Source organism: Bos grunniens, chromosome 13 (genome assembly GCF_055505025.1).
Source record: "Bos grunniens cultivar Pamir isolate PY7600 chromosome 13, Bosgru_T2T1.0, whole genome shotgun sequence".
NCBI lineage: Eukaryota > Metazoa > Chordata > Mammalia > Artiodactyla > Bovidae > Bos > Bos grunniens.
In genome coordinates this window covers 22,892,897-22,953,844 of record NC_141177.1, presented here as the reverse complement: position 1 = coordinate 22,953,844, position 60,948 = coordinate 22,892,897, and the positions used below count along the sequence as shown (strand labels likewise).

General features: G+C 47.2%; 3 protein-coding genes and 1 long non-coding RNA gene across 12 annotated transcripts in view; 1 reads left to right on the top strand and 3 right to left on the bottom strand.

Moving 5' to 3' along the window:
• The first annotated feature begins 3,358 nt into the window (after window positions 1-3,358).
• TBC1D20 (TBC1 domain family member 20) lies at window positions 3,359-22,352 on the top strand. Of its 2 annotated transcripts, none has more exons than XM_086332622.1 (8): window positions 3,359-3,532; window positions 11,303-11,488; window positions 13,642-13,722; window positions 17,298-17,484; window positions 17,643-17,744; window positions 18,674-18,815; window positions 19,621-19,808; window positions 20,068-22,352. In XM_086332622.1, exons 1-8 carry the CDS (start codon window positions 3,463-3,465, stop codon window positions 20,321-20,323), a joined length of 1,212 nt encoding a protein of 403 aa, XP_086188748.1. In that variant the 5' UTR covers window positions 3,359-3,462; the 3' UTR covers window positions 20,324-22,352. The 2 variants fall into 2 exon arrangements, with proteins under 2 accessions (XP_086188748.1, XP_086188749.1); XM_086332623.1 differs by lacking the exon at window positions 3,359-3,532 and adding an exon at window positions 3,555-3,986.
• A 2,250-nt stretch (window positions 22,353-24,602) lies between these two features.
• Window positions 24,603-26,410, bottom strand: LOC147360469 (uncharacterized). 2 transcript variants are annotated; one of them, XR_015139187.1, is made up of 2 exons: window positions 25,839-26,410; window positions 24,603-25,340 (listed from the first exon to the last, which is right to left on the bottom strand). It is a non-coding gene; the product is annotated as an uncharacterized LOC147360469 (long non-coding RNA). The 2 variants fall into 2 exon arrangements; XR_015139186.1 differs by having other exon boundaries at window positions 24,603-25,667; window positions 25,839-25,958.
• Window positions 26,411-27,142: 732 nt separating this feature from the next.
• RBCK1 (RANBP2-type and C3HC4-type zinc finger containing 1) lies at window positions 27,143-44,299 on the bottom strand. Of its 6 annotated transcripts, none has more exons than XR_015139185.1 (13): window positions 44,274-44,299; window positions 43,599-43,831; window positions 42,049-42,193; window positions 35,442-35,535; window positions 35,140-35,338; window positions 33,869-33,990; window positions 33,607-33,780; window positions 32,278-32,438; window positions 31,154-31,265; window positions 30,325-30,569; window positions 29,466-29,645; window positions 28,973-29,116; window positions 27,143-27,814 (listed from the first exon to the last, which is right to left on the bottom strand). XR_015139185.1 is itself a non-coding variant. In XM_086332616.1 (13 exons), the coding sequence occupies exons 6-13, from the start codon at window positions 33,889-33,891 to the stop codon at window positions 27,734-27,736; spliced, it is 1,188 nt and encodes a 395-aa protein (XP_086188742.1). In that variant the 5' UTR covers window positions 33,892-33,990; window positions 35,140-35,338; window positions 35,442-35,535; window positions 42,049-42,193; window positions 43,599-43,831; window positions 44,274-44,299; the 3' UTR covers window positions 27,143-27,733. The 6 variants fall into 6 exon arrangements, 4 of the variants coding, with proteins under 4 accessions (XP_086188742.1, XP_086188743.1, XP_086188740.1 ...); XR_015139184.1 differs by having other exon boundaries at window positions 29,466-29,564; XM_086332616.1 differs by having other exon boundaries at window positions 30,325-30,504; window positions 32,278-32,571.
• Window positions 44,300-54,261: 9,962 nt separating this feature from the next.
• The window catches only part of TRIB3 (tribbles pseudokinase 3), a 12,949-nt gene continuing 6,262 nt past the window's right edge, over window positions 54,262-60,948 (bottom strand). For both annotated transcript variants that reach the window (XM_086332613.1, XM_086332612.1), the window contains exons 3-4: window positions 59,167-59,459; window positions 54,262-57,182 (exon numbers count right to left, since the gene is read on the bottom strand). In XM_086332613.1, coding sequence (XP_086188739.1) covers window positions 56,693-57,182; window positions 59,167-59,459 — 783 coding nt within the window. In that variant the 3' untranslated portion in view covers window positions 54,262-56,692. The remainder of the gene's footprint in view (window positions 57,183-59,166; window positions 59,460-60,948) is intronic.

The window sequence follows — 60,948 nt, the reverse complement described above, 5'->3', positions numbered from 1 at the left end:
GGCTTTCAGGGAAAGGTTTTTAAAGACTTGCTGAGGGAAAGGGGTTGTATGGTATGCAATCAGCTCTTGGACATTTTTCTTATTGGTTGGTGGTGAAGTAATCAGGAGTCAACATCACCAACCTTCCGGTTTCAACTGGACTGGGGTCTGCATGCTTGTGGGCAGTATATAGTTAACTTTTTTCTCCTGGTGGGGGTTTCAGGATCTGCAAAACAAGTCAAAGGATATGGTTCCCAGTATATCTACAGCCCTTGAGGAGGAACTAAGGGGCCTTGGCTAAACTATTATTTTTGTCTTGTTTGACTGTTTTCCTTCCTTTCCTTTCCTTCCTTCTGTATTTTTTTCCCCTCACTTCTCTAATTAAATTTATTCTTTGGAACTTGAGGAAGGCCTAGGAAGCTAAAGTTTTTCTACAACAAGACACACACAGAGTACATGGAGGAGGGGTGCAGGGAAGGGCAGCGCAGAGGAGGGGGGCGGGTCTATCCTCCGAGGGCTCCATAGGGTTTTACAGTACCAAAGAAGCGATTGATAAACTTACTAGATTAATGAATGGAATTGTAAAATGTCAGTTGAAATCAAGGAAAAGCAAGGTTTGAGGATTTCTAATTTTAGTAAATTGAATATTAGTTTAAAAAAATCAGATTAACTTCAGTCTTTCAGTTCAGTTCAGTTCACTTCAGTTGCTCAGTCATGTCTGACTCTTTGCAACCCCATGAATCACAGCACGCCAGGCCTCCCTGTCCATCACCAACTCCCGGAGTTCACTCAAACTCGTGCGCATCGAGTCGGTGATGTCATCCAGCCATCTCATCCTCTGTCATCCCCTTCTCCTCCTGTCTCCAATTCCTCCCAGCATCAGGGTCTTTTCCAATGAGTTAACTCTTCACATGAGGTGGCCAAAGTATTGGAGTTTCAGCTTCAGCATCAGTCCTTCCAATGAACACCCAGGACTGGTCTCCTTTAGGATGGACTGGTTGGATCTCCTTGGAGTCCAAGGGACTCTCAAGAGTCTTCTCCAACACCACAGTTCAAAAGCATCAATTCTTTGGCGCTCAGCTTTCTTCACAGTCCAACTCTCACATCCATACATGACCACTGGAAAAACCATAGCCTTGACTAGACGGACCTTTGTTGGCAAAGTAATATCTCTGCTTTTCAATATGCTATCTAGGTTGGTCATAACTTTCCTTCCAAGGAGTAAGCGTCTTTTAATTTCATGGCTGCAGTGATTTTGGAGCCCAGAAAAATAAAGTCTGACACTGTTTCCACTGTTTCCCCATCTATTTCCCATGAAGTGATGGGACCAGATGCCATGATCTTCGTTTCTGAATGTTGAGCTTTAAGCCAACTTTTTCACTCTCCACTTTTGCTTTCATCAAGAGGCTTTTTAGTTCCTCTTCACTTTCTGCCATAAGGGTGGTGTCATCTGCATATCTGAGGTTATTGATATTTCTCCCGGCAATCTTGCTTCCAGCTTGTGCTTCTTCCAGCCCAGCGTTTCTTATGATGTACTCTGCATATAAGTTAAATAAGCAGGGTGACAACATACAGCCTTGACGTACTCCTTTTCCTATTTGGAACCAGTCTGTTGTTCCATGTCCAGTTCTAACTGTTGCTTCCTGACCTGCATATAGGTTTCTCAAGAGGCAGGTCAGGTGGTCTGGTATTCCCATCTATCAGAATTTTCCACAGTTTATTGTGATCCACACAGTCAAAGCCTTTGGCATAGTCAATAAAGCAGAAATAGGTGTTTTTCTGGAACTCTCTTGTTTTTCCATGATCCAGCAAATGTTGGCAATTTGGTCTCTGGTTCCTCTGCCTTTTCTAAAACCAGCTTGAACATCTGGAAGTTCGCAGTTCACGTATTGCTGAAGCCTGGCTTGGAGAATTTTGAGCATTACTTTACTAGTGTGTGAGATGAGTGCAATTGTGCGGTAGTTTGCGCATTCTTTGGCATTGCCTTTCTCTGGGATTGGAATGAAAACTGACCTTTTCCAGTCTTGTGGCCACTGCTGAGTATTTAAAAATTTCTGGCATATTGAGTGCAGCACTTTCACAGCATCTTTCAGGATTTGGAATAGCTCAACTGGAATTCCATCACCTCCACTAGCTTTGTTCATAGTGATACTTTCTAAGGCCCACTTGACTTCACATTCCAGGATGTCTGGCTATAGGTGAGTGATCCCACCATCGTGATTATCTTGGTCGTGAAGCTCTTTTTTGTACAGTTCCTCTGTGTATTCTTGCCACCTCTTCCTAATATCTTCTGCTTCTGTTAGGTCCATACCATTCCTGTCCTTTATCAAGCCCATTTTTGCAGGAAATGTTCCCTTGGTATCAATAATTTTCTTGAAGAGATCTCTAGTCTTTCCCATTCTGTTGTTTTCCTCTATTTCTTTGCATTGATCTCTGAGGGAGGCTTTATCTCTCCTTGCTCTTCTTTGGAACTCTGCATTCAGATGCTTATATCTTTCCTTTTCTCCTTTGCTTTTTGCTTCTCTTCTTTTCACAGCTATTTGTAAGGCCTCCTCAGACAGCCATTTTGCTTTTTTACATTTCTTTTCCATGGGGAAAAACTTCAGTCTTTACTGCTCCTGAAACCTACTCAGAGGACCTTTTTAAAAAGGACTTAAAATATGATTGGTGGACCGTGATGCTGGATTGCACAGGATGGACATGACACCCAGGGATCCAACCCGGCTCCTACGTCTCCTGCATTGGCAGGCAGGTTCTTTTACCACTAGCGCCACCAGTGAAAGAAAGTAAAGTGAAGTCGCTGAAAGAAAGTAAAGTGAAGTCGCTCAGTCGTGTCCGAATCTTTGCGACCCCTTGTACTGTAGCCCACCAGGCTCCTCCGTCCATGGGATTCTCCAGGCAAGAATACTGGAGTGGGTTGCTATTTCCTTCTCCAGGGGATCTTCCCGACCCAGGGATCCAACCCAAGTCTCCTGCATTGCGGGTAGCACTTTAACCTCTGAGCCACCAGGGAAGAGACTAGTGCCACCAGTAGTCTCTATGTTCTTGACGGTGTTTTAAACACTTTCCCAAGAACTATTCTGAGTGCAGTACTTCTATAATCATCCATATCATTTTACAGATAAAGAAAACCGAAAGAAATGATAAAAATCTGCTCCTGAACACATCGCTTCAAGACTGCTACGCTCTATAAGTTCAGTTGGAACAAACTCTCCGGGGCAGAGTCCCCGCACTCTTCTCTCGCCGTTCAGGGCGCCTGCGCACCAGCGCGGGTGACAGCCGCGGCTCCGCCGCCGCCCGCGCGGCGTAGCGGGTGGTCACGTGACGGCGCGGGGCGGGGCGGCGCGGGGAGGCCTGCGCGCCGCGGGCTGACCAAGCCGAGTTCGCTCCACGGAGCAGGCGCTGGAACCTGCGGCCGAAGCCGCGTCTTCTGTCGGCTCCGCCACCATCCGGGGCTCGGGCTCGAGCCCGGGCCCCCGGGACATGGCCCTCCGGAGTGCCCGGGGTGACGGCCCCACCTCCGGCCGCTGGGACGGCGGCGCGGAAAAGGGAGGTACGGAAGCCGGCCAGGGCGCCGAGGAGCGGCCTGCGAGGACGGCCTGAGGGATAGGGGCGGCCCGGGGGGCAGGGGGCAGCTGCCGGAGGCGGGGGCCGCAGGCAGGGGGGCCCGGGACGACCGCGCGGGGTGTGCCCAGGGCCGCCGGCCAGGGTCGGGACAGCGAAAAAGGAAGAGACTGAAGGCCTGGGTCACGTCTGAAGGGGAAGAGAGCCTGCAGTTTGGGCGGAGGGGGCGGTCAGCGGATGCTGAGGGAACCGGAGGAACACTGGCGGCAGACCCGAGCCCCCTAGTGGGAAGGACGGCGGGGGCCCCACGTCCCATCTCTTCCTTGAGACCCGAGGCCAAGCTTCGCTCCCGGCCGAGACTGTCCGGCCACGTCCGCAGGCTCCCGGGGCCGCCTCCCTAGTGGTCAGGCCAGTTTTCCAAACTTCATTCATCGGTCGTCGAGGTCTGGATTGACGCGCTGGACACGTATTTCTTTTAATTACTGTGAAATTAACCCTTTAAAGTGTACAGTTCTGTGATTGTTAGTAATTTTTGCAAGGTGGGGCAACCATCGCACTGTCTCTAATTCCACAGCATTTTTAATGCCAGAAAGAGAGACCATCCCTCTGCAGGCCCCATTCTCCACAGCTCCTGGCAACTGCCAATCTATTCTCTGTCCCCGTCCTATTCCGCCTATTTTAATATTATTGAATTGTGTAAAAAGAAAGTTATTTTTTATACTGCCTTAAACTCATTTCCATGAAACAGTTTCATCGTGCACTATGTTTTCAAATATGTTTTACCTACTGGTAAATACATGACAGTTAAAATTATTAACGTTTACTCTGTACCAGGTGAAATAATCTCTTTGCCCTCTGGGAAAGAGTAAGGTAACTTTCCCAGTTTTCCATCCTGTGATGGATGATTCGCATAGCAGAACCAACCACCAGTGCAACCCAAGTTTTGTTTCTCTGAGTTCATTTTGTTATTGCCTTTTTCTCCTCTTCTAATCCTCTATGGAAATGAAGCTCACGCCTCATATTACTCCTCTGGGCCCTTTGGCCTTGTAACCCTCTCCTGGTGTTTGTATGACATCTGTTCTCATGGCATAATGGTCATTGCCCCAAGTGGTATATGGGTCTTGTGACCTGTTGGAGTGCAACTGTGCCTAGGTTGCGAGACTTTATCCTCTAGTGTCCTGAATTTTGCTTCTCTGGATAAATGGAGGAATTTAGAAATGAGAGGAGTTTTATTTATTTTTTTTTTTGGTGTTTTGATTTTCTTGTTTTGATTTTCATCATATTGGAAAATTGGAGAGGTTACTAATACTGTTAACTCTCCTTTGTAGACGTTATGATGGGATTGGTTTACTCTGTTTTTCTCCATTTGGGGGAGTGGGTAGAGCAGTCATTCTTCATATGTACTTGTCTTTATTTTTCAGGTAGTTGCTGAATCAACGCTAATTTGGGTACTGTTTGTTGAAACTAATTGGGACCTCCAAAAACAGTTTCTTTTTTGTTTATCTTTGATGGGAACCTTATTCAGAATAGGGCTTTCCTGGTGGCTCAAATGGTAAAAAAATACACTTGTAATGCGGGAGACTCAAGTTGGATCCCTAGGTTGGGAAGATCCCCTGGAGAAGGGGATGGCAACCCACTCCAGTATTCTTGCCTGGAGAATTCCATGGACAGAAGACCCTGGAGGGTCTGTGGGGTTACAAAGAGTTGGACATGACTGAGCAACTAACACTTAAACTTTATCAGAATAAGGTTAGGTTTTCCTCTCCCACTGTAATTCTCTCTTTTTGTTAGCATAAAATTTTAAGTTAATTTCTAGCATCAACATTAGGAGTTCAAGGAGTGGAGCTGGGCGTGTCTGTCTATCTGGGAGGCTCTCTATCTGACTAGCTCTTCCATCGTTTTGATTAAGCCCTAAGGGAGCTTCCCTGGTGGCTCAGTGGTATAGAATATATACCTGGAATGCCAGAGACAAGGTTCGATCCCTGGGTGGGGAAGATTCCCTGGAGAAAGAAATGTCAACCGACTCCAGTATTCTTGCCTGGGAAATCCCACGGACCGTGGAGCCTAGGGAGCTACAGTCCACAGGTCGCGGAAGACTCAGACATGACTGAAGCAACTAAACAACAGCAACAATGCATTGCTAATTTTAACTTCTGTTTAAAGTCTGTAAAGCTTTCTTGATATGCAAGCTTAAACCAAATAATCAGTATGGAATTTCATTCTTGCACATAAGATGCATATTAAGTGTGTAGCTCATTTACCTGATCTAAATCACTGATATGTATTTTGCTGGCGTGGAAAAACTTTTGGAGGAAGCGTAGCTAGTGCTCATTTTTTGCCATTGTCCTTAACTGTATATTGTTTCCCAAGCCAGATGCTTTTGAAGATACGTGTTGCTCTGAGGAAACAGAAATCTTTACTTGAGTTCCATAGCCAGAGTAGGGAGAGATTTGAGACAATAACAGACTCAGTCATCCTTATCAGAATTGTTAAGAACTTCTTTTTCAGTGCCCCTTACTTAAATGATCATTTTAATGGAGAGCTGGTCAGGTAGTGCCAATATCATTCCTTTTTCCTCAGTTGAATGAATTACTTTTCAGACAGCAGGGATTTATTTATAGCAGTGTCTTATATATTTTGCAGCCAGTTGTAGGATAGTCATTTCATTCTGTTGTGGTTGTGAAAGCCAAGACCTTTTACTATAAAGGAGTTTGGAAGATACCAGCTTTGGAATATATAGTACATCTCATATAAGCAGAGCAAAACTGGAGATGAAAGGATTCAAGGGGATTTGAATTACATGTATACAATCAGCAGATGAAATGTAGGCTTTTATCCCAAAGCCAAATAAAGCATTCTCAAGTCCAGAAATGTGTCCTACCCCAAAATCCATATGTAAAATTTATCTTAAAATAGATAGTTAGACATTGGGTTTCCCAGGTGGCACAGTTGGTGAAGAATCCACCTGCCAATGTAGGAGACACAGGAGATTCAGATTCAGTCCCTGGATTGGGAAGATCCCCTGGAGGAAGAAAGTTATTTTAACCTTTTTCCATGCTTTTTCTTCTTCTGCAGCAAAGAGGGTATGTGTAGATTAATTGGTTAAGACTCCGCTTAACTTTTTCTCCCTCATTGTGTAGTCTCACAGTTGACCTTACCACTATGTAATTTATACTTCTCCAGATCATTTAAGTTTTTTTCTGTTTTCTCCTACCTTTTTAATGTCACAATCAAAACCTGTACATTAAGTGCAATGAAATATTTGTTTGTGTGTGTGGCACACACAGGAGTGCCTTCTTCATCTTCCACTAACATTTGATCACTTAAATATGGGATTGAGAAAGGTGATGTTGGGGTCTGAACAGACAACAGCTAAAATCTGCAGTTGAGCAGCTTTCTACCCTGGGAATCACCAGTAGATTTAGAAAAAGGCCAAAGTGCCTATAAATCTATTTAGAGTTATATAATGAGTATTGTCTTTTATTTTTTTAATTTTAAATTTTATTTATTTATTTGACAGCCTCACGTCTTAATTGCAGCACAAGTTCTTCATTGTGGCATGCAGGCTTCTCTGGTTGCAGCACACAGGCTTAGTTGCCCCATGACATGTGGGATCATAGTTCCCTGACCAGGGGTCAAACCCGTGTCCCCTCATTGGAAGATGGATTCTTAGCCACTGGACCACCAGGGAAGTCCCTATAATGAGGATATTCTTAATAGTAATATGGGGAAATAATGCCATTTACTAAAGGCCAGTTTTTCCAGAGGAACAGTAGCTAAGTTAAATTATTTATTCTATTCTGCCCATGTGTATTGAATTTCCACAGGGCATCAGGATCAGGATGACAGCAGTAAATTTTGAAATGCAGGATTTAAATAGAACCCAAACAGAGTTTTGAGAGAAATAAGTATTGGAGCAATGATTTGGGTTCAGAAATAGTTAAAATTGACGGTGAAGAACCTGCCTGCAATGCAGGAGATGCAGGTTTGATCCCTAGTCAGGAAGATCAGAGAAGGGACTGGCTACCCACTCCAGTATTCTTGCCTGGAGAATCCCATGGGCAGAGGGACCTGTTGGGCTACAATCCATGGGGTTGCAAAAAGTTGGACACAACTGAACGACTAACACACACTGCAAATCCACTTGATTGCAAACAGTGTTAACTCCCCTAAGACCTAAGCAGTGGTTTTCCTTTCCCCCTGGAGAAGGAAATGGCAATTCACTGCTGTATTCTTGCTTGGGAAATCCTGTGAACAGAGGAGGCTGGCAGGCTACAGCCCGTGGGGTTGTGAAGACTTGAACACAACTGAGAGACTGACACTTTCGGTTTTCCTTTCCTCCAGATTGCTGAATAAATAGCTTAAGTGGAAAGATGGGCAAGGTGGATATATGTCAAAAAAATGTTGAGGGAAAATTTCCAAACTCTTACCAAATAGATTAATAAGGTTTCTAAATATCAGATACCTCAAAAAATATTTAGTATTACCATTTAAGTGTTCTTAATTTGTGATGTGTAGAAAGTACAAAGTACAAGAACACTCTAAGTTTTAAAAAACTTTTTTAATCTTATTTTCTTCTTTGCTAGAAATTCAATTCCTGCTCGTATTTTGTCTCAGCCTGTGTTGTTATATGGACTTCCCAGGTGGCTCAGCAGTAAAGAATCTACCTGCAATGCAGGGAATCCCAGTTCAATTCCTGGGTCGAGGAGATCCCCTAGAGAAGGGATAGGCTATCCACTCCAGTATTCATGATCTTCCCTGGTGGCTCAGACGGTAAAGAAACCGCCTGCAATGCGGGAGACCTGGATTCGATCCCTGGGTTAGGAAGATCCCCTGGAGGAGGGCGTGGCAACCCACTGCAGTATTCCTGCCTGGAGAATCCCCACGGACTGAGGAGCCTGGCAAGCTACAGTCTGTAGGGTCACAAAGAGTCGGACACGACTGAGGGACTAAGCACAACACAGCACAGCCTGGTGCTTTACTATGAGTAGTTGCTCATTAAATGACAGGTTGATAAATGAATGGATACATTAATGCACAGGTAGGTGCATGGATGGATGGTATGACATGTCCAAGCCAAGAGCTTGAAGCACCTTGTAAGTAAATAAACATTTTATTATAGTTGGTGCTGTGCTGATTGATTGGGAATTGGGACTTGGTTTTTCCTGATTTCTAGATAGAGTAACCATTGAATTTAGCATCAACCTGGGACATTTCTGGGAGTGCAGATGGGAGGAGGGGTTTGCTATGAACAATTAGTTATGCCGGAACTATAGATGTAAACTAGAAATCTCTCAGACTGCCTGGAGCAGATTCACCTACTAGGTCACCAGGGAAAACAACAGTCTAGCCAGGAGAACAGGTTTACCTGGGTGAAAAAGCATCCTGTCCTATCTGCATCTCCAATTGCATGGAACTTCAAAACAGTCGGTGCCTGAGTTTATAAAGTTTATGTCACAGCTCATAGATAGGTAACCAGGGTTACTGGATTAATGAAAGGTTACACCTTTCATTTGTGTTAACAATATGCAGCTTTGTCGTGGAAACAGTTTGTATACTGTTGCCTCAGAATAGAACATAACTGAGGAAAGCTGCTTAGTGTCTGTCCTAAAAACCTCACTTACATTCTGATGTTAGTCCTTTCTAAGGCCTGACCTACCTTCCAGTGTTATCTTCTACTTTATATTAACATTAATGCCCTGCCCCTCGTATATGCTACATAAATACTTCCTAATGACTTCATTTACTGTTAAGTGAAAGGGCTTGTGTTTCTGTCTCCAAGCCTTTCTGGTCGTCTCCTCGCCTCTCTGAATCCTCCCCTTTCTTTTTAAATTTCACTTTTCCATAATGCTTTCTCAGATTTGCCTGACCCACAGCTGTCTGAGCTGTTGGTGTCTGCACATACCTTTTTTCGGACGATTACAATGCACTGCTATGTGACATCTCTTCAGTGGGTTGAAGAGTTTTAACTTTTCTTGTGTTTGCTGTTCCTAGAAGTAAACATTCTGCATGAAAATTCTGAGAGCCTGTTACCCCATTATTTTAAACAGAGCCAATTATAATATGATGCACATTAACCACAAACTCTCAGTCTCCTAAAAAAGTAATTTAAACACAGCAAAATGCCTGTGTATAAATAACAAACTACCACATGAGGATGTAAGATGCGTAATACATTCCTTTTTGATTACCAGTGATTAGTGTGGCTCTTGAGAACCAGTAGCATGCCCCTTTTACCACTAGCCACACTGGAGTCCCAAGTATGCCCTTTGACATTCTGCTTTTGAAAATACCTCCATGGGATTCTGATGTTTTCCAATTGTATTAGCATGTAACCAGAGGCTTTTTTCACATGTGGTTTTGTTTAAAAATGTAATACTGAATTTTGGTGACATGCATGTACATTTTTCCTCAGTAAATAACAGAGAAAATGTATTATATTAAGAGAGATGTGGTCATGTATGGATGTGAGAGTTGAACCATAGAGAAGACTGAGTACTGAAGAATTGATGCTTTCTCTAATGGTGCTAGAGAAGACTCTTGAGCTCCCAGGTACAGCAAGGAGATCAAACCAGTCAATCCAAAGGAAAATCAACCCTGCATACTCATTGGAAGTACTGATGCTGAAGCTGAAGCTCCAATACTTTGGCCACCTGATGCAAACAGCTGACTCATTGGAAAAGACTCTGCTGTTGGGAAAGTTTGAAGGCAAAAGAAGAGGGCGGCAGAGGATGAGATGGTTGGATTGCATCATTGATTCAATGGATATGAACTTAGGCAAACTCTAGGAGATAGTGAGGAACAGGGAGGCCTGGCGTGTTGCAGTCCATAGGGTCGCAGAGTTGACTTAACAACAATGCTCTGTGAAGTTTAGCATTAATGAAGCACAGCATTCTTTAGGAAAACATCAGATCAGATCAGTCGATCAGTCGTGTCTGACTCTTTGTGACCCCATGAATCGCAGCATGCCAGGCCTCCCTGTCCATCACCAACTCCCGGAGTTCACTCAGACTCACGTCCATCAAGTCAGTGATGCCATCCAGCCATCTCATCCTCTGTCTTCCCCTTCTCCTCCTGCCCCCAGTCTCTCCCAGCATCAGGGTCTTTTCCAATGAGTTAACTCTTCGCATGAGGTGGCCAAAGTACTGGAGTTTCAGCTTTAGCATCATTCCTTCCAAAGAAATCCCAGGGCTGATCTCCTTCAGAATGGACTGGTTGGATCTCCTTGGAGTCCAGGGGACTCTCAAGAGTCTTCTCCAACACCACAGTAGGAAAACATAAATGGTGGCTATTAGATATGCCTAAATGTACTGAGCATTTACTATAATTCCTTTTTCTTTGTTACTTATATGGTATGTCTCCTTAGTGTTTCACACACTATATATACTAATCAGTGTGTGTGTGTGCATACTAAGTTGCTTCAGTCGTGTCTTTGAGATCCTGTGGACTGTAGCCTTCTAGACTGTGAACTGTAGGCTCTGTCCATGGGATTTTTCAGAAAAGAGTGCTAGAGTGGGTTGCCATTTCCTTCTGCAGGGGATCTTCCCAACCCACAGATCAAACCCATGTCTCCTACGTCTCTTGCTTTGGCAAGCAGGTTCTTTACCACTGGCACCACTTGGGAACCCCGTGCTCATCAGTAAATTGATTTTAAATATACCTACCTTACTTCAGACCAAGTTAAGGAGATTGAGCCCTGAACAGAAAATGTACACACGGTAAATATGTGCCTAATGCCCTTTTCCATTCTGTTTTGCAGACTTTAATGCCAAAAGGAAAAAGAAAGTGGCAGAGATCTACCAGGCTCTGAACAGTGAGCCCACTGATGTGGCTGCCCTTAGACGCATGGCTATCAGTGAAGGAGGGCTCCTGACTGATGAGATCAGGCGGAAAGTGTGGCCCAAGCTCCTCAATGTCAACACCAATGATCCACCTCCTATATCAGGTAGTTAGGGGAAGAAGTGCTGTGATGGGAGTTTGTCTAGGAGGCAGGGAAAAAAGAATTTCAGGGTCTTTAATTTTTATGCTAATTTCAAACCAAGAGTAGACATGTAAACACCTGAAACGTTTTAGGATATGCTTGGGCCTACTGTGAAAATAAGACCAAACTGCGAAATAAAATTTCAATTAAAAATGGAATGAGCTTTTATTAGGTAAGGAGGGAGCGATTATTGGCTAGTTAGGGGAGTTTATTAAAAATACATATTCTGGGAATTCCCTGATGGTAAAGTGGTTAGGACTCCATGCTTTCACTGCCAAGGGCCGAGGTTCCATTCCTGATCCAGGAACTAATATCCCGCAAGCCACACAGTGCAGCCACAACACAAAATGCATGTTCCAGTTTATATTCACCTAGAAGTAAGTTTGCAGGAATCTATTTTAGCAAGAATCCTACATAATTTTGATACAGATGGACATTTGAGAAACATGGGGTTCTACAGAGATATAATGCCTCTTATAGTCCTTAAAAACAACAACAAAAAAGACTTTTTATAGGGAAATACTAAGACTATTTTGAATTCTAAAATTCTGTAATTCTGTGAAAAGCTGTTACAGTCAGCCCTCCAAGTTCAAGGATTCAACCAGCCATGTATCAGAAGTACTCTGGAAGGACTTTGCAGAGGTCCTGTGGTTAAGACTCCACACACCCAGTGCCAGCAGCATGGGTTCAGTCCCTGGTCAGGAAACTAGGATCCTACATTCCACCTGGCACATATATTCTGGCAGGCGGGAACCTCCAGAAATTTCCAAAAAGCAAAACTTGAATTTGTTGTGCTCTGGCAGCTATTTACATAGCATTTACATTCTATCAGGTTTGAAAGTAATCTAGAGGTGATTGAAGTATACTAGAGGATGTGCAAATGTTAAACTGTTTAATATTTGGGACTTGAGCATCAGTGGATTTTGCTATCCTTGGGGGTCCTGGAACCAATCCCCCTCAAATACCAAGGGACAACTAACTGTACTTAACTTTATCTACAAGGCCTATGTAGTGAAAAAAAGAATTTTTTAGACTGCAGTGCAGAATACAAAAGAAAGTACAGAAAACAGTGAATCCACTTTGTCATTCGTTGAGTCTACATTTATTGCTTTCCTACTATGTTTGGCAAAAGTCCAGGTGTTGGGGATTCTTTCTTTCATTTGGCGATGTAAGGAGCAGGACACGACTTAGTGACTGAGCATGCACACACAGTTGTGCTCCTAATGTGCGCTAGGTACCAGAGATGATTAAAACAGCCACTGCCAATAAAAAGTTTACAGTGTCATGGTGTGGCCAAGTAGATGTTTTAAGTTGCCACTTGTTATTGTCTTTGGAACTGGGCGGCCTCAGAGCAGTGATCTTTTGTTGGAAGGAATAGGCATTGCCATATTCACACTCTAAATCCTGAGATGGTGTTCTGTCAAATTCCAAATTTCTCATATCTTTTTAAGATGAAGTCTGTATTCTACAGGCTCCTCTGGTAAGTTTTGATTTCCATTATGAAGGAGATGTATACTTGTTATATATATAACAGCTGGAGTCTGCCTCCTTGCTTTCAGTTGGGCTTAGCAACTGAACACAAGTACTATCTCCTGTTACCAGTGTCTTAGTTTTAGAATTTCAGGGCTAAGAGAGCTTAGGTTCTTCTCCATGTACATTTATCTTAATACTCCTTTCTGAACCGCTCAATCTTCCTACACTTTATAGATGTTAGAGTTTTTCCAGCGGTCTGTGGTTTCCACATTCATGATCTTACTTGATGCTTAACAGTAATCTGAGAGGTACACATGGAAGGGAATAATCCCCATTTTACAGATGTGAACTTTGAAATTCAGAGTGATTCCCAGTAACGCATAATGGGTGCTGGCCTCCTAACTTTTCCGCTGCTCTTGGATAGTGTATCTTCCCTCCTCTCACGGTCATCATGACTTGCATAAAACAGCATGTTTGGAACTAAACCAGGGATTCCTCTCCAAATGTTGTATCTTGAGTCATGTCCACTTCAGGAAAAAGCCTTGAGTATGTCTTCCAGGCCTTTTGTGTCATGCCAGGATGTCTTGCTCCTGCTGTTGGTTCCCAGACATTCCTACAATAACATGTTTCTTCTCCTCCAATAGGGAAAAACCTACGACAGATAAGCAAGGACTACCAACAAGTGCTCCTGGACGTCCGGCGGTCTTTACGGCGGTTCCCGCCTGGTGAGACACACTGGTGGTCTTTGGGGCGGGAGGGGGAGGTTTGGTAGGTTTGGCTTCAGTCCGTTTGCAGATACATTACTCTGTTGGGCTTGCTTGTCCCGAGACCTTTACATCCTAGCACAGAACATGGCCACATCCAGGACCCTTCCTCCTTAGGGATCCGTCGTGCTCCCAGTCTGCTGAGTCATTCTCTCATTGACTCAGTCCATTCAGAACCCCCACTGTGAAGGCCTGCTGCTGCTGCTGCTAAGTCACTTCAGTCGTGTCTGACTGTCTGCGACCCCATAGGCGGCAGCCCACCAGGCTCTGCCGTCGCTGGGATTCTCCAGGCAAGAACACTGAGCCCAAAATAATTTCTCTTGGCTTAGAGGTGGTAAATGAGAGAAGAGGGTTTTCCCCCTGCCCGTTAGAGCTACAGAAGAGACTTTATAGGGATTTCTAGAGCTATCAGTCTGACTTTAAAGAGCAGATTGGTTTGGAAGTGGTCACTAACAGGAACTGTTAATACCTTCATTTATAAGTAGCGGTATGTTGCCTGTGGGCTTCCCTGGTGGCTCAGTGGTAAAGAATCCACCTGCCATTGCAAGAGACTCAGGTTCAGTAGATCTAGAAGATCCCTTAGAGGAGGAAATGGTAGCCCACTCCAGTATTCTTGCCTGGGAAATCCCATGGAGAGAGGAGCCTGGAGGGCTACAGGCCATGGAGTCACAAAAGAGTTGGGCATGACTTAGAGACTAAACAACAACAGACAATCTTGCATATACATATACCGGGGCCTTGGACTAGAATGAAGGCCAATCACCACATTTTTAAAGAGTCTGTTACTAAAATTGTCTGTCCATTCCCAGAAATACTAAGAATGACAATTGTCTCCACTTTCACAATGAAGGGAACTGGGTAGCAGACCTCATCTGTTTCCCTTCCTTTCGCAACTCCACCTCTAAGTCCTTGAATTGAAGAGAGGAGAGTTGCTAGAGGGAACAAGAGTCTCAAAACCCATTGCCTCACTCTTCTGAGCCCATGCTCTGGCATTGGATTTTGTCTGTTAGAGGGCATCCCTCCTGTTTACAATCATGGTTCCCAGAAAGGCTCTTGTAATTCTTGTGTAGCCAGTAGCTTGCCATCTGGGTTTTGATAAACACACATACCTGTGATCCAGTCCCCTTTTCCTGTTCCTCTGGTCTTGAGGAGACTACATAGGACAGACGCATCTCACATTTTTCTCTGGGTGTAACCTGTTTTCCTTCTGAGCCCTTTATCCCTCTTCCGTTTATGTGATACCAGTCCAGGATATTCTTCTTCCAGACAGAACTGTCCATGTGGTTTCATATTCTTTTTACATTCATGTTCTTCTGAACTTAGCTGACCACTTTTATACTGAAAATTTAAAGAAGGCTTACTTTTTTCTCTCACTGCTTCGTTACTTTACCTGACCACAGTACTTGGTTTACTCCCATTTTCTTCTTTATCTTCTACCGTATGTTTTTAGAGAAGGGATGGGTAAAAGTGCATGAGAGATGAGCGTCACTGTCGCCTAAAAACCTGTATTTAAGTTCAGTCTGGGCCCTTGCATTAGCTGTTTTCTCTCACAAGATCTGCTTTTGACTGGAAAACCTAATGGTGTAGGAAAGCTGTGTTGTGTGCCATCCTCCTAAAACAGGTCGTGAGGCCAAGGGTTGACTTTTTTTTTTTTTTTTAATTGGAGGCTAATTACTTTACAATATTGTATTGGTTTTGCCATACATCAACATGAATCCACCATGGGTGCGCACGTGTGTCAAGGGTTGACATTTTTATAGTAAGAGCCAGAAGAGCTGAGGGACCACGCTGACCGCTGCCAGACTAGGTGCCTGCACTGAAAGAGCTCCCGAGACCAGCTCCTCTGTTTCCACCTGCATCTTTGGGTCAAGATTAGTACTTCCTATGATATTTAGTTTGATTCTGAGGGGAGCACACATCTCATACATTTTTTGTTTTGGCACCACCCTTATGGCAGAAAGTGAAGAGGAACTAAAAAGCCTCTTGATGAAAGTGAAAGTGGAGAGTAAAAAAGTTGGCTTAAAGCTCAACATTCAGAAAACGAAGATCATGGCATCCGGTCCCATCACTTCATGGGAAATAGATGCAGAAATAGTGGAAACAGCGTCAGACTTTATTTTTTCGGGCTCCAAAATCACTGCAGATGGTGACTGCAGCCATGAAATTAAAAGACACTTACTCCTAGGAAGGAAAGTTATGACCAACCTAGATAGCATATTCAAAAGCAGAGACATTACCTTGCCAACAAAGGTTCGTCTAGTCAAGGCTATGGTTTTTCCAGTGGTCATGTATGGATGTGAGAGTTGGACTGTGAAGAAGGCTGAGCACCGAAGAATTGATGCTTTTGAACTGTGGTGTTGGAGAAGACTCTTGAGAGTCCCTTGGACTGCAAGGAGATCCATCCAGTCCATTCTGAAGGAGATCAGCCCTGGGATTTCTTTGGAAGGAATGATGCTGAAGCTGAAACTCCAGTACTTTGGCCACCTCATGCGAAGAGTTGACTCATTGGAAAAGACCCTGATGCTGGGAGGGATTGGGGGCAGGAGGAGAAGGGGACGACAGAGGATGAGATGGCTGGATGGCATCACTGACTCGATGGACGTGAGTCTGGGTGAACTCCAGGAGTTGGTGATGGACAGGGAGGCCTGGCATGCTGCGATTCATGGGGTCGCAAAGAGTTGGACATGACTGAGCGACTGAACTGAACTGAACTGAACACCTACAAAAAGGCTGCAAAAATAGGACACAGAATTCCCCAGGTAGCTTTTTCCCAGATTTCTTTATACAACAACCTTTGACTAGATTTGCTTTAGTTTTGTTTTCTCTCTCTCCTTCATCATACATACACACATTTTTTTCCTCTGAGCTATTAAGAATAAATTACATATATGGTACCCCCTTATCCCTAAATATTTCACTGTGTGTTTTTTAAAAACACAATTCTTTTTTACATAGTCACACTTAAAATCAGTAACAAAAAATACTACTGTCTAATCTACAGATTTTATTCAGATATTGCCATTTATTCCAATAATGTTCCTTATAGAGAAAAGTGCATTTTCCATTCATTCTTCATATCTCTTCAGCTTCCTTTAGTCTGGACTTGTTCTTTTGTATTTTATGACAGGCCTGTTACTTTATAAAGTCCCCCTCAGTTTTTATTTTCTCCTTGCAAGATTCAGGTGATGCACTCTTGATAGGAATTCCACTGAAGCAATATTGAGTTCTTTTCCCCCCAGCACATCAAGAGGCACATGCTGTCCAGTGGTTCCCCTGCTGGCATCACTCCCTGTGCTGACTTGGTTAAGATGGTGTTGTTGGCTGGGTTCCCCAACTGTAAGGTTTCCAAGTCTGTGGTTCTTTCCTACATGGCCAGGCGGCTATCAACAGTATATGGATCATGAATGTGTTGCCAAGTTGTTTTACTTTATTAAACAGTTTGTCTGCATATCCACAGCTTACCGTCTTCCTTACCTCCATGTTACTAGACTGCTTGCCTTGTTCAAGTGCGTCTCCCCCCCACTACCCTCTCCCAGGCATGCCAGAAGAACAGAGAGAAGGGCTGCAGGAAGAGCTGATCGACATCATCCTCCTCATCCTGGAGCGCAACCCGCAGCTGCACTACTACCAGGGCTACCACGACATCGTGGTCACGTTTCTGCTGGTGCTCGGCGAGAGGCTGGCAACATCCCTAGTAGAGAAGCTGTCTACCCACCATCTCAGGTACCTGCGCAAAAGGGCAGAAGACAGCTCCCCCCCAGCGATAACTCCTCAGCCCGCTTTCTAGTTGGTGTTTTCAGTGGGTTGAACCCCAATCCCAACTGCCCCCCAACCCTGATCCAAATGTTTGGTCTGACCAAGCTCATTGAAATGTCTTCTAGGGATTTCATGGACCCAACAATGGACAACACCAAGCATATATTAAACTATCTGATGCCCATCATTGACCAGGTGAATCCAGAACTCCATGACTTCATGCAGAGGTATATATGTGTCTACATTTACGTGTACACGTGCACGCGCACACACAGACACCCCTCTTCAGCTTGCTCCTTTGTTTATTCCTCACAAGTCTAGCTCAGTTGCATCATCATCTTATGTTGATTAGTGTTAGGTTCTTCTGAGTTGTCCTTTCCAGTCACCAGCAATCTAGATAATTCAGTTCTGTGCACAGTCTTAGAACACTTTTGTGTGCTGTGCTCTTCCAGGAATGCAGGAGATGTCACAGCCCATGCCCTTAAAGAGTTTACATTTAGTGGAGAGAGGTGGGCGAGCTAAGCATACCAACTTTGAGGTTATTGCTACAACGGAAGTACAGAGTCCTATAGGACCCTACCCCATCTGTAGCTTGTTTTATTTACCATACACCAAGGAAAAGAAATATTTCTTTGCAATTCTTGTATGATTTTTCTCTTCTGTTTAGTTGGAAGTGTGTCCTTGGCCAATACCTGCCTCTCTTAAAAAAAAAAAAAAAAAAACACCTGTGTCTTAAGGTATTTCAGTCATCTCATGTTAACTATACAATTAATACAGTTATGTTTTCAAGCCTAAGAATAGTTGCCTGTGCCCCCCAAAAGGGTGTGACTTTCCCAGAAGGAAAATGGTGTAGTTCTCTGAAAACAGCTGATTCTTGTTCCTGGAGTTGACATTTCTTGGCCATGATGAGAGCACCCAAGGAGATAAGGCCAACCAGGACCCTACTGTGGTATTAGTGCCATGATGTGGAGTATGTTGCAAGGACTTTCTGTAATATTTTGTGAGGAGAAGATACTGAATTTATCAGCAGCTGAATTTTCCAGAAAGCATGTTCCCCAGTTACTTTCTTCATACAGCACTGAGGACAAAGAAGGCCCAGGGAGAGGGACAGGATGACTCAGCAGGGAACCTAATATCTGGACTCCCTTGCTCCTAGTGCCGAGGTGGGGACCATCTTTGCGCTCAGCTGGCTTATCACCTGGTTCGGGCACGTCCTGTCTGACTTCAGGCACGTCGTGCGGTTATACGACTTCTTCCTGGCCTGCCACCCGCTGATGCCCATTTACTTTGCAGCTGTGGTAGGTACAGACCATGAGCCAGCAGTTTGGCGTGTGTCTCCCAGTCCAGCTTGATCATCTTCCCTAAAAGGAAACCTGGTGATTATGGAAAGATACAAAAGACCGCACTTCCTGGGCTGGTGTCCTGGACACTGTTCTTGGAATGTTACTGGGAGAGTCATGGGAGTCAAAAATATTATGTATAAAAATAAGTTTGGGAAATGCTGGTTAAACAAAGTTGTTAGTTTTTTTTTACTGTTCGATTCTTCTGAACCTTTAAAATGCTCATGTGCATTGTGAATTATCAGGGTTTGTGTTGACAGCTCCTGGAGCTAGTGCAAATGGCCAAGTGGGTTTAAGAAGAGGCATGATATTATGATGGAAAGTTGAAATGGCTTTTAGTCAGGGATGAGGGCTTCCAGTTATTAGAGGGGCCTGAACTATCAGACGTGAGGGTGGAGGGGGTGTTCTTCATTGTGTTTTAAAGGGAGCAAGACCATTCTTTCTACTGTTTTGAACCATTTCTTCTGTGCTAGAGCTGTAGGTATCTCCAGTAATCTCTCCTTTCCTTCCTCCTAAAAAACCTCCTTCCTTTGTCAGCCTTTCCTGTCATGGTGTGGAAGTTTGCCTCTAGCAGGAAGTGCTAGCCCATTGGGAAAAGCACTCAGATAAGTATAGCATCACTTCCCAGATAGTACAGGAATTTGCTGAACATTTTGGGTGAGCCCTGTTTGGTACCAATTTATATTACCTCTAAGGAGAATGAAATGAAGTGGCCAAGCTGCTGTATGTTCTGGTCTCTGACGCAAGGCCTTGCTCCCCACAGATCGTGTTGTATCGAGAGCAGGAAGTCCTGGATTGTGACTGCGACATGGCCTCGGTCCACCACCTGTTGTCCCAGATCCCTCAGGACCTGCCCTATGAGACACTGATCAGTAGAGCAGGAGACCTCTTTGTTCAGTTTCCCCCGTCCGAACTTGCTCGAGAGGCAGCTGCCCAGCCGCAAGCCGAGAAGTGAGTGGTGCTGAGGCACTGGTTGTGCAGGGGTGTTTGTTAGCAAAAGTGATGGAAGATTGTGTCTGGTAGGGACAGGGCTGGGAGTGGTTTTTCCAGAGATCCGCTTATGCCAACAGAATCCCCACTTGGGACTTCATGGGTCTTGATCAAGAAGAGTTTTCTGAGCAGTGGGTGGCTCTGCCCTCAGACTATTTAGTCCATTTTTTTCCCCCTTCTTCTTTCATCCCATTCCCTTCTGTCTCCTTCCCCTCTGCAGAACGGCTGCCTCTACGTTCAAAGACTTTGAGCTGGCGTCAGCACAGCAGAGGCCTGACATGGTACTGCGGCAGCGGTTTCGGGGACTTCTGCGGCCTGATGAGCGAACAAAAGATGTCCTGACCAAACCAAGGACCAACCGCTTTGTGAAGCTGGCGGTGATGGGGCTGACAGTGGCGCTTGGAGCGGCCGCCCTAGCCGTGGTGAAAAGTGCCTTGGAGTGGGCCCCAAAGTTTCAGCTGCAGCTGTTTCCCTAAATGCCAGAGAAGATACTTCCTCTTACATGACGTCACAGTCTCACCCTTCCATGGACAGATGGGAGGGGGTGGAATTTCCTTTATTAAAAGGGTTTCAGTCAAGGGTTTTCTATTCCTGCACCCTTTCCCTCCTGTCCATGGATGCCTTTGCTTCAGAGGCCAATAGCAGAGCCTGCGTGACGCTGGGCACTCGGGGGCCTGAGCACAGAACTCTTCTCCCTTGTGGCCTGAGTGAGCTCCCCGCTGTCTCCTCTTTTGCTGAAGGAAATGGGTCTCTGCAGCTCCTGGGTGCCGTTGGAACCCTCTGGGCCTGGTCACTGGGGAGTGTCTTGGCTGCTCATAGTAAGTAAACTGGACCACTGAATGCCCTCCTGGCGGCTCCTCCAGTCTGTCTGCTTCAGCTTAACAAAGAAGGATGTAGCTGCTGCTTTAGTCAGACCTTGAAATGAAGGGGAAGGGGCAGAGGAGGCTGGCCTGGGAGCAAGATTGGCCCCTTTTAAGAATAGCTCCAAGCTGGTCAGAAATCTTAGAGAAACATGTGAACTAGGTTAGTAGGTAAATCCTACCTATTTTCAGCCTAGAAATCACTTGGGCATTGCCAGTCAGACAGGAAGGAATGTTAAGTATTAGGACCCCTCACATAGGCCAGTTTTTGCCTGCCCCCCCCCTTTTTTTTCTTGTTACTCTTCCACAAGGCACATAGTGGTTATAAAAATGTACATTTACTACTATTTTTAGAATTACACACATCCAATATGTAAAGTACCATCACTTTTAAAATAATAGTTCCTTCATGGAAAAAAAAATAGTTCTCATCCGAACGATGAGCTTCTAAAACCCTGAGGTTTCCTTTCTACTTAAGCGTTTAACATTTCACTTCCGCCAGAGTTGCTGTTTGTAAACAGCCCCACACTTTCACAGTGCCCACTTCCTGTCTAGCTTCCCTAGCTTCCCTTCCTTCCTTCATGTTTTCCTTCAGTCCCCCTTCTACCCCCAGATCAGCATCCAGTCATCACCTTGGCTTTGTTTTTTGCATTTGACCTATCTCTTCAGCTGCTGGTCTCTCCTTTCTGGTTGGAAATGTCACTGGGAACTTGTCAGCACCCAGAAAGGGACGAACTGCAGCCTGAAGCATGTGGTGGGAGCCTAGGACAGCCAGCCCCGCTGCTCCAGGCTTCCTAGGGACTCTCCAGGCCTTAGGGAACACGATGCATATTCAGTTCTTCTGATACAGCTTTTCGTGTAAGCAAACCTAGGTTTGTTTTAGATTAACTGTGGCTTGGAAAAAAGTGCCTTTTGCTGCTTTGAAGAACTGGGGTGTATGGTAAGAAGCAGCCATGTACTTTTCTTTTCCTGGTCTGTCTGGGGCACTGTTCTCTCTTGGCAAGTATTTTCTTAAACGTGCCAGAAGCACTTCCTCCCACCACACCAGACCTCCACATCCTCCCCATGTTCTCACGGTGTGCAGAGTGGTTAGGAGAGGCATCTACTTACATGAGTTACACTAAGCACTTTACAACCAAAAACAACAGATCGTTCTCCATAGCAGGAGTCCCATCTGGGGTTAGCATGATATGGATGGGTTAATCTAGAAAGAGGTAGATTTATCAAGACAGCGGGAATTTTTCCAAGATCTAGATGATGTGACAGGTGTTCCCAGTCTTCTATAGCAGGTTTGTCTTATCACCTTTGCAAGTGGACAGCATCGGCCCCTCCTGCCACAAACTCTCGGGTCTGTCTGTAAATACTGAAGGGAAGTGATGGGGAAGAGGTAGCGGGGAGGTGCATGTGATCAGAGTCCCAAGGCCACGGTTTTTTGGATTCCAGGAAAGCAGGTGGCATTTGCTTCTGTTGTGGCCTAGAAAGGAGAAAGTTCTTAGGATTTATAGCTTTGCTGACATGAGGATTAGCCCCTGCCAATGAGAAGAAAGTGTTTTTACCTTCAGGTGGTTTACTATTCTGTAAAGAATATGTGTAAATATTTTGTACAGAGCCCTGTATGAAATAAACAGCCGTATGTGGTTACTGACCCCTCTTGTCATTCTTCGTTGTTGGAGCGGCTCTGGGTTTGGACATCTGGATGCTCCGTCCTTCCACCCCTGACCTGGAGCTGTGCCTTAGGCCGTGGACTCTTGGTTGGCTTTGACTTACCTGGAGAACTTGAAACAGTTTCTCTTTCACCTGAGGCAAGAACTCACTTGTCTGGGTTTACTGTTTCCTTAGCCCCAGAGGGAGACGAGGGGCTGAAGGCTGAGCAGGCATCACTTGGCTCTCTGACTGTGTCCTGCCACCATAGGCCAGCTACCCATGCTGTCCTTTGATTTGACTCATGGAGGATACAGGGCTGGCCAGGACACCGCCCTGCCTCTGGGAGCTCCCCAGAGAGCTGCATTGAAGGAGCAATGCATTTTCAGTGGCAGTTTCATAGTTGATTAAATGTAAAGAGAAATTTGATAAATGGAAAACTGAAGGAAAGGTATGTGTGGTGAAATAAATATTTGGGTTTTGTCACCAGTTCCCCTAAAAGCCTTAGAATTTTCTGAGTGATAGGGGTGTCTTTTGTTGTTCATAATGATTTCCTTTTGATTCCAACTGGGTTGATATTGAGGTGAGTTAAGGTTGGACCCCTCAATAGCCTCAGGATGGGACAGAACACCAGAAAGATTATATGGTGGGGAATTATTTTAACTTTATTTTGTATTGGAGTATAGCTGATTAGCAAACAACGTGGTAGTTTCAGGTGAAGAATGAAGGGACTCATCCATACATATACATGTACCCATTCTCCCCTAAACACTCCTCCCATCCAGCCTGCCACAAAACATTGAGCAGAATTCTATGTGCTATACAGTAGGGCCTTGGTTATCCATTTTAAATACAGCAGTGTGTACCTGTTCACCCCAAACTCAGTATCTATCCCTTCCGCCCTCCCCACCCCTCCACCCTGGCAACCATAAACTGGTTCATGAAGTCTGTATGTTTCTGTTTTCTAAGTAAGTTTATTCATATCATTTTTTTAAGATTCTACATATGAGGAATGTCATATTTCTCCTCCTTTGTGTGAATTGCTTCACTCAGTGTGACTAGGTCCATCCATGTTTTTGCAAATGGCATTATTTCATTTATTTTAATGAGAAATATTCCACTGTGTACATGTACCACGTCTTCTTTATCCATTCCTGTCGATGGGCATTCAGGTAGCATCCATGTCTAGGCTGTTGTAAACAGTGCTGCAATGAATGCTGGGGTGTGTATTTCCTTTCAGATCCTGTTTTTCCCCTGGTCATATACACAGGTGGGATTGCAGGATCATTTTAGTTTTTTAGTAACCTCCATACTGTTCTCCATAGTGGCTGTACCAATTTACATAGTGGGAATTTTGAGCCTCACCAGTGACCTCCTGGGAGGGGAGGGGAGGCTGGACATTGAGTGCTGCAGAAACTCTTGGTTCAGAGATTCAGAGAGCTGCTGGGTTGCTGAATACATCAAAGTGCTGGGAGGATCACATGGCCCGAGACGGCTTGGGAATACTGCAGCCCTCCCGCCATTCCTTGCCCTATGCATCTCTTTTACTTGGCTGTTACTGAGTTGTGTCCTTTACAGGAAATCAGTACATGTAAGTGAAGTGTTTTCTTGAGTTCTGTGAACGCTTCCAGCGAATTACTGAACCTGAGAGGGTTTTGTGGAAACTAGTGAACTTGTAGTTGACCAGGCAGAAGTGTAGGTGGTCTGGGCACCACATTTGCTACTGGATCTGAAATGGGACAGCCTTGTGGGACTGAGCCCTTTAACTTGTGGCATCTGATGCTAACTTCCCAGGTAGTTAGTGTCAGAACTGGATTGAATTACTGGACACCTAGTTGACATTGGAGAATTGGGGAAGCGTGATATCAGAAAGTACTGCACAACACACAAGGCTGAAGGGAAAACTAAAAATAACAGCTGAATAAAAGGTGTGGGTGTTTTGTACAGAGATGGGAGTGTGCATTGTCAGTGGAAGTGTACTTGGGGCTCAGGCGGAGGAGAGTTTTGAGATCTGTGGAAAGCAACTGGGACTCCCTCTGTAGGCAATTTGTAGGGTGAGGATGGGCCATGACCAAAACTCAGTTTGGAGAGAGCGACTGGTGACACGATGGCAAATGTGTCTCTCGTTGGCAATGTGAGCTTCTCCGAGGCACTACATCTCTCAAACTCATTGTCAGTGACAGTAAAAGAGAGATAGTCTCATCCCACCATGGCTGGTTTAATGAACTGACGTTTGTGAAAACGTCTTACAAACTGAAGTTGTACAAGTATTTTTATTTCATTTCCGTGAACATATATGGGTCAATAAACACCTTAATTCAGCCTTGCGCTTGGGCCCCGGGAGCTCATCCCTGGATTAAGTGGTGATTGGAAGGAAGAACAGGCCAGAAGCTTCTGCCAAATACAACTACCAGATGGTGGCACCTGAGGCCCAGCCTGGCTTGCGTTCTTCCTTTTGCCCTACCGTCCCCTCCGTGTTTGCTGCTGGTGTATCCTGCTGCTTTTTTTCCAGTTCTCAAAGGCCCTTTTCTCCAGACTTAACATACGGTTGGAATTTGTCAAGCAGCCTTTGTGAGCTGGCAAGGCTGTGGGCTTGCCTCCAGCTTCCTGCTTTTTAAGTGAGTGGCCTTCATGGCAGGCCCAGACACTAGAAGAAGACATGTGTTACTCTGACACAGGCTGTGGGGCCCATTCACCACTTCCTGCCCACATCAGCAGCTGGTCTTTATCTGAGCAGTGTGCTTCCACTGGCCCTGAAGAGAAAAACTGCGTCACACAAGTACATCTGGGACCTCCTGCTGCTTCCTCAGGTAGATGGCTTGAGTCCAAAGCCTGTGGGTTTGGTTTCAAGTCTGCCCCAGAGAGTTCATGCCAGGGCCCTATTTGCGGTGACTCCTTGGGAGAGGGTGGTGCCTCCATTTGACAGCAGTGGGGAGCACTTGTGAGCCTGCCCATCTTAGGTTCTTCACCCTCTGGCATGTGATGTATGGTGCTGGAAGGTAGAACCCGAGGACAGCCCTGCACCATCTCATTTGCCCTCCTGACCGCCCCCCCCCCCAATTTGGCTGCAGCAGACATAAACCCGCTGCCCGCCTTGGTGCAGATGGAGTGGGCCAAGTGAAAGATGCGGCCCATGCAGTTCCCACTTCCCTCTTGTCCTCACTTTTTTGATACAGCCACGGGGAAAGAAACGTTTCATTAACATTTCTTAGTACTCAATGCCAAAAGAATGGTGCGAGGGCACTGGGAGTGTGGTGCGACAAGCGCTAGGGGTGAAGGACTGCGGAGAGCTGGATCGGGAACATCATGTGATCTGGACCTGCCACGTGGAAATGAGGACCCAGATTACCAAGCTTCAGTGTTTTTCAAGAGAAGTTGGACATCTAGATTTTAATGTAGCATCTTCAATTTAAAAATACTGGCGACCAATTCAAGTTTATAAAACAAGACTAGGTAGACTGGTTATAGCCTGGGGCTTAGTAGTTCGTACCTGTGCACCAAGAGAGTGGTCTGCTTTGCTCCACAACAGGCCTCTACGGTTCACCAAGGTCAAGACAGGCCCTGGCAAGAGAGGGAGGTTGGAGGAGCTGGTGAGAGCAAGCACTTGGTCCTGGTCTGGGTGGGCCCCGCGCTCTCCTGGGGTCCAGCTCAGCTCAGCTTGCTGTTTCCTCTGGTCAGTGGCTCTGCCTGACTCCTTCTTACTCCCAGGGAGGGAAAGCCTTCATGATTCATGAGCTGATGCAGAGCAGGAAAGCACTCACATTATCTCACCTCTCTGCTCACAGAGGCTGGGGTCAACTCTTGAGCCTTGGCACCCAGGAACAGAATGGCTGTTCCTTTCTAGGGTCTAGAATAAGCCCTTCCCCTCTGTCTCCCTCCAAATGACATCCCCCAACTCTTGGTGGCTGAGACAGTAAAGAATATTCCTATAATATGGGAGACCCGGGTTTGATCCCTAGGTTGGGAAGATTCCTGGAGGAGGAAATGACAACCCACTCCAGTATTCTTGCCTGGAGAATCCCATGGACAGAGGACAGAAAGGGCTACAGTCTATGGGGTCCCAAAGAGTTGGACATGACTGAGTGACTAACACTTTCAAAAATCCTGGAGCCTGGAGTCTAGACTGTGAGCTGCAAAGATGCCCTCCACCTGTTGTAATGATGTCCACATCCTGGCTCAGACAGTGTGCTGGCCTTCACTGGGGGCAGGGGGGAGTAGGAGGGGTCTGAGTAGGAGGTAAAAACTTCTAGAATGAACACCCAGAACCGTATTTTATTCATCTGACCAGCACAGAATAGGTCTAGTAAACAGCACTGGACCAATAATAATATGCCATCTTATCTCAGATGTTAAAAGTGCTCACAGCATTACCCTGCAGCAGCGGCACGTTCACCTCTTCCTGAAATATCTCTGTTCCCTGACAGTGGATGCCCACTGAGAGGCTAGAAATTCAGAGCAAGAATTCCTGCCAGCCTGTAGCTGCTGCCCCAGCCCCTCCCTCCCCGCCTGAAGCCCACACACACCTGCAAACACCAGCTGGCAGACTCTCAACACAGTGCAAGCTGCCTGTCCAGGTCAAGGTTGACCCAGAGCATGCTGCCCTCAAGTGGGTGCAGGGGTGCCAAGTCCGGAGCAAGGATCCCTGTGCTCTGTTCACACCCTCGTTCTACACTGACAGGGGCGACACATCAACTTTTGACTGCAATTCCCAGAGAGCTTGGGCCCCTGCCTGTCTCTGTGCAGAGTCCCAGCCCATGACCCCTCCGCTCTCTCTCATGACATCACACTCAGGCCTTCCTGGAAAACCATTTTAATCAGTGTACACAGGCAGCGAAGAGGGAGCGCAGAAGCACAACTGGCTGGGCTTCAGGATGCCAGGTCTCCCTCCTGGCTCTAAGTGGAATTAGCAGCAATTCTAAGAGGCCCTCAGGCCTCCAACAGCAAAGCCAGAGAAAAGTCACCCCCAGAAAGCCAATGGGAGAGGCTGCAGGCTGAGTGCTCAGCAGACGAGCGTGGTGGATGAGGGATGTATGGACTCATCCAGGGCTCTCAGAGGCTCCATCCAGCAAGGCCTCTGGCTGGGGCTCTATTTAAGGCTGGGTCAGACAGATGGGAGCCGCAGAGAGATGAAAGGTCTGGTTGGTGAGCCCCAGGGGAAGGACAAAGGCACCGGGGCAGATGCAGCCATGGACAACGGCCAGCTCAGGCAGGGCCCTTGCAATGCCCACAGTAAACAAGGCCATCCACGCAGCTCAGAGGCCTTGGCCACTTCAGGGCCCCTGTCTCGGCCGAGCGCAAAGAAATCAGAGCCAAAGCACCAGGCCTGTCCCACAGAAGCTTGTAGATGTGGGGCTGGGTCAGCAGGGGGACCAGACCATCCTCAGCTTAGTGGCAATTCTGACAGCTGGGGTGGCATGGAATCCCATTCACCCGGCAGCGGCAGCCCCCGCTGGTGTCTCCCGGGCCCTAGGAGATGAGAGGGGAGAGGAGAGAAGGTCAGGACAGAGAAGAGAGCAATGCCCTACCCCGGCCCCAGGCACCCCATCACACCCACGAAGTGCACTCGCCCACCATGGGTCTTGGCCTGGGCACATTCTGCTGCTAAGAATGATCCTCACAGCCTCAGCTACCAGATGGAGGCAGCTCTCAAGGCCTTTCTGGTCTCTCGTAGCACCCTCAATTATGTGGTCTCTATCTACCCAACCTGAGACCCAGAGCCGCAAAGGACCTGATGAATTTTTGCATATTTGGAGGGGGTCAGCAGGCTGGTGGCAGGAGGGAGCGCTCTACCTGTCTCACTGTCTGCCTGGACATGAACAACACCAGCCCCAACTCCAGGAACACTCCTCACGATGACAGATACCACTGCTCTCGCCTGTTTTCCATTTGATTCTGACAAGAAGCCTGAGATGGGCTCTGCTATCATCTCCATTTTACAGAAGAAGAAACAGGCTCAGAGAAGGGAGTAACGGAATAACCACACAGTCAGTGTGTGCCAGAGCCAGGGACCCACTCCTCCACTTCAGACTCCCACATGCACCCTCTAGGGCAGGGATGGGCAAATATTTCTGTAAAAGGTCAGACAGTTATCTGAGGCTTTGCCAGCCAGACGGGCTCTATCCTTGCAACGCAAAAGCAGCCACAGACAGAATGCCAACGAATGTGCGGGGCTCCCACAAAACTTTACTTACGGACACTAAAATTCAGGTTTCATATAATTTTTACATGTCACAAAATATGTTCCTTTTAATACGTTCAACCATTTTTCAAATTGTATTTCTCTTTTATTATTCTCATTTAATCAAGAATAGACAGTTTGGGGAAAAGTTAGAACCCAGGCTTTCTAGCTTCAAGCCCCCCTCTTTTTCTTTTTTTAATTAATTTATTTTTAATTGAAGGATAACTGCTTTACAGTATTGTGTTGGTTTCTGCCAAACATCAACATGAATCAGCCACAGGTATTGATATGTTCAACCAATTTAAAAAACGCAAAAAGCTTTCTTAGTTCATGAACTTCACAAATGTAGGCGCTGGGGTGACTTGGCCCATGGGCTGACTTGTATGAACTCTACTCTCGGGCACCTCCCGCAGTACTCCTGAGCCCTCTGCTGTCAGGGCACTCACCCCGGGGCCCCAGCGGGGGCCCTTGGTGACCCAGCAGATCTCAGTGTGGCAGACAGTGCACCGGATCCAGTCGCAACCATCCTTCTTCTGCACCACGATCTGGCACTGTGGGCAGTGCATGGCCTCACCCTGCTGCAGCATGGTCTGGAGCAGAGAAGGTGCTGACCTCAGAGCCAGCCCGCTCCCTGGCCCACGCCCCACTGCAGAGAGAAATCGGCCACCTCCAGAGTCTCAGATTCATTCTCCCATGCTGCTCTACCCAGGCCCAGCTGCAATGCAGCCTCCTCTCCTGTGTCTGCAGTTGCCTCCCTTCACCCTGACACTCCCTGCTGCCCGCCACCTGACCACGTGTCCTGAGTCCCGTCTCTGGACGGCAGAAATGCCAGCAGGAGCTCAGAGCCTCCAGGGCTGCATGAACCACAGCTCTGGCTAAGAAGCCCCCACTGCTCCCCAAAACTCAGATCCTCGGCCTTCAGCCCTGACCCAGCCTTACTCTCAGCATCTCTGTTGTCTGCCGGGCAGCCATATCATTCTGAGCTCGCAGGGCCAGGTCATCTTGATACTCCTTGCAGTTCATCTGCTCATGGACGGCCTGGAGCGGATGAGGCGCTCGAGATGAGAAAGCTCCCAGAGAGTTAGGGCCAGAGCAGGCATCCGCACAAGCACTTAATGCCTAGATGGTGTCAGTGACAGAGCCTTCCTTTGTAAACTACAACCCATTTTATAGAAGAGGACACTGAGGCCAGGGTGGTGAAGCCAGGGTCATCACATACGATAATAATCATATATACCTATTTAAGTCCTGATAGGCACAGAAATCCCTAAAGTACCTCTCACCCAGGGCACAGCCCCTTGTCCCCAGCTGAGTTCTGCCCTGGTTGCCGGTGTAATGCTCTAAGAGTGAGCTTACTGGACTGTGACCAGGCTCGGCCCTGTCTACCAGCTCAAGACCAGTCTCTATAGTGGTCACCTGTTAAGAGAATGATGACGGGATGGCCTGAAGTGAGGGTCAGGTAGGGCTCAGTCTGGGTTTGAGGTCAGGGCTCATTCAGGACAGAGGTTGACAGCCTGAGGCCAGGGCTGGGGTTGGTCTGTGACTAGGCTCAGGGTTAGTCAGAGGGCAGAACTGGGGCTCAGTCTTAGGCCAGGGTCAGTCCAGGCTCAGGGCTCACTCTAAGAGTTAGGCTCAGGTCAGGACTCAAGCCACACCCGGCCACTGACACGCAGCTCTAAGCCATGGGAACTGGGTCAGTATACTGGCTCCCTTCTCTTATTCCTATGAATAAGCTTGGACTTGCAATGAGCTCCTAGCAGGATCAGAGTGACTGGGCAGGGTGGGTCCCTGTCCCCACCTTGCAAAGCAGGCAGTTGACATGGAAGCACACGGGGCAGGGGAACTCATTGACATCATCCTCAAAGAAGCACCATCCCTTGCAGTCCGGGGTCTTGCAGTGGTAGCTGAAGGCACTGCGGTTTTCCGCAATGGAGATGCCCAGGTCCAGAAACCGCTGGTATTCCTCAGGGCTCAGGAGCTGCCAGCAGACCACAACCTTGGTGCCCGAGACTCAGAAACCTTGGTGCATGCCCTCCTGGTCACCTTCAGGAAGCCCCCAACACATGAAGTCCAACACAGCAGTGTTTACAAACTCTATCCAAAGAACGGGTTAGTGCCTTCCCTGGCGGTCCAGTGATTAAGAATGTGCTGCCAATGGAGGGGGTAAGGGTTTGATCCCTGGTTGGGAACTGTGAGGTGTGGCCAAAAGGAATGCCATGGACAGAGGAGCCTGGCGGACTACAGCCCATGGGGTCGCAAAGAGTCGGACACGACTGAGCCACGAACACTTCTGCTATCACTTCAAGATGAGCAAACCAAAGCACTGAGGGGCTGTGTATCTGCCCTTGAGGTCACCTGGGCCATCTGGCCCCAGAAGTCCTGTCCCCACTGTTGTTAACTTCTCTGCTGTCTTTTCCTCACAAGGGTGATTTCTTTACTAGCTATTTCCCCCAATTTCTATCCTGCCCACTACTTGGGCCGCCAGCATCCCACACAGAGAAGGCTCTTGACAAATGTCCGGAACCCAAGACTGGGACTCTCAAACCCATTCCCACCAGCCAGCTCCCAGCCCAGTTCCCTGGGATGGAGGGTGGGGGGCAGGGGGGTGCCCCTCCCCCAGGCCTTACCGCTCGGATCTCCCTCTCCAGCAGCTTGCCCGAGCATGAGTAGGTGTTGTCGATGAAGGGGCAGGACACCTCGGCCTCCTGGCTGTTGCGGATGGTGCCCTGCAGACACTCCCTGGGGGAGGGGTGAGGAGTGGGGGGGGGGTAGGGGTCATCTGAACCCCACCCCCAAGGACTCTGGCCCTCACATGGTGAGGCCTGACCTTGGGCTGGCTCCTCCCCAGTTTCTTCCTTTCTTCTGGTTCCTCCCATCAACCCACCTTGTCTGTCCACCTCACTGCTAACCATATTGCTCCAGCCAAGGTTGCCTCACCCCTCACCTGAGAACTGTAGAAGCCTCTTCACTGGACTTCCTGGATCAGCCATGTCCTTCCTCATAACCTCCCATCCGACCCCACCCAGAGCAAACCTGAGAGCCCTGGTGACTCACCCTCTCTAATACCTCTCTGTCCCTATGCCTTACCTGCTCCATCCCTCTGCTCCAGACACACTGACCCCTTACTGCTGCAGGCAGGCCAGGCACGTACCCACGATGGATCCCCTGGTCTGCTCAAACATAGCTTGCCTAGGGGTTTCCCTGACCTGTTCTAGGGCAGGGCCTCCGTTGCTTATAAAAAGCCACTGACACTTATGACACAATTTACAATTATATCAGTGATTATCTGATTAACATCAGCCTGACCATGGGAAGGTAAGCTTCAGGACGCAGAAACTGAGCTTTTGTGGGCATTTGGGGATTCCCAGGCCTAGTCCACAGTCCCTGGCACCCAAAGCAGCTCATCAAATGTGTGCTGTGAAGGAGGACATGCTCTCCACATTCAGGGCCAGGAGGAGAGCCTCAGAGGGCAGACTGTCCACCAGCAAGCGGCAGGGCCGGGTTGGCCCAGGCTGTAGGCAAGGGACTCACTGCCCTTGCATGGGCCCAGCGGTGGTGCGGAAAGGTGCGGGCTCTGGCGCCAGAATGTCTGAGCTGTGCAGCCTCTCTGTACCTCACATCCCTCCTCTGCAAGATGAGGAAATGGTGCCTACCTCCCAAGTTTGTGAGGATGCCCAAACAGCTGAGTCCTGGGCCCCAGCCCCTTCCAGCCCAGGGTACTACATAGCCAGGGCCGGGAGTCGGGCCGCACCTGCAGAAGGTGTGCAGACACTCGCGCAGCACCACGGCCTCGCCAGGAGCCAGGACCGAGTAGCACACGGGGCACTCGGCGGGCTCTGTGTTCAGAACCAGGCTCCGCTGATCCAGCTGCACGTGCTTCCGGTAGTTGCCTTCCTGCTGCTGCTGCTTCCGCTGGGCACACGGGGGTGGGGCCGCGGGGCGGGTCAGGGTCTCAGGGGCGGGCAGACCAGGAAGGGGGCAGGACCGGGTCAGGGTTGGCGGGGGAGGGCAGGACCGGGTGAGGGGGTAGGATGGGTCAGACCACCTAACGAGAGGCAAAGGGGGCTCATGGAAGGATCCTGGGGTTAGGGTGGGGCTGCGTATGGGGCAGGCAGTGGGCAAGCGGCGTAAATGATAAGGGTAGGACCAGGAGCGAGGCGACCAAACACGGGGGTGGGGCAGGAGGTGGGCCAGGCAGGGGCTGTTTAAGGCTACAATGTAGGGTCAAGTCAGGGGGAGATGGGGCCCGGATCTGAGCAGGGAGTCAGGGGTAGCAGGACTCCCATCTCTGCCAAGAAGCACGGCAGGGGTAGCTCCAGGGGGAAAGGCAGGGGGTTGGGGGGTGGTGATAAAGCGAGGGAGCAGAGCAAGTCGGGAGAGAGGGCCGGGGTCTGGGCCAGGGTTGTAGATGGGACCAGCAATGAGGTCATGGCCAGCACTGGGTCCAAGGGCGGGACGGGGACATTGGATCAGAATGGGAAACCGCTCAGGGTTATGTATCTACATAATCTGTGAGTGTGTAACAGTGGGATGGGGGACAGTGGGATGGGGCAGAACAGGGGGCGGGTCAGCCTCCAAGTGGGCAGCAAGGAGCTGGGTCCAGGCTCTCAGGAAGTCTAGGAGGGCTACAGCCAGGAAGGAAGGGGTGGGGGGTGGGGGTCAGGAATAGTAGGATTCAGGATGAGGTCAGGGCTAATGGAGCAAGACCTAGGTCACAGCTGGATGAAGCAGGGGTGTGGTCTGGGTCTTGTCTAGGATGCTGGGGTCAGAGCCAGGTACCCTTGAGTGCATGATGGGAAAGTAAGTCAAAGCCAGGGGTGGCGCCACAGCTCATGGGGAAGGGGGAAGGGGGAGCACAAATAAGCCTGGACGTGCGTCACAGCTGGGGAGTAGGGTCTCAGAGGTAGTATGAATGACCTCAGGAAGAGGCCGGTCACAGTCAAGTGTAGGGTCACCACCACCGGTGTGACCACAAGGGGGCAGCAACAGGGGGCAGGAGCAATGTGGATGTGTCTCCCTTTCTGGCCTATGCCTCCCCTGTCCAGGCTGCAGGTGTCTTTCCGGGGACTTTGGCGCCCACCTGCTGGTACTGGCGCAGCGCCTCCTCCTCACCGGCCAGGCGCGCTCGCTCCTCCTCGTCTGGCTGGTAAGAGGCGGGTACCTGGTAGGCCTCGGGCCGCGCCCGGCAGCACATCTCGCAGCCAGGCCTAGTGGGCTTGTTGATGAAGGTGCAGCCAGGGCACGTCCAGCCCACCTGGGGGTAGAGGGGCAGTGATGGCAGGGAGACTAAATGGCGGGGGGCGCAGGGGGCAGGGCACAGGGGCGCACTTGGGGCAGCTTACCGGCGGGGGCTCTGGCGCTGCATCAGGCTGCCCCCGACCCGGCTCCTGAGCGGCCCCAGGCTTTGGGGGAACTGGGTCCAGGGGGCCCCGTGGCTGCAGCGTGAGGTCCTTGAAGCCCAGATCTGGGGAAAAGGGTTCAAAGGGTGGTGGATCCATGTAGCCAATATCATCCACACCCTGAGCCAGCCAGGAAACCCCCCTTCTATCCTCTCCCTCTGCTCCAAGGAGTTTCCAGCTCCATCTTGCCAGGTGGGCCCAGCCATGGCTGAGTGTCCTGGCTCTCACAGGGTCACAGTCTCTCCTTCTACCCACCACTGCTCCTAGGTCCACCCGGCTTAAGAACCCTGCTTGAAAACAGATCTCCTGTGTGCCTAAGTGTCCACACAAGTGCACCAAGAGGGACAAACAACACTTCTGAAGTGGCCCTGCCAAAATACTGAAACTGAATCCATTCCCGAGGGTACATAGGACGGAAAAGCTAAAAACAAAACTGGCCTGGACAGTCAAGGGAAGACCAGAGATCAAAGACTGAAAAAGACTGAGAAACACCAAGGCCAAGAGCCAGGTCTTTCACTATAAAGGACATGAGTGAGACAACTGGTAAAATTTGAGCAAGATCTGCACATTAGGTAGCGGTACTGTATCAAAGTTAATTTCCTAAATTTGCTAACTGTACAATAAATGTAAGAAAATGACCTTTTTTGTTAAGGAAATACAAACTGAACTATTTAGGGAAAAGGGACATCATGTCTGCAACCTACTCTCAAAACATCTCCAAAAATTATTTATGCATAAATAAATAATTTTACATGGAGACAATGATAAACCAAATACAGTCAAAATATTAGTATTTGGGAATCCACATGAAAGGTACATGGGAATTCCTTACACAATTCTTTGTACAATTTTGCAACTTTTCTGTAGGTCTGAAATATTTCAGAATAAGAAGTAAAAAATTTAAAAACTAGCTATAACATCCAATTTACAGATTTAGAAAACTGAGGAGGAGAGATAGGAAGGAACTTGCCTGAGGTCAAGGAGTTGATAAATGCCAGGGTGGGGACTGAACTCAGCCCTTCTCCCCTAGACTGGCTGTTCTCCAAAGGGTTCCCCAGATGGCTCCCTCCTGGGGTGTCCTTTGTCCTCTCTTCCCCACTAGGGATAAGGTCCTTCAGGCAAGTCCCTGATGGAAAGCCCCTGGGCTCTGCGCCTCACTCCCTCCTGCCCTACGACCACAGGTGAGCCCACATCACCAGGAAGCAGAGCCTTACCTTCCAGCATCCGCAACTGCCTCTCCCGCTGCAGCTCCTGAGGGTTGAGCGAGGTGTTGCAGGCGGACAGCAGATAGAGGTAGGCGCTGTCCCCGTCCCGCCTCACGCCGTGGGAGTGCAGAGTCTCCTGGTCCCGGGCCAGCCGCTGCCCGATCACCCACTGCTGCAGGGTTGGCGGGAAGCCATAGTCTAGGAACACCTGTCAGGGAGGATGGACAGGAGGCGTGGGGAGGGAGGAGCAGAGCAGAGACAGGCGGGGGCAAAAGGGGAAGCTCCGCCCTCCCTCTCACCCCCTCACTCACCATGTCCTTGAGGGAGGCCACCGTCATGTCAGGCCGCACCGTGAGCCAGATAGTGACCGTGTGCATCTGTGCATCCTCCACGCTCACCCACAGCCTGCGGGGAGGGCAAGGGCTCTGGGTGAAGGTCCAACCTCAACCACCAGCTAGCTCCTGGATTCCCACTCCCCTGTGCTTCCTCCTGGATCAGAACTCACTGCTTAGGCCCTGCAGTGGCTCCACAAGGCTCTCAGAATAAAATCCAAACTCACCGTGGCATCAGGGCCTTAATGCGCTGCCTCCTTCAGTCTCTTGTATTACTGGCTATTATTGGCTCCTTAACCAAACCACAGCAGCTATTATTAACTGTATGCTAAGACTCTTTAAAGCACTTAACATGTATTAACTCAGTTCTCTCAATGAACCCATGAGACACGTACTGTCATCTCCCCTATATTACAGATAAAAACAGGAGGCACAGAGAGGTTATAGTGACTCTGCTGAGTAAACAATAACTGTTAGAGGCAGGATTTAAATCCAAACAGGAGTATTTCGGAGAAAGTGGTTTTAAACACCAATCTTCTAAAAGATGTGAAAACTTTTTGGGAAGACCAATGGCACGAAAATGGATGGCTGAGACGAAAAAACAGAACTGATTTCAGGACACAGAAAAAAGCCCACTTAGAACCTCCAGAGCAACTTGGGAAAACGCTGCATCCTTAAAGCAAGAACAGCAAGAAACAATCAGAAAATGAAGAAGAGTTGCTGGGAATCTAACAGTAACTCCTGACTCATCTAACCTTCAGATCCATCTACAGGTTCACAAGGAAAATGAGAGACACCAAATGACATTCCAAGGAGGCAATTCGTAAACTCAGAATGTGGGAGAATTCTGGAGATCAAAAACCAGATTTCTAAAAAATTAATGGCACTAAAAATAGAGAAAGTGGTTAAAGAGACTCAGACAACATTAAGAAATGCTATGTGTCGATTCTCGTTTGGCTCCTGATTAGAACAAACCAACTATAAAAAATACTAATGAGATAATCAAGGAAAGTTTAATACAAATAGAGTATTAGAGGATTTTAAGGAGTTGTTAATGTTTCAGGTGTAATAATGGTACTGAGGTTATTTTTCAAGTCATTAGTTTTATAGACATATCAAGTTACTTATGAATGAGCTAAAATCTGAGACTTGCTTTAAAATACTCCAGAAAATACCCTCAAAATTTCTCAGGATAAAGATTTTCAACATCTAGCCGACTATCAATGAAATGAGCAAGTTTTAGACACATAAAGACAACAAACATTTACCATCCACTTCTCCACGTGAAAAGTCTTTGAATACAAGAAACAAGAATAGCTGAGTCTGATGCAGAATAGAAAACTAAAAGGGAATTTAAAGAAGGAAAGGAAATTTAAAGATCTTAACCTTCAAGACACTCTTCTTCAAGCAGCAGGGGTCTTGAAACATGAAAGATACAGTGTCAACTGCACTACTTATTTTACACTGAGTAATATTTCCATAATCAAAATACTATAAATGCTATTTTACTGGGTTTACATTTTTAGTATCAACCTAGAGGCAAAGCATAGAAGCCTTAATTTTACTTAGAAAAGAAAATCTAAAAGCTATAACCAAGACTTCCCTGGTGGTCCAGTGGCTAAGGCTCTGAGCTCCCAGTGCAGAGGGCCCAGGTTCGATCCCTGGTCAGGGAACTAGACCCCACATGCCACAACTAAGAGTTCACATGCCACAACTAAAAAAAAAATTCTGCACGCCACAATGAAGATCAAAGATCCTACAACTAAGACTCAAAAAATAAATAAAATTTAAAAAATAAAAGCTATAGCCTTAACACCAATAACAGAGAAGCACAGTTGGAGCCCTCATTTCTGCCGTCACCAGGTCAGCAGTGATCAGTCAGAAAATTCATTACAGCAGAGAAATGCAGACACAGTTGCAGACTCTAACACTTAATTTTACCTTACAGGATACACATGTGCATTCAACGGCGGATCTCTAGGTAAAAAGGCCACTGGTTTTGTTTTCCATTTAGTACAAATCTGCTGGAGTTTCCCATGATTTTTTTTTTCTTTTTGTACGAACTATTCCCTGGTGGCTCAGACGGTAAAGGGTCTGTCTACAATGCGGGAGACCTGGGTTCCATCCCTGGGTCGGGAAGATCCCCTGGAGAAGGAAATGGCAATCCACTCCAGTACTATTGCCTGGAAAATCCCATGGACAGAGGAGCCTGGTAGGCTACAGTCCATGGGGTTGCAAAGAGTCGGACACGACTGAGAGACTTCACTTTCCGACTTCACTTTCCATACCCATTATACATGGTTTCTGATCTCTAGTATCAGCTTCTTTAAAGTGGAGCAAGAACTTAAGACTCTCGAAGCATCTGAGTACAGAGAGCCCTTTTGGATTTTTACCATATTTTTTTTTTTTTTTACAATTCACTCACCCTAAAATGAACGGCTTTTTTGTGTGTGCGCCTCATCTCTATTTTGTCTTTCTAAAGCAATCAATTTAAGTTTTCATAGACAAAATTCTCTTTTAGCATTCGTGTTTTATTGCTTGATACAACAGCTATTAAATTATGCTACGGAAATAACAAGTACAACTGATATAAACAAGCTGTGTGCGGTGGTATGTTTCACAGCAGCAACTACGGTGTCATTTAATTGGGGGAATAAAGTGGAGTTCAACTGGGAGCACTTCTACTTCAGTACTAACAAAACCCAGGAAGTTAGGAAAAGGGATCAGTGAGACGAGTATGTTAAATTCCTCATTTTTCATAACAAGGAGTGTACACAGATACCATCTTAAGTGGATGTATCAAGAAATGGATATACAAGTATTTTATTTGAAATCAAATGGCCAATTGATCAACAGATGTAAATGCAATCCCTGTCAAAATTCCAGCTCACATTTTTTTTGCAGAAACTGGCACACTAACCCTAAGATTCATATGGAGATTCAAGGGACCCAGAATAGCCAAAAAAAATCTTGAAAGAGAAGAACAAAGTTGGAGTACTTATGCTTCTGTTTTAAAAACTTACTACAAAGCTATAGTAATCAAAACTGTCTTACTGGTATAAGGACAGACATATAGAGCAACAGACTAGAAATTAGGTTTCAGAAATAAACTTCAGACTTATGGTCAAATAATTTTCAACAAAGGTGCCAAGATATTAAACAGGGACAAAACAGTCTTTTTATTTTTAACAAACAGTGCTGTGACAACTAGATATTCACAAGCAAAAGAATGAAGTCGGATCTCTGCCTCTCACCTAACTCAAAAGGGATCAAAGATGTAAATATAAGAGCTAAAACTATAAAACTCTTTAAAAATAAAGGTATACCTTTATGACCATGGATGAGGCAGTGGTTTCTTAGATGACATCAAAAGCACAAATAAGAGAAAACAGATAAACAGTATTTCATCAAAATTGAAAACACGTGCTTCAGAGGACACTATCAATACGGTGAAAAGACAACCCATAGAATGGGAAATGAAAATAGGTGTCCATTGTACACATACACGCCACAGTTTCTTTATTCATTCGTGGTTACTTAGGTTGTTTCCATATACATACACAATGAAATATTATTCAGCCATAAAAAGAAGGAAATCCTGGCATCTGCAACAACATGGACATTGTGCTAAGTGAAATAAATCAGACAGAGAAAGACAAATTCTGCATTATACCACTTATATATGGAATTAAAAAAAAAATCAATGTCAGAGAAACAGAACAGACTGATTGGGCGGTTGTGGGGGTGAAGGTGATCAAAAGCTACAAACTTCCTGTTTTAAGATAAGTAAGTTCTGGAGAAGAGATGTACAACATGGTTAACAATATCGTATATTTGAGAACTGCTCAGAGAGTAAGTCTTAAAAGTTGTCACAAGAAAAAATAATTTGTTACTACGTCAGGCAATGGATGTTAACTAAACTTACTGTGGTAATCATTGTGCAATATATACATATATTAAAGCATATGTCATACATCTAAAATGGTTCTGAGGCTCAATTTCCAACACATGGAAGAGGAAAGAGAGGGAAGGCTTCCCACACAACACCAAGCAATTTTCAGACACCAGCAGGGCATCCTACAATTCAACTTGATTCTGGCCCTCTCTACCCAGAGACAGCGTCAGCTTCCACAGGTTGTGGGCTCAGTCCTACCAGGCTGCTCCCACCACTTCACATACCAATCGAAACCCCAAGTTGTCACCTGTTCTCTGACTGACTGGATATAGATTAGGGATTCCAACGACCTCCTCCATGGGTTGACTATTTTGCTAGAACAGCTCACAGAACTCAGAGAAATATTTACTTACTATATTATGAAAGGATATAATAGCCAAATGGAAGAGATGTATGGAGCAAGGTATGTGAGAAGGGGCATCATTCTCTCCAAAATCCAAACCCTGTCTTTTTGAGTGTTTATGGAGGCCTCATTACATAGGCATGACTGATTAATCCATGGGCAACTGATGATTCAACCTTCAGCCCTCTTCCCCTCCCCGGAGATGAGGGTGATGAGACTGAAAGTTCAATGTCTCTAACCACAGGGCTGGCTCCTTTTATGACCAGCCTCCAACCTTAGGCAATTTAGGGGCAGTCCAAGAGTCACCTCACTAACATAACAAAATGCACCTTTATCATTCTCATCACTTAAGAAATTCCAAGGGTTTTAGGAGCTCAGTGCCAAGAACAGGAAGAATATACATTTCTTATTGTAAGTCACAATACCGTCAACTAACTCTGTTTTGTATGTCAATGATATCTCAATAAAACTGGGGGAAAAATTATGTCCATATAAAAACTTGGACTCAAATGTTCATAGCAGCATTGTGTATGTTAGTCAAAAAAGTGGGAACAACCCAAATGTCCATCGACTGATTAATAAAGAAAATACGGTATAACAATACAATAGATTATTATTCTATTAGTCTATTATTATTCTATTAGTCATAAAAAGGAATGAAGTTTTGATACATGCTACAACATGGATGAATCTAGAAAACATGCTGCTAAGTGACAGAAGCCCAGACACAAAAGGCCACATAGTATATAATTCCATTTGATTTATATGAAATTCCCAGAGTAGGCAAATTTCAAGAGATAGAAAGTAAATTAGTTGTTGCCTAAGGTTGAGGGGTTGAGGCAAGAAAACTCGGGAGATAGGGAGTGTCTATTAATGGGTATGGGGTTTCTTAATGGGATGATGAAAAGTTTCTGTAATTGGTTATGGTGATGGTTACACAACTGTGAATATACTAAAAGCCTCGAACTATGCACTTTAAATTGCTGAATAGAGTCTGTCAATTATATCTCAATAAAAAATCAAATGGGATCCAATATTGAAAATTAGAAACTGCAAAAGTGTCTTACTGCACAGCAGGAAAAAAACATTTGAGTGTTTAATATGTGGGCACTGTGCTGAGCATTTCAGCATCAAGTTTAAGTCTCCTGGGGCAGACAGCCTCCCTTCAAGCTGCGTGTGGCTGTGCGAGACAGTTCTGGCCATGCGAGTTAAGTGGAAGAAGAGTGTGCAATTTTGTGAGCTGTGTTCTTAAGAGTGGGAGGGTGTGCCCTTCTTCCTTCCTATTGACAAGAATGGTGATGCAATGGCTGGAACGGGAAGAGCCATTTTGGATCATAAGGTGAACCTGAGAAAGGAGGTCATGAGTGGCATAATAATAAGACAAAAGAAGCAGGAGCTCTGAGAACTACAGAGAGCAGAGCTTCCACACCTGGAGTGCCTACCATCAAAGTTGTTTACGCCACTGTTAATATGTGTTCTCTGTTCTACGAGACCTATCATTCTAATACACCTCCTGAGAAGGCGATGGCACCCCACTCCAGTACTCTTGCCTGGAAAATCCCATGGAGGGAGGAGCCTGGTGGGCTGCAGTCCATGGGGTCGCTAGCAGTCGGACACGACTGAGCGACTTCACTTTCACTTTTCACTTTCATGCATTGGAGAAGGAAATGGCAAGCCACTCCAGTGTTCATGCCTGGAGAATCCCAGGGACGGGGGAGCCTGGTGGGCTGCCGTCTATGGGGTCGCACAGAGACGAACATGACTGAAGCGACTTAGCAGCAAGCAGTAGCAGCAACGACCCTATTAACAGCTCTACTACTATGTTCCATTTTTAAAATTAAAAACAAAACAAAACTCTGAGAGGTGAAATGACCTCCCTTAGATCGCAGAGCTGATTTGTGACAGAGCTGGGGTTTGAAGCTTGGGCTCTTGACCCCAGAATCTGCCATTAAGAATAACTTAACTGTTCTATGTACTCAGTTGTTCAGTCATGTCTGACTCTTTGTGACTCCATGGACTGCAGCCCACCAGGTTCCTCTGTCCACGGGGATTCTCCAGTCAAGAATACTGGAGTGGGTTGCCATGCCCTCCTCCAGGGGATCTTTCCAACCCGCGGATCTTTCCAACCCAGGTATCAAACGCAGGTCTCCCAGATTGCAGGCAGATTCTTTACCGACTGAGCCACCAGGGAAGCTCTAACTATTCTACAGGCCAACACTATATTGCAGCCCACTGGGGTTCAGGAAGCTCTGAACCCTGGGCTTCCTGGTCAGCCACGCACTTCTCACCTTATGTCCTGTGTTGGAGAGACCTCAGGCTTCAGTTGCACATTCAGGGGCACCCGTTGCTCTGCCAGCCAGATGGCACACTGCATAGCCACCTGTTCATCCCCACCAGCCACTGCTCGGGTGAGTCTCTGGGCCACCTCCTCAGCTGAAATCCACAGTGGAAGCAGGTTAGCACAGGGTTTATTTTTCTTTATGGGTAAGAAGGGTGAGGAAGGAGGTGATTCTTTATACATGCTGCTTCCTCTCTGTCTTCTTGGTAAACTCCTACACATCCTTCAGCACCCAGCTTAAAAGTCCCTTTTCTCTGAGAGGCCTTCTCTGACACTCCCCACCCCTGCTCATTTGGTTCTGTTTTCCCTTCATATTCCCACGTCCCCCATACTTGCACTTGTTTATCCAACAAACATTTATTGAGCTCTTGCTGTTCAGTCACTAAGTTGTATCCAGCTCTTTGTGACCCCCCATGGACTGCAGCACACGAGGCTCCCCTGTCCTTGCCTATCTCCCGGAGTTTGCTCAAACTCATATCCGTTGATACCATCCAACCATCTCATCCTCTGTTGCCCCCTTCTCCTTCTGCCCTCAATCTTTCCTAGGATCAGGGTCTTTTCCAATGAATTGGTTCTTTGCATCAGGTGACCAAAGTATTGGAGCTTCAGCTTCAGACCTTCCAATGAATATTCAGGGTCGATTTCCTTTAGGATTGACCTCTTACTGTGTGCCAATCACTGTCACAAAAACTGGGCTTCAGCAGTGAATAAGATAAACGGGGGCCCTCTTCTCATGGACTTCCCAGCCCAGTAAGAAGACAACTAACAAGTTTAACAAAAGAAAAAGATTCAGACTGTGATCCATGCTGGCAAGGAAATGAACAGGATAAGGAGATCAGGAAAGAGAAGAGGAGGTGACATTGAAGCTAAGACCTGAAGCAGGAGGTGTTGAATAATGTCAAGACGTGGTTGGGGAAAAGTGCTTCAAGTGGAGGGAAAATGAAAGGCCTTGGTCAAGAGATGGTTGGGTTAGAACAGAGAAGCTAATGAAGCTCCAGCAGAATGAGCAAGGGGGCAGATGGGGGAAGGCAGAGATGAGCAAAAGCAGAAGTGAGCAAAGTCAGCAGGCATGTAGGCTACCCAACTGCTCTAGGCTTCTGTTCTAAGAACAAACACAGGGGTATGTGAGCAGGTTGGTGACATGCCCTAACTTAATTCTCCAACCTGAGTGGAAGGCGCGAGGTGGAAGGCAAAGACCCTGGTATTCAGGTCAATTGAAGTCTGGTCCCCCACTAGCATGGGTGGTCTCTTGCCCTCTGGGAGCTCCCCACCCTCTTCTCAGCAGAGCTGGCCCATGGGAGGCCTTAGGGACATCAAATAAAAGAATGACAAGATGCCCTTGGGAGCAACCTGCCTGCAAGGGAGGAATCTGAGGGGCAAGTAGGCAGAAGGAGGACAGGTTAACAGACCTCTCCCAGGCCCTTCTGGGAGGAGAGGCCGCGTTCTGGCAAGGCCCACCTCCCACCCGAAGCTTCTCAGCCGCCCCCAGGCTGTGCCCACCTTTCTTGATCTTCTCGTCCATCTGGCGTGGTTGTGCCCATTCCCCCGCGGACGGGGGGCGGGCTGCAGCTCCGGGGAAATGCTATCTCCCAGTCACCTGCTAGAGGACGGGCAGACCACGAGAAACTCAGCCCCAGCCGGTGGCCAGTGGCGCGGCCCGAGCCTTCTTGGTGCCTCAGGGTTCCGGGTGGCAATCGGGTAGCATCATATTACCCGAGGACCGGGGATGGGGCCTGGGAGGAGGAACGGGTGGGAGGTGAGGGAGCGCCAAGCCGAGCCGGCTCTGTACCACAGAGAAAACTGGACAGGCCTGGCTGCGGGGAAGGGAGGAGGGGCGCCGCACAGCCCGGGCGCTGGGCCGGAGCCCTTCTCCCTCTGGGAGCTGGAGCGCCCTCCGGGGTGCGGGATTTCAGCCCAACTCCCTCGCGCCCGCGGCGGCCCCTGTCAGTCATGAGAAGGAGGGCAGCAGTTTCAGCGGAAAAGAAAGTGAAAGTGGCGGCTCCGGAAGTGGGGCGGAAGATTGTCGCCGGATCCGGGTCTCCCCGCCACACCCGCCCGACCACCCGGCGGGGGCCCCCGCCCCGGGTCACGGGAATCCAGGGCGTTCTTGTCCCGCCGTCCAGGGCGTTCCCTCGCCACCCCCGGCCAGACCCGGACTCTGTGACCCTCACTCACCCGCTGGGTCCAGCCTGCAGCGCCGTGGGAGGGGCGGGGCCATGAGGGGCGGGGACTGGGCCGGGAGGGCGGGGCGCGGCGCGGAGACCGCCCTTGCTCAGTTCAGCAGCCCCAGTACTGGTGGGCATGCCGGTCCTTACTCCTTTGGTGGAAGAAACCGAGGCTCTGTTTCTGATCTACCCTAGGCCAAGCAGCCGGATTTAAATGCAGGTCGGGCGGCCTCAGGAGCCCACCCTTAGCCAGCCCGACGCTGCCTCTCGGCGGTTAACTCTCCACCTTTTAACTGGGCCACTAATGAAGTTTTCTTCATTATTCTTGCCACTTCAGTATTCTTGCCTTGAGAACCCCATGAACAGTATGAAAAGGCAAAATGATAGGATACTGAAAGAGGAACTCCCCAGGTCGGTAGGTGCCCAATATGCTACAGGAGATCAGTGGAGAAATAACTCCAGAAATAATGAAGGGATGGAGCGAAAACAAAAACAATACCCAGTTGTGGATGTGACTGGTGATAGAAGCAATGTCCAGTGCTGTAAAGAGCAATATTTATTGCATAGAACCTGGAATGTTAGGTCAATGAATCAAGGCAAATTGGAAGTGGTCAAACAGGAGATGACAAGAGTTGAACATTCTAGGAATCAGCAAACTAAAATGAACTGGAACGGGTGAATTTAACTCAGATGACCATTTTATCTACTACTGCGGGCAGGAATCCCTTAGAAGAAATGAAGTGGCCATCATGGTCAACAGGAGTCTGAAATGCAGTACTTGGATGCAATCTCAAAAATGACAGAATGATCTCTGTTGGTTTCCAAGGCAAACCATTCAATATCATGGTAATCCAAGCCTATGCCCCAACCAGTAACACTGAAGACGCTGAAGTTGAACAGTTCTGTGAAGACCTACAAGACCTTTTAGAACTAACATCCAAAAGAGATGTCCTTTTCATTATAGGGGACTGGAATGCAAAAGTAGGAAGTCAAGAAACACCTGGAGTAACAGGCAAATTTGGCCTTGGAATATGGAATGAAGCAGGGCAAAGGCTAATAGAGTTTTGCCAAGAGAACGCACTGGTCATAGCAAACACCCTCTTCCAACAACACGAGAGAGGACTCTACACATGGACATCACCAAATGGTCAACACCGAAATCAGACTGATTATATTTTTTGCAGCCAAAGATGGAGAAGCTCTACACAGTCAGCAAAAACAAGACCCAGAGCTGACTGTGGCTCAGATCATGAACTCCGTATTGCCAAATTCAGACTTACATTGAAGAAAGTAGGGAAAACCACTAGACCATTCAGGTATGACCTAACTCAAATTCCTTATGACTATACAGTGGAAGTGAGAAATAGATTTAGGGGACTAGATCTGATAGACAGAGTACCTGATGAACTATGGACGGAGGTTTGTGACATTGTTCAGGAGACAGGGAATTCAAGACCATCCCATGGAAAAGAAATGGAAAAAAGCAAAATGGCTGTCTGAGGAGGCCTTACAAATAGCTGTGAAAAGAAGAGAAGTGAAAAGCAAAGGAGAAAAGGAAAGATATTCCCATTTGAATGCAGAGTTCCAGAGAATAGCAAGGAGAGATAAGAAAGCCTTCCTCAGCAATCAATGAAAAGAAATGGAAAACAACAGAAAGGGAAAGACTAGAGATCTCTTCAAGAAAATGAGAGATACCAAGGGAACATTTCATGCAAAGATGGGCTTGATAAAGGACAGAAATGGTATGGACCTAACAGAAGCAGAAGATATTAAGAAGAGGTGGCAAGAATATACAGAACTGTACAAAAAAGATCTTCACGACCCAGATAATCACAATGGTGTGATCACTCACCTAGAGCCAGACATCCTGGAATGTGAAGTCAAGTGGGCCTTAGAAAGCATCACTATGAACAAAGCTAGTGGAGGTGATGGAATTCCAGTTGAGCTATTTCAAATCCTAAAGGATGATGCTGTGAAAGTGCTGCACTCAATATGCCAGAAATTTTGGAAAACTCAGCAGTGGCCACAGGACTGGAAAAGGTCAGTTTTCATTCCAATCCCAAAGAAAGGCAATGCCAAAGAATGCTCAAACTGTTAGGGGAAGCACGCTGATGGAAACTGCCCACCCTGGCCAGGCCCTTTAGTAACCATTCGCACAAGTTGTTTTATGACAGGAGATCCTGGTAAGGAATACGGAACTAATAAGCCACCACCAACCGGAAGAGTTTGGAAAAGATCAGAAGGAGACACTGCATGTCCGTCCACTTCCCAGAATCCCTTTCACTAGCATCCACCTTGGCTGGGCGATGCGTGTGCCACCAGGAAACACTCTGAATTAGAATGACTGGCCAAAGACAACCCGGAAACTAGTCCCATCATCATAAAGCCAGAGACTGCAAGCCACGTGGCAGAGCAGTTCTCCTGGGTTCCCTTACCCTACTGCTCTCCACCCAGGTGCCCTTTCCCAGTAAAGTCTCTTGCTGCGTCACACATGTGTCTCCTCAGACAATTCATTTCCTAGTGTTAGACAAGAGCCCAGTTTCAGGCCCTGGAAGGGGTCTCCCTTCCTGCAACAAAACTACCGCACAATTGCACTCATCTCACACGCTAGTAAAGTAACGCTCAAAATTCTCCAAGCCAGGCTTCAGCGATATGTGAACCGCAAACTTCCAGATGTTCAAGCTGGTTTTAGAAAAGGCAGAGGAACCAGAGACCAAATTGCCAGCATTAGCTGGATCATCGAAAAAGCAAGAGAGTTCCAGAAAAACATCTACTTCTGCTTTATTGACTGTGCCAAAGCCTTTGACTGTGTGGATCACAACAGACTGTGGAAAATTCTGAAAGAGATAGGACTGCCAGACCACCTGATCTGCCTTTTGAGAAATCTGTATGTGTGTCAGGAAGCAACAGTTAGAACTGGACATGGAACAACAGACTGGTTCCAAATAGGAAAAGGAGTACGTCAAGGCTGTATATTGTCACCCTGCTTATTTAACTTATATGCAGAGTACATCATGAGAAACGCTGGGCTGGAAGAAGCACAAGCTGGAATCAAGATTGCCAGGAGAAATATCAGTAACCTCAGATATGCAGATGACACCACCCTTATGGCAGAAAGTGAAGAGGAACTAAAAAGCCTCTTGATGAAAGTGAAAGTGGAGAGTGAAAAAGTTGGCTTAATGCTCAACATTCAGAAAACGAAGATCATGGTATCTGGTCCCATCACTTCATGGGAAATAGATGGGGAAACAGTGGAAACAGTGTCAGACTATTTTTGGGGGGTCCAAAATCACTGCTGATGGTGATTGCAGCCATGAAATTAAAAGACACTTACTCCTTGGAAGGAAAGTTGTGACCAACCTAGATAGCGCATTAAAAAGCAGAAATTTTACTTTGCCAACAAAGGTCCGTCTAGTCAAGGCTATGGTTTTTCCAGTGGTCATGATGGATGTGAGAGTTGGACTGTGAAGAAAGCTGAGCGCCGAAGAATTGATGCTTTTGAACTGTGGTGTTGGAGAAGACTCTTGAGAGTCCCTTGGACTACAAGGGGATCCAACCAGTCCATCCTAAAGGAGACCAGTCCTGGGTGTTCATTGGAAGGACTGATGCTGAGGCTGAAACTCCAGTACTTTGGCCACCTCATGCAAAGAGTTGACTCATTGGAAAAGATCCTGATGCTGGGAGGAATTGGGGGCAGAAGGAGAAGGGGATGACAGAGGATGAGATGGCTAGATGGCATCACCGACTCGATGGACATGAGTTTGGGTAAACTCCGGGAGTTGGTGATGGACAGGGAGGCCTGGCGTGCTGCAATTCATGGGGTCGCCAAGAGTCGGACACGACTGAACGACTGAAATGAACTGAACTGAACTGAATGAAGTTTGCTTTCGCCGGACACAGGCTGGAAGCTCTTCACATTCTCCTGTCTTCCCACCCTTGAACTTTTCTCCCGCCCCTCATCCTGTAGATTGGCAGATCCTATGGGATGCACTTGCAGAATAGATCCAGAATCTGTCACCTCTCACCTCCTCCACCCACCATCCCAATCCACCTCCATCCTTTTTCCTCCAGCACCATGCTCCAGCCTCCTGACTAGGCTCTTTGCTTCCCCTTTTGGTTACTAAGGTCCACTTTCACCCAGATGCCGGAAAGCCCTGTTACTCCTCAGAATACTCCCCATAGGTTTCATCTCGCTCATAGTAAAAGCAAAGGTCCTCCCAAGACCTGCAGAGTGCTGTGGCTCCTTCTCTGACTTCTCTCCCCTTGGCTCAGTCCTCCCTCTGGCCTCCAGATCCTGGAACAAGGCAGACACCCTTCCATCTCAGGGCCTTTGCACTTCCCATAGCCCAAATATCTTCCTGGCTTGTTCCTGCTCTTTAAGTCTTTAGCCAAAAGTCTTTATATCATTTACCAAAAGTCTTTTCCTGTCCACTCTATCTTAAATTTCACACACATGCATATACATCCAGCATTTTATGTTTTCCTTCCTGGCTTCATTTTTTCCTAATTAGGTACTAATGTATCTAATAGCATATTTTACTTCTTTATCTTGTTTTTGTTCTTGTCTGTTTCCCTCTTTCAGAGGGTGAGGACCTTTGTCTATTTGCTCATTGCTGTGTTCCTGGTGTCTAGTCACAGTTCCCCAACACCTAATAGGTGTCCACAGATTTTATTAAATGAATGAAGGAATCTCAGACTTTCTTCTGGGATCACTTTCTTTTTGCCTGAAATAGATCCCAAAAAACAGAGGTTCTCAGCCTGAGCTATACCTTTGAATCACTTGGGGAACTTTGAAAAATCTTATGCCCAGATTAATATCTCGGATCAATTGATTCAGAATATCTGGGATGGGCCCAGACATCAGGAGCTTTTAATGTTCTCTGATGAGCCTAATGAAAAGCCAAGTTTGAGAACTGCTGTTTTAGAATTCCCTGTGGGGTTGGTCTTCTGGTGACAAACTTTTTTGGGTTTTGTTTGAAAAATCTTTATGTAGACCTCACTCTTTTTAAAAAAATAATTTTATTTATTTATTGTTTGGCTGTGCTGGGTTTTCATTGCCATGCGGGCTTTTCTCTTTTTGCAGTGAGTGGGGGTAACTCTTTAGTTGAGGTGTGCGGGCTTCTCACTGCAGTGGCTTGTCTTGTTATGGAGCACCGACTCTAGGGGGTGTGGGCTTAAGTAGTTGCAGCACAAAGACTCAGTAGTTGTGGTTCCCATGCTCTAGAGCACAGACTCAATATTGTGACCCATAGGCTTAGTTGCTCCTCGGCATGTGAGATCTTCCCATATCAGGGATTGAAACAATGTCACCTGCATTGGCAGGTTGATTCTTTACCACTGAGCCACCATGGAAGCCCTTGGGCTTCCTCACTCTTGGTAGACATTTTTGCTGGATATAGAATTCTAGCTGGGCACCTTGAAGATAGCATTCTGTTGTCTTCCAGCTTCCATGGTTGGTGTTGAGACATCATCACCTGTCAGTCTAACTGCTGTTCTTTCTTTAAATAGCTTTACCAAGAAATAAATTATATACTATAATATCCACCCATTTAAAGTGTACAATTTAATGGTTTTTAGTACAGAGTTGTGCAACTATCTCCATCTCAATTTAGAACATTTTTACCGCCCCCAAAGAAACCCTGTATCCATTAGCAGACACTCTCTATCTCCTACTCTCTTACCCCCCAGCGCTAGTTTACTTTTGGTTTCTAGAAATTTTCCTATTTTGGATACTTTATGTAAATTTAATCTTACAATGTATGGTTCTTTGTGATTGATTTCTTCCATTTAGCATAATGTTCTTGAGGTTCATCCACGTTGTACTGCTGTTCTTCTGAAAGTAATCCCTGTTTTTTTCTTTTCCCTCTGACTGCTTTTAAGATCTCTGTCTTTGGTGGTGTGCATTTTCACTATGATGTGTCTGTGTGTGAAAACATATGGAGTCTCTTAAATCTGTGATTGATGTCTGCTTTCTATCTCACTAGTTCCCTCGTAGCCACATCTAATCTGTGGTTTAACCCATCTGTTGAATGTTTTATTTTGGTTTTTGTATTTTTCATTTTAGAAGTTCAAATCCTTTTAGGTTTTCAAATTCATTACATTACTTGATATAACTTCTTATAGTTTCAAGCTTGTTATAGATTTAAGTGCATTAAATATTTCTCTTTTATAATATGTATCTGATAGTATTGCTATCTGAACTCTGAGTGTCTGTTTCTGCTGGTTTTCACTCCTGTTGGCTTTTCTCTTCTTCCGAGCCTGCTGGTTTCCTAGGTTCACGTTCCTCTCAGCCAGAACACATTTGTACTGGAGGCAGAAACATTTTTTTTCAGCGTTCTGGTCTTAACCTGTTCCTTCAAGGGAAGAGTTGGCACTCATTTGGGACACCCTTCAGCTCAGTGGGTAGACTCTGTAATCACGCAAGCCTGCGTTCAGTCCTATGTGTGAGTTAGTCGCTCAGTCGTGTCCACCTCTTTGTGACCCCATGGACTGTAGCCCACCAGGTTCCTCTGTCCATGAATTCTCCAGGCAAGAAAACTGGAGTGGGTTGCCATGCCCTTCTCCAGGGGAATCTTACTGAATCAAGGATCGAACTCTGGTCTCCTGCCTTAGCAGGCAGATTCTTTACCATCTGGGCCACTGGGGAAGCCAGTAATAAACATGAAGATCTCACAGAGTTCCTATGCATTAGGATTTCAGGAACAGCTTCTTAGGTAGTTTTAGCGCAAGGTCTCTCAGGAGTTATAGTTAAGATGTTGGCTGGGGCTTCAGTTATCTGAAAGCCTGACTGAGGTTGGAGGATTAAAGCCCACTCACAGACTTGGTTGGTGCTGGTTATTGCAGAATGTATAAGTTCCTTGTCACATGCATCTCTCCATAGGCTACTTGAGTGTCCTAGCAACGTGGCATTTGGCTTTTCCTAGATGATCGGAGAAGGCAATGGCACCCCACTCGAGTACTCTTGCCTGGAAAATCCCAGGGACGGGGGAGCCTGGTGGGCTGCTGTCTATGGGGTCGCACAGAGTCGGACACGACTGAAGTGACTTAGCAGCAGCAGCAGAATAGATGATCCAGAAGAGCGAGGTAGAAGCCATAATATATGGTCTATCCTTAAAGTCATGCTCTTTATTTTTAGTTTCCTATTAGTTACTGTTAGCCCAGCTTGGGGTAGGAGGGAATTATATAATCCCATGGATACCAGGTGCTATGGATCACTGAGGGCCATCTGGCTATCACATATCAAATGAGATAAGGCACATAAAGCACTTAGAACCATGCTTGGCATGTCATATGTGCCCAGTAAACATTAACCATGCCTAATAAGTGTCTGGCTCTGCTCTGGGCATGTAGGATCTGCACAGCAACCATATTTACTCACAAACATTTATTGGGTGGCTCTGTGTGCCAGGCGCTGTTATTGGAGTCAGGGAGACAATTATAAACAAAGCAGATACTTAGACTTATGAAACCCACACAGACAAACAGATGAGAATGTCCTGCAAGGTGGTGCTAAGTGCTGTGAAGAACCACAAAACAGGCTGAGGGGAGAGGGAGCGAGGATGGAATAGGGCTACGCTTCTTTCCACGGGAAGCTGGCACAACTGAGGTGGTGATTCAGATTTTGACCCAGTAAAGCTCCCCACATCTGTGAACCCATGCTAGCATCACAGGCAGGTAGAATTTATGCCCAGGTTACACCAATTTTACAAACAGACACAGAGAGGAGCTAACATGAGTTCTCTGAGTCCCCGAGGAGGCAGGCTTTCTCCAAACACAGAGGTTCTCCAACTTATCCAAGTTGGAGATGCTCAACAGCATCACCTAGGGAGGTTGTTTTTATTATTATTTATGTATTTATTTATCTTTGGCTGTGCTGGGTCTTTATTGCTACACATGGGCTTTCTCTAACTGTGGCGAGCGGGGGCTATTTTTTGCAGAGAGGAAGCTACTCTTTGTGGTGCAGGGGCTTCTCATTACAGCAGCTTCTCACATTGCAGAGCATGGGCTCTAGGCACACAGGCTTCAGTAGTTGCAGCTTGAGGGCTCTAGAGAGCGGGCTTAGTAGTTGTGGCACAGGAGCTTACTTGCCCCTGGGCATGTGGGACCTTCCCAGACCAGGGATTGAACCCATGTCCCCTGCATTGGCAGGCAGATGCTTAACCACTGGACCACCAGTGAAGTCCCCTTGTTGCTTTTTGAAACCCCAAGACCACCACATGAAGGAGCCGGCACTGGGATCACATGGAGCAGAAATGGTCCTCCCCAGCCAAGGCTCTCCCTGGAGACGAGTGAGTGAGGCTAAGCTGCCCCGTGGAGCGGTCCGCTGTCTGCAATTGCAGGAACGACCAGCATCACATTGATTGTCTGTTGACCCAGACAATCACAAACCATGACGTTTGGGGAGTTGTAAAGCAGCAGATTGATACAGCCTAGTTACTGGGGAAGAGAACTCTCCTTCCTTCTCTTGTAGCAAGTTTTTCTTATTCTTGGTAATTGACACTAACTGCCCAACAGACAAACTCCAAATTGTAGACTTAACACAGGAAGCTTTGTTTCTTGCTCAGTAAAATCCAGTGTGAATCTGGTAGTCCTCCTCTCCGTTCAGTTCAGTTCAGTTCAGTCGCTCAGTCGTCTCCGACTTTCTGCGACCACATGGACTGCAGCACGCCAGGCCTCTCTGTCCATCGCCAACTCCCGGAGTTTGCTCAAACTCATGTCCATTGAGTCGGTGATGCCATCCAACCATCTCATCTGCTGTTGTCCCCTTCTCCTCCCACCTTCAATCTTTCCCAGCATCAGGGTCTTTTCAGATGAGTCAGTTCTTTGCATCAGGTGGCCAAAGGATTGGAGTTTCAGCTTCAGCATCAGTCCTTCCAATGAATATTCAGGACTGATTTCCTTTAGGATGGACTGGTTGGATCTCCTCTATTTTATAGCTAAGGGAACACAAGGCCTCAAGGTGGAAGGGAAAGACTGGTATGGAGGCCTACCAGCTCTCAATCGATTCAGCCCAGAAGTGACCACCCTTACGTCACTTCTACACACACATTATTAGTCAGAACTTGTCCCGCTGCCTGAAAGGGAAGACAGGGCATGTAGCGGAGCACGGGACACAGTGGTGATGCCTGTCTTTGCCACAAAGAACATACCACAGATAGAATTAATTTCTTCATTTGTGTGGTTACCTGTTTAATATCTGTCTCCTCTGTTGGACTGAAGTCCATGAGGGCATGATCATGTTGCATCCATCTCTCATGGGGCCTACCCTACAAGTGGCATTAGGAATAGTTGTTGAATTGCTAGTTTAATGAATAATTGGGCAGGTCATGGTGTGATCTTTTGTATTTAGCTCCCAGTTGCAGAGAAAATCCCCAATTAAATGTCTAACAGTTCCTCCCTCCCAGTAACACATATGCATTACCTTTGATATTGTAAATCTCTTACACAGTGATCAACCAAAGAATACAAACAGAACATGAAAGTCCCTACTAGTTGCGGCCAGAGGTATGGCTATGTGCATTGCTTGGTGAGAGAAGATTTACATTTTTATGTGATAGTTCTCATTCAGCTGCCTCAGAGTAGACTTGGCAAAAGCTCCTGCTTCAAGGCAAAAACCAGGTGAGTTTTTCCCTGTTGTGTGGTTTTGGATGAATCTTGTGCTCTCTCTGAACCTCATTTTTCTTGTCAGTGAAATGACAAAAGCACTTGCTTCATAGGGCTGTTGTGAGATGGTGATGAGTCTCTGTGTAATAAAGACCTGCCACTTGGCAGCCCCCGTTTTATATGAACTGTCCCCTCTTGCTCTTGCTACTTGCGCACAGCTTGTGATGGGGCAGGGTCTTTTCGAGGCTGGATGGAAGGGTAAAGGTTGGAGGCAGCTCCATGAGACCCTAGATACAGCTGGGCCCTCTTCTGGGTCATGCTGGGTGCACAGAGAGGAGGCTGACTTGTCCCTGTCTATATCAGCATTTGCTGTGTAACAAAACACTAAAACTCAATGGCTTAAAACAATCATTTTATTTAGCCCCTGATCCTGTGGGTCAGTTGGGGAAATTTTCTGGTCTGGGTCAACCTAACTGAACTCTGCATTTTCAGTCAGCTGGAGGGTCAACTGATGGCTGGGCAATCTAGGATAGCCACCCTCACCTGTCTGCAGTTAGCAAGCTATTGAGGGAGCTTCTGCAGTTCTCTTCCTCTGCACTTTTTCCCACTACTCCTCCCTCTCAGAATTTGATTTTGTGCAGGTATCTTTCCCCCACCATCCCAACTCCCAATATGTAGCATGAGCCTCAGGGAAACTGCTGGAGACTTGACATGATAATTAACATAACTGCATTTCCTTTGCTGGTGATTGGTCAGGAGAAGGCACACCCAGGTCTGGCCAGTGAGGAATGTGGGCAAGTCTGTTCAGAATGCTCCTAGGAAAGCTTTCCTCATCCCATGGAAAAGCTATGGAGAGAAATACCTAACTTTGAGGGCTTGTTATGCCTGCTGCTGCTGCTAAGTCACTTCAGTTGTGTCTAACTCTGTGCGATCCCAGAGATGGCAGCCCACCAGGCTCCCCCATCCCTGGGATTCTCCAGGCAAGAACACTAGAGTGGGTTGCCATTTCCTTCTCCAATGCATGAAAGTGAAAAGTGAAAGTGAAGCTGCTCAGTCGTGTCAACTCTTAGCGACCCTATGGACTGCAGCCTACCAGGCACCTCCGTCCATGGGATTTTCCCGGCAAGAGTACTGGAGTGGGTTGCCATTGCCTTCTCCACTTGCCACTGCCAGGCACTGTTAATTCTAAGTGCTTTAAATAAAATAACCCATTCAACTTTCTTGGGTTAGGTACTATTATCTCTCATTTTACAGATGAAGTCTCTGCAGTATGGAGTGGTTAAGAAACTTGTCAAGGGTCAAACAGCTAGTGAGTGTTGGAGCCAGGATTTAATTCCAGGCAGCCTGACTCCAGAGAAAGAGTTCTCAGGTACCACCCTCCTCCTTCCTCTCTGGTCATGGGTCTGTCTTAGGTGACACCACAGATGGTTGTAGCCGTTGTGCCAGCAGTTACCTAGGACAGCAGAGCCAAGACAGAATGAACGTAGGGAGCCAGGGTCCTTTCTAACAGCTCTGTGGTGGTTTAGTCATCAAGTCGTATCCGACTCTTGTGACCCCATGGACTATAGCCCATCAGGCTCCTCTTTCCATGGGATTTTCCAGGATTTTACTGGAGTAGGTTGCCATTTCCTTCTCCAGGGAATCTTCCTGACCCAAGGATCAAACCCAGTTCTCCTATATTGCAGGCAGATTCTTTACCCACTGAGCCAGATAAATAAATGAGCCCTGAAGCCCATCCCCTCTCTGCCTGTTGACTTCCTGGTTCGTCTCCTTCTTTCTTTCCACTTTGACTCAAGATTTCAGTGACTTGCAGTCAAACAGTACCCTGAGACATCAGAACATCCAGAAAGAACAGAGTGAATGAGAGAAGACCCACTGGGTCTTCTATTCTCATGAACCAGTCGGCTGAGATTGAGACACAAGGCCTCCGACCTTTCACCCTGAGGCTGGTTGCAGAGGCACGGAAAACTCATAAGAGATGGGGAGGAGAAGATGGATGAAATATGTAAGAGAGATGACAGCATTTCATAATTCCTTTATGAGGCACAAGATAAAAAATACACACTCATGGCATATAAACCCATAGTGTTAATGTAGGGTCCTGAACCTGAGACTTTCCAGGAGGCCAGGGGACAGAACTTGCCTGATCTTGGTGCTTGGTCCACAGAGGTGGACAGGCCTGGGCCCTCACTCCAAATTACTCTTTCAGTAAGATGAGGACCAGCCTCATGTTTTGCACTCCTGATCTTCCAGCCTAAATCCTTGGCTCAAGCCTGGATGGAGAAGCCCTTGGCCAAGAGGACAGAGCTGCTGGGAGGAAAATTCCCAGCCTGGTCTGGGCTCTAGGGTCCTGAATCACAGGGGAGAGGCCTGGAGCCTTTGGCACAGGGATGCTTCCATTCCTCTGAAAAGGCATGAGATACAAAGGCAGCTGGGTTGTTTGTGACAGGGACTGTTCCATGTCAGAGGTGCCTGGGTATCAGCACGAGTGGATGCCAACCCCTGCACTGTGGGTGCTCAGTGTAGACACTGACTCATGGGCATGGAAAGTATTGTCAGCTCTGAGCAGGACTTTGTCTCTGTTATTCACTGCTGTGTTCCCAGCATCCGGAACAGGGCTTGGCACAGGGAGCTCCTGAGAAGGACTCGGTGGGGCACGAGCTCATCTGCACAGGTGTTTGTGTCCAGCATGCTCTGCACACACCTCCTCCTCTCTCTCTCCCAGAAGGCACTTAAGGCTTGGCTCAGCTCAAAGAGGCAGAAGAGAGCTTAGAGATACCCCAGACTCAATCTGCTGTCTGCAGCTGAGAGTCCAGTAAGGTGACATCAGCCATAGAGACCCATATCTCTTTCTCCTTCCTCCTCTGCTTCCTCCAGCCCCGGCCCTTCGGGGACCACCTGGTCAGCCTCACAGTGGCGGGACCGAGGTAGGGCTGCAGGGATGGCATTTTCCCGCAGCCAAGGGTGCAGCAGGATACCTGAGGCTGTGAGCCGCTCAGTTGGCTCCCTTCGGAGGAGACAGCGGACCAGGCAGCGGGCGGGGGCCGAGAGGCCCTCAGGCAAGGCAAAGGCGCCACGGCGGATCTTGCCAAAGAGCAGGGCAGGCTCTGAGTCCTGGAAGGGGTAGTGGCCGGCCAGCATGGTAAAGAGTGCCACACCCAGGCTCCAGACATCTGCCGCCTTGCCTGAGTAGGATGCCCGGGAACTGAGGATCTCGGGGCCCACGTAGGCTGGGCACGCATGCTTGTCCCACAGGGAGTCGTCAGGCCCAGTCAGCACACAGGCATCTTCCAGGTTCTCCAGCACCAGTTTCGTCCTACATGGGCAGAGAGACAGGGAGTCAGCCAGTGGGACCCCCGCTTCTACTACCCCACATTGTCACCCTGAGTGGCACCCATTTCCCCAGTACCAGCTGGCATTTGCCAGACATGAGTCAGTCCTGTGAGGCTGGTTGGCTGATCCCATTTTACAGATGAGGAAGTCTAGGCTCAGAGACGTTTATTCATTTCTCAAGGTCACACAGCAATTAAATCTGAACTAGGACTCTGAGAGGAACACATTTTTCCAAATGTCTCTGGGGTCAAATTCAGGTTCTACTTGTTAACTTGCAATTTGGCCTTGAGTGATGGCTTCACCTGCCTGAACCTTGACTTGGGGGCTGGGGACGTGGGGCTGTGCTGAGGGGCTGAGGGCATTAAAACTCTCTGAAGCCAGATGCAAACTTGGGGTCTAGGCAGGAAACAAAATGAGAAACAGGAAGTGGGGACTGTGTCAACTATCTCAGCACAAACCGACAGTTAATATTTGGGAGTGTCCACGGCATACCTCACCCTGAGCTAAGCTTGTATCTATCACACCTCATTTCCCCCTCATGCAGCCTGTGAGGAAGATGCCATTTTGCAGCCAAGGGAGCAGGACTGAGACTGAACCTTGGCTCTCTCCTGCCCAGAGCCAGTGCTATAAGCTGCTCATATAGTTCCCAGGGTGCCTCCATGGTACCCCTTTTCCACAAAAGAACCCAGAAATCATATTTTAAAGGAAAAAAAAAAAACAGGTTTTAAAAAGTTGGCAACCAACTTCAATTAAAACCACAAACGAACATGACCCATATTGATGTATGGCAGAAACCAACACCATATTGTAATTATCCTTCAACTAAAAGAAAGAAAGAAAAACAGGAAACAAGCAAAAAAAAAAAAAAAAAAAAAAACCCCACAAATGAACAGGTATGTGGTGCAAAGAAAAAAAAGTGTGTGGACCAACCTTAGCAATTTCTGCTTTAAATAACTCCCACAGAGTGGTCTAGATTACTTTAATAGTAAGCATAGCATTGCCATTGCTACTAATCTCATTTCTGTGGTACTACTTCCTGGGTGCCGGTCTGAAAATGCTGACCAGTCCTGTCAATCACTGCACTGGGGGTGAGCGGAGATGATAGCATTATTGGCCCATTTTACAGATAAAGAAGTCAAGGCTCAGGCAGATGAAGCCATTGCTCAAGGCCAAACTGCAGGTTAAAGAAGTAGAGCCAGAATTTGGCCCCAGGATGATTCCATTATCTATCATTTACTGATGGTGGGCTCAAACTTTTGCCTTGAAAAGGGAAGAAAGCACTTTTCTCACTTCTGGGAGGTCTGGGGGTGTTGTACTCACCCTAAGCTTGAAATTATTTGAAAAGCTGCATATTAGCTTAAAAATCATTATAAAATTTACATTCTACCTATTACTCAAAGCATGGTCATTTTAGTATAAAATGTAAAAGGAAATACCATCTTTAAAAGGAAAAACCACCTTCAGGGACTTCCCTGGTGGTCTAGTGGCTAAGACTCCACGCTCCCAATACAGGGGGCCCAGAGTTCAATCCCTGAACGGGGAACTAGATTACACATGTTGCAACTAAGACTCGGTGCAGCCAGATAAATAGTAACATTTTTAAAAAGAAAAGAAAACCACCCTTAGGCAAATATCATAAGAGTAACTGCTATGGAATAGATAGCAGTTTGTCAATAAAAACCCTCAAGGTTTTTAATGACAAATTAATGACAAAGAATTACCCAAGGTACACAAAGGGTAAATTAGGAGCCTTCCAGTGGACAACTTGGCAGAAGCCACTGTAACCAAAGACCGAGGTTAACATCACAGTAGTTCCTCTCAGCAGCCCGAATCTCCTGATAGAACCGGCTGAGAAGGCCCCATGGCTTCTGTGGTATTCTTGCCAAAAAACGCATCACCTCAATCTAAGTGTGACCAGAACATCAGTCAAGGCCAAACAAAGGGGCCTCCTCGGGGGCCACACTCACCTCTCCCGGTCGGTGAAGACGAAGCGCCTTAGCTTGAGGTCGCGGAGGACCAGCCCGTGCTGGTGGCAATGCGCCAGGGCGGCGGCCATCTGGCGGAAGAGCGCGGCGGCCTCGGGCTCCGGGAGGCGACGCCGGCGGCGCACCAGGCTGTGCATGTCCCCGTGCGGCCGCAGGAAGAAGGCGTAGAGGAGCTGCGTGCCGGCCAGGACCTCCGCCGGCCGGGCCACGTGGCCATGATGGGGCAGCCTCCAGTAGGGCTCCAGCACCGCCAGCCTCTCGCAGGCCGGGTACACCTGTGGGCAGAGCCTGGTATGAGCATGGGTGGGGACTCCAGGGGGCAGGCGGCAGGGGCAGGCAGCTGGGGCCGGCCTTGCAGCAGGTCACAGCCGATCCTTTAGGCACTACTGTGGGCTGGGCCCTGTGCCCAGCGCTTCCACTGCATGTCACTCAATACTGACCCAGCTGAGGGCTGCGTGACCGGCAAGGAGCAGAGCTGGGATTTAAATCCCTGTTCTCCATCATCTGTGCTCTTAGCTACAAGCTCATGTGCTCTTAAACTTGAGATATTCAAAAGTATATCAGGTAACCAGAACAAAAGTAACTCAAACAAGAGGAATCTGGAAGAGTAGACAATACAGAAGTAACCTTATGGTCGTCATCACCCATCATGGCTACCATTCTCTAGCATTCACTGCCCACCCACCCTTTCCTTCATCCCACAAGCAGGCATTGAATGCCCACCTGTGCCTGCCACTGGGACTATAACTTGACTGACAGCCACGGTCCCTGCCCTCCTGGTGCCCACAGTCCAATACATGAGACAGTTAAACAGGCCAAAAAACTAAATACTTACAAATTCTGATGAGCATGGCAAAGGAATGCTGGAATGAAGAATATCTTGGCAGGAGACACCTATTTTAGAAAGTATAGTCCAGAAGGGACTCTGGGAAGTGACCTGAGTGATTGAGATGCCCAAGGAGTAAGCTTTCCAGGTGCAAAGGCAGTGCAAAGGTTCTGAGGTAGGAAAGAAACTGAGCTGCTCCAGAAACCCAGCCAAAGCTCAGTGTGGCTGGAATGTGAAGGAAGGTGGGGCCTGTGGTGAGCGTGGTGAGGTCGTGGGGAAAGATGCTAGGGGCTTATAGACATTAGATGGAAGCCGTTCCATAGTCCTGAAAGGATGTTCAGAGGATGGTGACTTGGAAGCCACATGGCTCATCACTGGCAGAGCAGTCTATGCACTTTGGTTTATCTGCCTTTAAACCCTTTGCTTGTCATTTTGTCTAGGACATATAGCCAATAAAAATAAATAAAGCATATACACATTTAATCCATGAAAAGATGTAAGTACATGTCCTAAAGCAATTGGAGTGGCTTCGAGTAAACAATTCACAAACAGAGACTTTTTTAAAAATCAGGGCAAATGCATCCCTGCCTCTGAGCATTTACACTTGCTTTTTCTGCTACCTGAGCGTTCTCCTCTAGATACCCACAGGGCTGGCTTCCTCAGTTCAAGACACTATTCAGGTCACCTCCTCCAAGGTGGACTTCCCACCTAAGATCACCTGCACCTTCTCCCCTTCCCCTCTTCCCTCTCCCCTTTCTCCTAGCTCCTAGTTTTTCTCCATAGCAGTTAAGATAACCTGATATATATGTTACTCATTCACCTGCCCCATGAACTGTGATGGCACAGCTTGGCCCACTTTTTAGCCATATGTGGTGCATATTGCATGATGCACAGAGTATACAAGTGCTCACTGAGAGTTTGTTGAATTAATGAATAAG

Bases quoted from the DNA above. Each gene is read 5' to 3' on its own strand.
- TBC1D20 (XM_086332622.1), top strand. From the start codon at position 3,463: ATGGCCCTCCGGAGTGCCCGGGGTGACGGCCCCACCTCCGGCCGCTGG. The intron at 18,816-19,620 runs GTAGGTACAGAC...TGCTCCCCACAG, and splicing joins CCATTTACTTTGCAGCTGTG to ATCGTGTTGTATCGAGAGCA. The intron at 19,809-20,067 runs GTGAGTGGTGCT...TCCCCTCTGCAG, and splicing joins GCCCAGCCGCAAGCCGAGAA to AACGGCTGCCTCTACGTTCA.
- RBCK1 (XM_086332614.1), bottom strand. From the start codon at position 43,620: ATGGACGAGAAGATCAAGAAAG. The intron at 35,339-35,441 runs GTGAGTGAGGGG...CCTCCCTGACAG, and splicing joins TGGCCTCCCTCAAGGACATG to GTGTTCCTAGACTATGGCTT. The intron at 31,266-32,277 runs GTGCGGCCCGAC...CCCCTCCCCCAG, and splicing joins TGTCTGCACACCTTCTGCAG to GGAGTGTCTGCAGGGCACCA.